General features: G+C 47.8%; 1 long non-coding RNA gene across 1 annotated transcript; it reads right to left on the bottom strand.

Annotated features, from left to right (window-relative positions):
• Positions 1-42,073: 42,073 nt before the first annotated feature.
• LOC139705056 (uncharacterized) lies at positions 42,074-63,365 on the bottom strand. The gene is made up of 3 exons (XR_011706947.1): positions 63,101-63,365; positions 62,379-62,574; positions 42,074-43,880 (listed from the first exon to the last, which is right to left on the bottom strand). It is a non-coding gene; the product is annotated as an uncharacterized lncRNA (long non-coding RNA).
• Between the last annotated feature and the right edge of the window lie 8,553 nt (positions 63,366-71,918).

The following is a 71,918-nucleotide window of genomic DNA, read 5'->3' as shown; positions in this document are numbered from 1 at the left end:
GTCAGGCTCAACTTGGAGGTCAGGCGACTGACAGGGTTTCGGAACTCACTGCCTGCTGTCTGGCCTTCGTGGCTCAACAGCCCTGCCCTGGGAACGTGGACCCGTGGAGCTCTCCCGGCCGCGACCCTGACAGGCGCGACATCCATCTGGGATGACCTGGCCCACGAGGCGCCAGATTGGTTGAAGTGCATTACAAGAAATCAGCCTCGTCCCTCCAGAACGAGAGAGACAGTAGGGAGAGCTCCGCTGCCTCTTGGGCCCAACGCGGGGAAAATGGGGAAAAAAATCTTTATGATGTGGTTATTTGCTGGCTTTAGAGTGCGTTGTCACGCTTGTCAGAAGGGACCCCTCGGGGCTCGTGTTGCTGAAGAAGTCCACTCCCCAACCCACTCCACTCTCCCGTCTCCCACTGCCCGCTAGTGCTTTGCAGTTTGTTTAGCCCGAGGGTCGGGAGATTCAGGACCTTAGGCGGCCCAGGGAGGCCCAGGTGGGAGCTGCGTCATTTCCAGCCTCCATTGTCCACCTTTCCCCGCAGTCTGCGCACGTGGTATTGGGCTGTCTCTCGGGAAGACCCTGGATAATTCAGATCAGTTAGCAACTGAGCAAGCTCTTCGCGGAAGATCCCAGCAGCGGGGTTGGGGCCGACTAATTCTCCTAATCTGTCTTCTCTTCATGCGGGGAGTGGCAGAAACAAAAGGTTGATGCAAGAGGAATTAGCCAAACGAAAGGGATCCAAACTGATGGCTAATGAGCAATTCTGTCATCCTCTTTCTTCCTGATTTTCCTCACTTCAGGACAGTTCTCTCTTTAGGGTTAAGGATGAGGCTTTTCGTGTGCTCGCACTATTTGAGGGAATCTCCATTTCCCTTTTCACCTCATCTCTGCCCCTTGAAAAACTGTCACTTTTCGTTTCCTTCTCCAAACTCGTGGCAGGGGTAAAACTGTTGTCCCCGTACCCGGGCCAACCAGGGCTCTGCTGGGGCACCGAGAAAGCCCAGGTTACTCGGCGGAGGCCTCCAGGACTCCGGCAGGTGGGGACCCCGGCCCGCCCGCCCCTCCAGGGCTGCGCGCCCCACACTCCGCGGACGGCTCCACGGGACTGGAGCGCACGGGTCCTGGGGTCCTGGGCTCCTTTTCATTTGCCGACACAGCCTTAAGCTCTCCTCACTCCCGCCCCTGAGCTTTCCGACGCTGCGGCGCAGCCTGACGCCGCCTGGTTTATTGACCTTAGATCAGCTTCTGGGCTTTATCAGACCCGAGGGGGGCGTCCCGGCGTCCACCCCCTCCCCAGTGGCGCGGCCCGAGCCCCTTTAAAACTTTTCTAGTAACCTGCCTTTCCTTTCCCATTCCCGACTCTGATCCCAGGACCTATAGAAAAGTCGTCTGAATTTGACAACGGTGAACAGCCCAGGCAGAGGTTCAAAATCCGGGACTTTTTTCCAGAGTCGCATTTTAATCGAGATAATTTAGGTGAAAAGTACCCCCCCCACACACCCAGTTATTCGGGTAATTGCCTCGAATCTCCCTTTGTGCTGTGTTTAGACAATTGGAGATTGATGGCTTGAAGTTCTTTAGTCGGGTGTGCAGCCCCAGCCCTAAATCCCTTCCTCCCCACCCTTCCCAGCTCTAAAACATTTCTGCACTTCACACGTGCAAACTGTAATTTTCTATCCTGTAAATCACTCGACAAATATAACCGGGCACTAGAAAGCCATTGGAAATGGGTATTTTATTGCGTTTGAAAACAGAACACGGATAAAAACAATTTATTAACATCCTCAATACCAACCATAGAAAACCAATATTTTCCCCTGCCAAATGACCTCATAAATGCAAAATCACTTTCAGAGACACATTCTTAGAAGAAAAAGGAAATGGTTGCCAATGTCTACGTGGCTAAAAATGAACTCTGTCAAAAAAGTTCATAAAACAGGACTTTAAAATACCCTTTCCTCTGGGCCGAATTGTCAAATAAGACTAGCAGAAACAAAATATTTGCTACTACAACTACTACTAAAAAAGCAAATCCAATTTTGTAATGATAAATTACAAGATTCTAGCAGCTGTACACAGTAAGGTTTCCTTCAATTCAGATTGGCTGATTTTTCCCAGCTAAAACCATTTCATTTCCCTTTCTTTGGAAAACATAAGGAGTATGTATATCGGCACTGGGGGGAAAAGAGCCAGGAGGAGGAAGTCAAAGAGTCGGGAAAGATGAGTGTAAGTTTTGAGACAGTTTTTGAATTCAACCTGCTGGAAGTTGACAGGGCTGTTGGAGAGGGAGAGATATCCACAGGGAAATATTTTCCATTCTCTTCTTGGCAGAGCTAATATTTGTAGTCATTGCCCCAGTGCACCAAATCCTACCCATGCCAGAAGAGCAGTTGCTGAATCCTTTTTCGGCTACAGAGTTAAAAATGCCATTGTTTTTCCGCCTTGGAGGGGGAGGAGGCAGGGGCTGCCGGGTAGGTTGCAGACTCTCCCAAGAGCCGGATCTCCTAGGCACAACTTGAATGAGGAGAACTCTGTGTTCCTCATTCTCCACCTGAGCCCTTGAAAGATGCCTTCTGCCTCTCCCTGTGTTTCTGCTTTTCTTCATTTGCTACACTTTGGCTTTAGAGGAAGGAGAGGTAAGTTTGACTGATCTGCAAAAGCACAGGCAGCTAAGAGCATATTCAAATTTTCCCAAACAAGCAGTGGGCTTGGGGAAGAGACATCCCACACTCCTTCCCATCACATCTGGCTCCAGAATAAATGAAAATTAAACCCTTCTCCAAGCTGACTGACCCTTCCTACAAATAGGCAAAGAAAATCCTCAGATTCTGAAGGCTGAGACCTATTCCATAAATAAACAGCCTACAGGAAACACTATGGAGGCTTTCTTGCCCGGAAGCACACTGGGCCAGCTCTGACAGGGGCCAGGAAGGGTTTGTCTGAGTTTTCCAGTGGGGTGAAAAGGACCCCAACAGCAGCAGGGACCCCGGGGAAGGTAATGTGATTTGGGTTTGGTGAATGGAGCAAAGACAGAGGGTTCCGAGACACCTGGTCAAACCCACTTGGTTTCTGGTGTGGTCCATATTTATTCAATTAGGTTTTTTTCTTGAGAAACCAACCCTCCCATCTGCTACCGACTGGTGGAGTGGGGCGTTGGACCAGGAAACAGAGAACTAAAATGCCAACCAACTGTAAGAAAAAGAAGCACAAAAGGAGAGAGAGAGAGAGAGAGAGAGAGAGAGAGAGAGAGAGGGGAGCAGGGAGCCCTGCCTCTGTGGCTTGGCCTTGGAGCGGCTCATCCTTTCTCAGCTCGGCAGAGGCCTGGGAGGCCCCCACACAGCCCTGGGCTTGCACACGGGGGCCCTGCCCTGCCCTCCTTCTCCCCCGCAGACCCTCAACCTGTCCTGTATTCAGTGAGTTCCCGTCGGCCGCCGCTCCTTCTGGCCTCCTGTGGCGGGGAGGACCAGGAGGGGACTCACCCACAGTGGGAGCCGTGTTCCTGCAGCGCCTCAAGGCCTGGTGGAGCAAGCTTTCAGGGACAGCCTGGCCCCAGCCCAGAGATTCCAGGCTGTCCTCCGCCGGGTGGGAGGGAGACGTTGTGAGCCGTGTCTCCCAGCTCCCTGGAGCTCCCAGCTTTCCTCTCAGAATTAGATAACAGGAAAAATAGATAAGAGAAGTGGTTCATTAATTCAGCAAGCCTCGTGGTTGACTTTTCTTTTTTGGTATGTGTAGAAGTGGAAGGAAACCCTGCTAGGGAATGACGCCCTGGCTGGACAATTTTTTTTTAAGTCGATGTTCATGAGGTTCCAGAGATGCTGCTCAAGGTCACTCCAAAGAACACAAGACCTACAGGCGACAAACCTAAGGAATCATGGGGAAACATGCTCCCTTCACAGTATGCTCCTCTTCCTCTGGATTCCACTGGTCCTGCAGTCTGACCAGCGGGGAGGACTGCTCATGTCATGGCAGTAGCACCACTCCTTCTAGGATGGCAATAGAATTATAGGTTTTTAGTTTGCTGCTCATTAGCATTTTAGGAGTCCTCACAACAGGGACAGGTAGGCAGATTGTGTATTATCACCCTGAATGGAGCAACTGAGCTGGGGGGGGGGGCGGTTAGGAATGTACTTGTGATCAAGTCACATTCAAGGAAAAGGAGGAGCCCATATTGGATTCCCAATCAATTGATTCCTTATCCAACAACGAAGAAGCCACTGGATTCCTAGAATAGTGACCTCAGAATTCCACAGTTCTACACAAAGCAGGAATCCCCTTCGAGGTGACTGTCTGCACTGTTTGAATGCTCCAGGAGATGGGGAGCTCATTCTCTACATGCCAGGGATGTGCAGCTCTGTTGGCCCCCAAATGACCCAGAATTGTGGGGCCAGGCATACCAAAAGGCATGTACAAACTGAAGGCTGTGGTGTGATCCAAGGAACCAGGCCAAACAGATCTCTCTTGACAGGCTGGCTCTTGAGATCCCTCTTCACATGCCTGGCTTTATTTAGGGCAGCTTGTCCCTCCTGCAGAATCAGGGTCGCGGAGAGGCAGGTCTCAAGAACAAACACATTTCTTTCTATTTCAATGTGTTTCCCCATGCATAGCTTCTGGGATCCTTGCAAGAAACCCTGAGAAGTGGGGAGAGACCAGGCAAGTCGCTACCCTCTCTGAATGTAGGCCCGCGAGGGATATCACAGATATCACAGAGCCCGTGTGAGTGGGGAGAGCAATGAGAGGCGAAGGCCTGGGAGAAGGGGAAAATATAAGAGAAACACGAGTATTTTTTTCCTTCCAAGAACTTTTAGCTATGAATATTTCCTAAGTGATGAATAAGGTGTCCATTACTGCTCTCTGTTTCTGCACTCTTCCCCGCCAGATGACTCTAGAAACTATGCCACAGGAAGATTCTCGTGTAAAACTCCCTGCAGTGTCAGATCATTAAAATTCCAGAAGAGTGAGCTGAACCGGACAAGGCGCAGGGGCAGAAGCCAGGACAGCCTTCTCCACCCAGGGGCCACCATCGTCACCAGAGGGCTGCCTGCGGACATGGAGCTGTTGTTATGACTGTAAAATATACGTGACCCAAAACTTAGCTTTTTTGCTGTTTAGTGTACGTTCAGTGGCATTAGTACCTTCACTAATCCAACCATCGCCATCCTCCAGAACTCTCTCCGTTCTCTCCAGACTGAAACTCATGTACATTAAACACGAGCTCCCCAGCCGCCTTTCTCCCCCCACTTCCTGGTCCTACTTCTCTGCTCTCTTTAGGGGTTAACCCAGGGCTTGCACAAGCTAGGCAAGTGCTCTCCCCCCAGCTCCCCTGCACACCCACCTCTCTTCTACCTTCTTCTCTGTGAATCCGCCTGCTCTGTCAGAGGGTCACAGGGCTGTGACTGGCTTATTTCACCAAGCAGAGCGTCCTCAAGCTTCCTCTGTGAGGACCTTTTTGAGGCAGAGTGATGCTCTATTGTATAAGTAGACCCCATTTTGCTTCTCCCCCAGGCTGTTGATAGGTATGTGGGTTGTTGCCCCCTTTGGCAGTTGAGGGTAATGCTGCCATGGACACAGAAGCTCACGTGTCTGTTCTAGTTCCTGTCTTCAATTCCTCTGGGCATGTTCCCAGAAGTGCAATCGCTGGATCACATGGTAATCCTATGTTCCTGTTTTTGGAGGTGGGAGGTACTAGGGATTGAATCCAGGGTCCCTTCACCACTGAGCAACATTCCTGGTGCTTTTAAAAATATTTTATTCTGAGTCAGGATCTTGCTAAGTCCTTAGGGCCTTGCTAAATTGTTGAGGTTGATCTCAAACCTGCAATCCTCCTGCCTGAGCCTCCTGAGTTGCTGGGATTAGAGGCATGTGCCACTGGGCCCAGCCTATGTTCTGGCTTTTGATTAACTCATCATGTTTTCTGCCTGGAATGGAGCTTTGATCTAAACTTTGGAGAAGAGGTCTCCAGCCTCCAAAGTAGCAGATCCTGTAAATAGCAATATCCACTTGTCCCAGTTAGAGTCACACTGAGGTGCAGATTTTGTCTTGCTTGCTCAGGAACTTTACCAAAGAGAACAAAGGAAGAAGGTGGAACGCGAAGTTCTCAGAGGATTGCATAGGAATAGACAGAACACCTCTTTACCAGAGGTTTAGGGAGGAGAACTTCCCGTTTCATAGGGCGGTAGCCATGGGACCTATGGCAGCTCTACCAGTGACCCCAAGAACATTATGAAGCCACCAAAGTCTAGGAAAAAATGCGAGCAGAGAGAATGCATTTCTGTGGTCCAGGATAAAAACAGTAATAAATAAACATTTATGCAAATACTAATGACACTTTGTGTGTTTTCACTTCTCTCTACATTTATGAATTGTTTTTTGAGGTGGGAGGAGACCAAGTTTTTGTCCCCTACAGCTTCAGACTTTCTAAAACTTTTATGTATTTGGGGGGGATCTGGGATGCCACCATCCTGGGCCTAGTTTGATCCATCCAGGCCAGGGAGTCTTTTGGAAGGGGAAATCAGAACCCTGGGTCCCTCACTGCCCAGGGTGGGGTCCTTAGACAGAACCATGGACCCAGGCAAACTGTGGGCACAGAGTTAGTGAAGCCACCCTCCAGCAACTTGTGAGTGTGCCTGTCCTCAGCAGAAGCTGGTGGTCTCCTGTGTTCCTGCACTTGGTCTGTTGGGGCAGAAGCTCAGCCCATTGTCCACGAGGACAATGATGAGACAGCAATGTAACTATCAGAAACACCAGCCAGGCTCCAAAAGTCACTGGGAATCCATACCAGCTTAGGTGTGGGCACCCCTTAATCCCAGCTGCTAGGGAGCCTGAGCCCAAAGGATTGCAAGTTTAGGCCAGTCAGGACAACTTAGCAAGATCCTGTCTCAAAAAAGAAAGAAAGAAAAGAAAATCCACACCTGTAAGAGGGCCAGAGACTTTCTAAGGACATTCCCTCCCTGATGTGGTGCTGGGGATTGAACCCAGGGCCTACTGCATGCTTTGGAAGGCTCTAGAACTGAGTTACCCACAGCCCCTTCTGTGTTCAGCATTCACACCCAGGGACACATGTACATGTACACACATAAACACACACACAGACACACACACACACAGTTGTTGTTGTTTAAACCAAGGATTGAAGCCAGGAGTGCTCAACCACTGAGCACTTTTTTATATTTTATTTAGAGACAGGGTCTCACTGAGTTGCTTAGCACTTTGCTTTTGATGAGGCTGGCTTTGAGTTTGCAGTCTCCTGCCTCAGGCTCTGGAGCCACTGGGATTACAGGTGTGTACCACTGAACTCAGCCACACACACACTTTTTATTAATTCCAGATTTTGATGCATCCATTGCTAAAATCAAAGGTATTGTACAAGGCAGAAAGGGACAGGCTCCTCGCCATCTGACCCTTTCCCCTCAAACAGCTCTTGAAACCCGATTTCCCTTCGGGACACTGTCCTTTTTTGCAATATTTGACTCTAAGCGTGTAATTAAAAGACAGTCTCTGGACATCACATTTCTTCCTCTGGTGTGAGATTAATGAACATCCTGAATCCTCAGTTTTTAAATCTGTCCAGTGGGTACACTAATAATTTTTTTCTCCTCAAAGTTATGTGCTAACTTCTATGGAATCAGAAGTATGATGCCTGGTGCTAAAAATGTTAGTCATTGCTGCTATGACCATTATCAGTATCAGCTGTGGGCATCAGGAGGCTTGCATTCAGCCCAGAGACTCTGCTCTGGCCACTTGTGTCAGCCTGTGTTTAGGACAGTGGCCACACTGTTCTTAACTGGACATGAGCACGCAGGCCCGGGAGCTCGTGACTGTGCAGTGTTAGCTGGGCAGCTTCTCCTGGCATGTGACAGGGATACTGGAACTCACGACACTTGGCACTAGGATGCCCTAAGTGACTTCATTCTGGTGGGTGACAATTATTTACATCTGAGATCTCAGCAACTCTGGAACTGCCCAGAGTCTGTGTGGTGTTGGGCAGGGGCGAGGACAGTTTGAAAGCAAGGGGTTCAGCCACATTCCGACTGAACTCCACGCTCTGCCCTTTTCTGACTTCTGCTCTCTGCTCCAGCCTGCCAGTCTTCAGTTACTTTTTTTTTTAAATTGAGATACAATTCACACGTCATAAAACTTACTCTTTCCATGCACAGTACAGTGTGTTTTAGATGATCACAAGGCTGCTCAGCCCTCATCAGTGTCTAAACCCCGAGCATTTTCATTCCTGGGGCTGCCATCTGCTAGGTTCAGTAGAGGTTTCCTGGAAGTCTCTCATGTGCAGCGCCAGGCATCCCGGCAGAGCCACCCTGGAGTGGGTTGGTCTGCCTCCACGCTGGCTTGGTTTTCTGGGTCAGCCCTGCCACTGCGTCAGCCTTGCTCCCCTTGCTCCTGCAGGCTGCTGTTGGCAACCCTGGACTGGAGCCACGCTGTGGAGTCTCACCAAGTACCAGGCACTGTGCTGAGTGCTCTGTGCCTTCTCTCTCTCCCTCTCTCTGCCGTGCTGGGGATGGAACTCGGGCCTGCCGCCTGCTAGGCAAGCCTCCACCACTGACCCACACTCTGCGCCAGGTGTGTCCTCTCTTCTCCATCTATCTGATTTTAAAGGGAGGCCTTGAGTTCAGGGCTTCTGGCTTCCGAGTCTATATTCTTGCTCTGCCAGGCTGACCTTCAGCTTCTCGTACCCTTCCTTAGTTTGGGAAGCTCTGCTCACACTCCTTGCTTTGTGTGTAGCAGTCTACAGTGGACGACGTGGTCACATCTGTTATCCTGTTTGAACCAAGTGGTTTTCATGCTTCCCCTTTTTGGAACCTGTCCCTGGAAGCCTCCCCCTACCAGAGTCATCCAATCTCAGGCCCTCCAGTCACTCGGAGACCAGCTCAGCATCTCACACTCTCGCTTTACTGATCCCCAGTCAGATCAGTGTCTTTTCGTCAGGTTGAGGCTCAGCGGTGCATATTTGCCCTCTCCTGTCTCTAGTATTTGTGTTTGTGAATTTGGGTTCATCTTGTGTTTCGCCTGGAGCATAAAGTTTTCAGGGTAGGACATCTGGAAATTTCCTTTTTCAGGGCCAAGTGGATCTTGGGGGAAGGTTTGTCCTAGCACATGGCCTCTCTCATCTCAGCATCAAGTGGCAGAATCCTCTTTCCCATGGGACATCCATTCCCTGTGGCTCAGAGGTAACAGGTGTCCCAAGTTTGGCCAATTTAAACATCCCCTTAGAATTTTCCTGGGACTTTCCAGCCAGAGCTAATGAGCAAAAGCCATCTGTCCACTGGAATTCCAAATTTGGTAGAATGTGCATCTTCAGGGACCCTGGTGACATGGCTGAGACCCCAAGATTCAACTGTGCAAAGCTTTATTAAGCTAATTTGAATTTTTTGGATCTTTGCAACGGAAAAAGTATTGACTAACAACACGGCCATAATTCACAGAATAATCCATAATTCTGTTGGTGGATTGACTTGTATAAATGAGGAGATGCTGAATCTCCTTTGTTCTTATGGCCTGACAAATATATCAAATTCTCAACGATCAAGTTTTCCTTAACATCATATGTCTTAAAAGAAGAAGGTTTGATCATTGTTTGCATCTCTGACCATTATTAGTATTTTACTGAAAGAGATATGTGCTATTAAAATGTGAAGAAAAGACTTCCACTTTTAATTTTGAAATTAAGATTCCTGGGAAGAAACAAAGATAGAACAGACACATTCGATGTACTTGACAGTTTTCCCCAAAGAGTCTATCATATATAATTATTGTACACCACCCACCCCAGGAACTTGAGATTGGTACAATGCTTGTGCTAAGCTCTGTGCCATTTCATCACATGTAGGTAGCTGTAACCACCATTGGGTCAAGATGCAACTAGGCCATCACGGTGAAGACCACCCCTTGTGCTCTCCATCCCCCTCCCCTCTGACATCCCCAATCCCTGGCAATCAACAATTTTCTCCACCTCTGTAATTTGGTTATTTTGAGAATGTTATCAAATAAAATAATGCCATATGTGACGGTCAGCATGTCCTTGAGATCCACCCAAGTAATTTCATATATAATTAGTTCATTTCATTGCTGTACAGGATATGGACATTCGGTAGTTTATTTAATCATTACCCATTGAGGGACATTTTGGTTGTTTCCAGTTCTTGGAAATAAAGCTGCTAAGACTAGTGTACAGTTGTCTTTTTTTTCCTGGACACAAGTTTTCACTTCTCTAGGACAACTGCTCAGGAATGTCATTGCCGGGCCGTATATGAAGTGTATATTTAGTTTCATTTTTCTTTTATTTGTGGGATTGAACTCAGTGCCTGGCACGTGCTAGGTAAGTGCTTCCCCTGTCACTCAGCTGTGCCTCCAGCCTTTCAGTTTCTTAAGAAACTGCCAAGTTTCCTCTTAAAGTGGCAGTACTATTTTATGCTCTAGCATGATGATATGTGAGAGATCCAATTTTTCCACATTGGCTTTGGGTATTGTTACTTTTATTAACTTTTTTATTGTTTTGGTAATTGTGTAGTGAGAGTTGATATGGTCTTAATTTGCATTTTCCCTCTGGCTAGTCAGGTTAATTTTTTTTTTCATATGCTTATTTGCCATCCTATATAATTGTTGAAATGAAATGTCCCCGTATGGAGCTGTTTTTTTTTTTTTTTTTTTCTTGCTTTTGAACTTTGAGGATTCTTTACAAATTCTAGGTGTGAGTCCTTTGTCAGATACGTGGTTTACAAGTATTTTTTTCCCCATCCACAGCTTGTCTTTTCATCTTCTTAAGAGGGTCTTCATAGAAAAGAAGTTTTAAATTTTGATGCATTCTGATGTTTCTCATATGGATGGACTTGACTATTGATGTCATGTCTAGGCAGTCTTCTCCATGAGAAGACTGGGGATTTTTTTTGCTGTAGTCTTCTAAAAGTTTTATGCTTATACTTTTTATATTAAAATCTCGGGTCCATTTTGAGTTAGTTGCATGTAAGTGTGAGTTTAGTTCAAAGTTGGTTTATCTAGGGGGCTGGGATTGTGGCTCAGCGGTGGAGCGCTGGCCTAGCACGGGCGGGACCCGGGTTCGATCCTTAGCACCACATAAAAATAAAAACAAATAAAATAAAGGTATTGTGTCCATCTACAACTAAAAAAAATTTTAAAAAATCTATTTTGGAGAGTAATTACAAAGGATATTGTGTTTTTAGTTTCAGTTTCTACTCATTCATTGCTATCATATAGAAATAAAATTTATTTTTGCTTGTGAGTTTTATTTCCTGTACCCTTACTGATCTCATTTATTAGCTCTAGGAGTGTTTTTTGTAGATTCCTTGGAGTTTTCTATGTAAATGATCATGTTATCTTCAAACAGGCATACTTTCATTTCTTTCTTTCTGATCTGTGTTCCTCTCATTATTATTTTGCAACTCGTCTGTTGTTCTGACTAGAACACTCGGTGTTGGACAGAACTTGTGAGAACAAAAATCCTTGTCTTTTTCTTAATCTTGGGGAAAACATTCAGTCTTTCACCATTAAATACATTAGCCACAGGTATTTAAAAAAATGGTTTATTTTTGGTTATACATGACAGTAGAATGTATTTTGACATGTCATATACACATGGAGTATAACCTCCCGTTCTTGTGGTTGTACACGATGTGGAGTCACACTGTGGGTGTATTCATATATGAACATAGGAAAGTATATCCCATTCATCCCACTGTCTTGCCCATTCCCATCCCCCCACCTTCTCCCCATCCTCCACCCCCCCTCCAGTGAATCTCCACTCCTCCTTCCTCTCAGCCTGTTGTGCTACTGGTCTTTAATAAGTACTCTTGGTCAAGTTGAAGAAGTTCCTTCTATTCCTCCTTTCAGAATTTTTGTCATGAATTGATGTCAAATTTTGTCAAAGCCTTTATTTTTTGGTACCAGCTGACATGGTCATATGATTTATTTTTCTTAGCCTGTAAATGTGATACATCACATAGGTTGATTTTCAGATATTGAACCAGTTCTTCATGTTTGGAATAAATCTATTATTTGCTAATATTTGTTGTTAATAATACACATCTATATAAATAAGAGATATTGGGATGTAGTACTCTTTTTGTGTATTAGTCTCATTTTGGTATCAGGGTAGTGTTGGTTTCATAAAATGCATTGAGAAATGTTACCCTCATTTTCATTTTCTGCAGGAGATTATGTAAGATTGATGTTATTTCTTCCATAAACACTTGGTAGACTTCTCCAGTGAAATCATGTAGGCCTGTGTATTTCTTTTTAAAGAGTTTTAATTGCAAGTTCAATTTTCTTAAAAATTGTAGGACTAAGTGGTCTCTTTCATACTATGTGAATTGCAATAGTTCATACTTTTTTGTTGGAAACAATTAGTGCTGCTTTATTAAAGCATTAAATAGCAGGCTATAGTAGCAGGCTTAACAATGGCTATCATTTTGAATTAATAATGAACATACATAATATTTTGAGACATAGGTAACAATGTTAAAGTGATTTCCTTGATGGCAAGATTGCACAGTGCTTGATGCTGACACTTGTAATTGAAAAACTCTTTCACAATTAGATTTTGATTTCAGTTAGATTTTGATGAAAAGAGAGAAGTAACTTTTAAAAAAATATTTTAATTTTTTTTTACATTCTGTTATTGGTGCATTATAGTTGTACATAATGATGGAATTTGTTGTTAGATATTGGTACATGCACACAATATAACAATATAATTTGGCCAATATCACTCCCTAGCATTTCCCCCCTCGCTTCTCACTCCTACCACTTGGTGATATTTTTCACTTTTTTCTGTTTCATTTGAATTGTCAAATTGATGTGTGTAGAGTTGATCACAGTATTATTGTCTCTTGATGCCTGAGAGGTTTAGAGTAATATCCCATTCCTAATCATGGTAATTGGTGTTTTCACCCTTTTTAAAAAGTTCTTCAGTTTTGCTAGAATTTCTTAATATTTTACCAATCTTTTCAATGACCCAGCTTTTTGCTTTATCAACTTTTAAAACTATTTTTCTGCCTTCAGTTTCATTGATATCTGCTCTTTTCTCTATTGTTTCCTTCCTTCTATTGCTTTGGATTAATTTTTTTTTTTCTTATATTTCTAGTGTTTTGAGGTAGGAGCTTGGATAGTTGATTTGAGACTCTTTTTTTTTAAATATTTTATTTACATTTTAGTTTTCGGCAGACACAACATCTTTGTTTGTATGTGGTGCTGAGGATCCAACCCCGGCCGCACCCATGCTAGGGGAGCGCGCTACCGCTTAGCCACATCCCCAGCCCGGAGATTTGAGCCTCCTGATCTGTTTATAAATCTCATCTGAACTGCTTTTGTCATGTCCCTCAACGTTTGTTGTTGTGTTTTTATTTTCATTCAGTTTAATGTATTTTAAAAAATATCCCTGAGACTTGCTGTTCATCATGGATTGTTTAGATTTGTGTCATTTTTTTATATCTTTATTTTATTTTTATGTGGTGCTGAGAATCCAACCCAGTGCCTCACGCATGCTAGGGGAGCGCGCTACCGCTTGAGCCACATCCCCAGCCCCGAGATTTGTATCATTGTCTCCTAAGTGTGAGGGTATTTTCTGGTTATTTTTCTGCTACTAATTTTTGTTTGTTTGATTTCTTTGTGGTCAAGGAAACACTATATAAATTCAGGTCTTTAAATTTGTTGAAGTTTATCTTATGGCCCTGAATATGGTTGATACTTGTTCCATGAAATCTGAAAAGAAGGTGTATTCTGCTTTATTGGGTTGAGTGTTGTATAAATGTTGATTATATTGTTTTGGTTGGTGGTGTTTTTTAAATTGCTTTCATTGTCTGCCGATTTTTTTGTTTCATTGTTCTATCAACAACTGTTGATAAAGAAATGTTACAATTGTGGGTTTATTCCTGTCTCCTTTTAATTCTGTTAGTCTTTATTTTGCATATTTTGAAGTTCTGTTGTTTGGTGCATGCACGTTTAGGCTGTCTGTCTTCTTATGGAGTGTCCCTTTTATAAAAAGGTTAAATCCTACTTTATAGTCAGTAATTTTCTTTGTTCTGAAGTGGACTTTACCTCATATATACCCATTCCTGCTTTCTTTTGATTGGTTTTTGTGTGGTATACTTTTATTTCATCCTTTTATTTTCAAATTATGTTGTTATATTTGAAGTGAGTTTCTTCTAGACAGCATAGAGTTGGGCAATATTTTATTTTTCAAATCTGCTTTGCCAAATCCTGTCTTTTAATCCATGTATTGAGACCATTTACAGTTAATGTAATTATCGATATATTATGGGTTTGATTGTTCTTTTATCCCCATGTTATTTATTTTTCTCCTATGAATTACTTTAATAATTTTTAGAATTCATTTTTTCTCTCCGTGGTGCATTTGAGCATATCTCTTTGTATAGCTTTTTTACTGGGTATTATGGGTATGACATTACACATATTTGATCTACTGATACCCACATCTACTAGGTTGAATGAAGTGCAGAAAATTAATTCTCTTTAGGTTCCTTTATTCTCTCTAACTATAGTATATATTTTAAGTATTTCCTGTACCTAAATCAAGAACCACAGAAGTGATACAGTTGTTGCTTCAACTTCAAATATAATTTTAAAAACTCAAGAAGAGAGAAAAAGAAATCTATTGTATTTACTCTTATTTTCATGTTTATATTGTCCTTTCTTCCTTCCTGAGGTTCCAAGATTCTTTCTTTTGTTATTTTCTCTCTGTTTAGAAAATATCTTTCAGTTTCTTTCTATTTAGCCATTTTTTAAAAACATCTTTTGGCAACAAATTTTCTTTGTTTTCCTTTACCTGAAAATATCTTCATATACCCCTCATTTCTGAGGAATATTTTTGCTGGGTATAGAATTTGGGGTGGACATTCTTTCCTTTTTCCTCTCTTATTCAATTAGTTAATTAATTTTTGCAGTGCTTATGGTGCTTTACCATTGAGCTACGTCTCACCCTATTTATTTATTTATTTTGCAGTGTTGGAGGTTGAACCCAGGGAGGTCTACCACTAAACTGCACCCCCAATTTGTTTTATTTAATTTTATTTTTTTAATTTTGAGGCAGGGTTAGGATGACCTTGAATTTGCAATCCTCCTTTCTGCCTCAGCCACCCAAGTAGCTGGTATTTGCAGGCCTGTGCCCCTGCACCCTCAGCAACAGTCTTTTTCTTTTAGCACTTAGAAACTGTTCTGTCATTTCTTTCAGGGCTGTGTGGTTTCTTCTGACAAATCTGCTGTCATCCCAGTGGATTTGTCACTTGCCATCTTAGGTCAGGTTTTTGTTTTTTTAACCTTCTCAGCTTTAAAAAATTTTTCTTTCTCCAAAATTTGACTATGATGAACCTTGGCCTGAACGTCCTTGCAATACACTGTTTGAGGTTTGGTTTCACTTGGCTTCTTCATATAGTGGGTTTATTTTTTTTTTTTTTTGCCAGATTCGTAGATGTTCATCATTCTTCTTTTTAAGGCTTTCTCAATTTTCTTTTTTCCCAGTGACATGAAAGCTAAGTCATCTGATACAGTCCCTCTCCTCTGCGGTTCTATCATTCTCACATCTGTCCTCTTTCTGTGGTTTGAACTGGGTAATTCCCATTGCTTTATTTTCAAGTTCACTGTTTTTTGTCCAGTCACTTGTGTTTGGCTGCTGAGCCCAACCCACCAAATTTTTAATTTTGGTTACAATATTTTTCAGTTTTAAAATATTTGATTCTTCTTTTTTTTAATAAAAATATATTTTTTAAGTTGTAGATGAACCCAGTAGCCTTATTTATTTATTTTTAGGTGGTGCTGAGGATCGAACCTGGTGCCTCACATGTGTGCTCTACCACTGAGCTACAGCCCCAGCCCTATTTGATTCTTCTTTATACCTTTTTTTCCTCCCTCAAAGTTTCTATATTTTCATTTGCTTAAAGAATACTTGTAATTGTTTGTTGAGGAATTTCTATGATGACAGCTGTGAAATCCTTGTCACATAATATTAACATAATCCTTGTCAGTCAATTTTCTCCTTACCAGCTGAGTTTTTTTCTGGTTCTTGGTAGGATGAGAAATTTCCAATTGAAACCAGAACATTTTGGGTACTGTGTTATGAGAATCCAGATTTTATCTAAATATTCATGACGGGAGGTCTCTGAACTACTGTGGCAGTGGAAGAGGGGCCTTGATCTCGTCACTTTCAGGAGGGGGTGGCAGTCAAAGCTCTGCACTTGGCCTCGGCTGATACCTGGGTGGAGGGAGCCCAGGAAAGGGATTGCTCCTGGCTTCCACTGGGCCGCACTGGGGTTCAGGCCCCCACAAGTTGCTCCTGCAGTCACCCTGCCTGGGAACAGCAGACTCTCCCCGTGTCCGCCATGGTGGTGAAAGTCAGGGGGTGGCTGCCTCTGATTGACAGGTGGGATTGAGCCCAGGCTCCTCTGTGGCCTTTATTGACAGTGCAGAATGGGAAGCCTCATGCTGCTTCATGAAACAAAGGCCTCATTTCTAAGTTGGCCTGACACCACCCGTTGGGGAGTTGGGGGTCCGATGCACTGGCAGGGTGGAAGCCGAGGATCTTCACATCCTTCCTTTGTGCTGTCTGGCTGGGCCAGAGCAAGTACAGTCCAGGAGCTGTCCATCTTGCTGTGGATTCCTCTTCTGGCCAGAAAGAGCAAGATTATTTTGCTGTTGTTGTTTTGTGCCATTTAGTATTTTTGGGTTTTTGGCTTCTCCATCACCCAGGATAGGATGTATAGGGTAAAAGGAATACTTGGCAACTCTCTTTTCTGTCCTTCTTGGTCCTGAGTTCCCTAGCCCATCTGCCTTCTCCCTCCTTTGCAGTCTTCTTATATTTGCTCAGGGTTTTAGCCATACTTATAGGAGGGATATGAGTAACATTGCTGGATACTCCTAACTCCTCCAAGTGACAGTCTTATGTATATATTTTTTTAGATTGAAAAAAAAACCAGAACATTTGGCTTCCTAATCCAAGGTAATCAGAAGCAGCAAATTAAAACTAGGGATGGTGGTGGCTCCTGAAGAAGCAGGTGAGTGGACAGCCCCTAAAACTGACAGTTAATGGGAAAGGAAGAGCAAGGAACAGTTCGTAAAGCAGTTCTAAGAACACAAACAAAACCATATGGACACTTCTGATTCTGGGGAGAGAATCCCTACACAACTCAAAGATCTATGGGATGATAATAATCGTAGGATTTGTTTTTTAAAATGAAAGACAAAACTGACACAAATTAGTTGTTTAAGAAGTTATGGTTTGATGTTAAGTTATTCTTTTTACTATTGATATAACGATTCAAAATGGATAAAATTTTATGTACTTACATAAACAGCACATAAAAATAAGATATTAATGTCAAACATGCATTACTTTTATGTAGCCAAGTGATTTAATATTAAGAAACAAATTAATAAAATGTGTCATAGTACTCAGTCAAAAGATGAAAAACTATACAATTACATTATACCAATAGGAACAAAAAGACCTTTAACAAAAGTCATCATTTCCTAATTAAAATTTAAAAAATGAACTTCTTAATAAAAATTAGAAAAATATTTTTATAACCAGAAGAATTCTCATTTCAGGGAATAAAAGAAAGATGCTTGTCATCACTATTCTGTAAACACAAGCCAATCCAATAGCATAAGAAACGCATAAAACACAAAAATTGGAAGAAAGGAAGCAGAGCCATTTTTATCTGCACACTGTGCAAGTCTAACAGTCCTTGAGCTTCAAACTCACCTTTCTATACGTCACCCTCTGATGCTCGGGCAGGACTGTACGCCACACACTGCCTTTCTGGCTGGTTGCTCTGCCACCAAGGTGTGCAGGGAGGCTGGGGTCTGGGGAGGGGCGGGGTGCTTCTTTCTCTTTGCTTCTTGTGTCTGTCAGTGTCTGACCCCAGTCTTTGCATCCTGGCAGCAGCAGATCATTCTCTTTTTTTGGCGGGGGTGGGGTGGGGTGGGGTGTTATCAGGGAGTGAACTCAGGGGCACTCGACCACGGAGCCACATCCCCAGCCCTATTTTGTATTTTATTCAGGGTCTCACTGAGTTGCTTTGCATCTCACCGTTGCTGAGGCTAGCTTTGAACTCTCGATCCTCCTGTCTCAGCCTCTGGAGCTGCTGGGATTATAGGCATGTGCCACTGCACCTGGCAGCAGATCATTGTGGTAGTAGCAGCTGAATCTAGATTTCAGTTTTCTTGTCCTGGTAGACACTGCAGAGATGCCAATACCATCTGCCAGCCCCACCTCCTCAGAGGCAAAAGGTGTAGCTCTGGGGCCTTGTCACTGAGTGGCTATGTATTACTCATCTCAACCTTTTCCTTTTGACCATCCAGCCTGAGGAGTAATACTTGCCTTTATAGTTTCGACCCATATAACTCAGGCTATCTTGTTGCTTTTTTAGTTTTTTGATGCCTAGTTCGTTCACAATTCCTTTTATTAAGTGATCTCTGTCAAAATGACTGATGTAGGTTGTTTCCTCACTGATCCCTGACTGGTGTGCAAACTCACAAAAGAATTCAATATGGTAGCTGATTATAACACAAGAGTATCAGAATTATTAAAATCAGCTTTCATACTGATGATAACAATGATAAACCATGATTTGTTTACAAAAGCTGGCAACCCTGGATATGGAGAAGCTGCTCCAAGCATTTCTGATGTTGGTGGGGACAGTATAGGAGTATGTGGGCATCTCCCGAGGATGCCTGAATCATGAAAACATTCTGTTCCAAAGTTTGGATTAGTACATTACGAGAACCCAGAACTAAAAATAAGCAAATGTTCTGTAAACATGGTATTTGAGCTGGATCATGAAGGATGGCGGACTCCAGGAATATTGCATACTCATGACACTCGAGCTCCACCCACTGCCACTTTACTTCTTGTTTATTATTTGCTTGTTCAAGTCACTCACATGCACTGACTCAGTGATGTCTGAGAGCCTCCCAACGCCAAACTGACCTGTGATTGCACCAGAGGTGGCAGAGTCCATGAGGCCAACAGCCCAAGGCTGGGTGCAAGCAGGCAGGCTGAGTCAGTGTCTTTCTGGGAGTAAAGTCTCCCTGCAGAAGGGTGTGAACTCTGTTCTCAGCCAGCTGCAAGGCACGTTTCCTGGTGGCCTTGTTGGGAGGGCATCTTCCCCACTTGAGTGGCCTGTTGTCGCAGTAGAGCTTGTGCTTGGTTACAGTGATACCTGAGAATTTCCACCACTGCTCCTTGTATTTATTTTATTATTATGATTGTGGTACTGGGGATTGGACCCAGGCCCTTGTGCATGCTGAGCAAGTGCTCTGTCACTGAGCTTCCCCTTTTAAATGAGCAAACACACAAATACAAATTCTTAGGTTCAGGTTTGTAACTAAGAAAGGTCTGGAAAGACTGCAAATCTAAAGCTCATTACTGCCAGGTGTGGTAGTGGCAGGTGGCAGTAACCCCAGCAACCTGGGAGGCCCAGGCAGGAAGACTGCAAGTTGGATGCCAGCCTCAGCAACTAGCAAGACCTGGTCTCAGAAATAAAAAAGGGTGGTAGTTCAATGGTAGAATGCCCTGGGTTTAATACCTGGCAAGAAAGGAAGGAAAGAAGGAAGGAAGGAAGGAAGGAAGGAAGGAAGGAAGGAAGGAAGGAAGGAAGGAAGGAAGGAGCAGCTCATCACCTGGGAGAACATGACTAGGGCTTGGGAGTTGAAAGGAAGGTGGTTTCATTTTTTCTATTTTGTACACTTCTGTATTGTGTCTAAAAATTTTATAAAGAGAACACAATATTTTTAAACATAATAATAACAGCAATAACAGAAACAAAAATTTAAACTCATACTCCCCCTCACCCCAACACAACTATTTTCATTTATTTTGAAATGTAAGATTCCACCCCTTTATCCATGGGGACTACCATTCCAGGGTCAGTGGATGCTTAAAACTGCAGATAGTACCAAACTATGTGATTTTTCCATATGTACACACCTGTGATAAAAAGTAATTTTTAAATTAAATGCAGTAAGAGATTGACAATAATAACAAATAATAGGACAATTATAGCAATGTACTATAATGAAAGTTATATGGTTGTGATCTCTCTCTCTCGTTCTCTCTCTCAATACCTTACTAAACTGTACTGGGTCCATCACAGGTGTGGGGATGTAGTGTTAGGGTCCTACTTAAGCACACAGGACAAATTAGTCACACCTAAGAGTGAAGGAATGTTGTGTTGTGATGGACAGTTGATCTGATATCCAGGATGGCTACTGAGTTACAATTGGGAGGGTAGCATGCACAGCATGGATACGCTGGACAAAGGAATGATTCATGCTCAGGGTGCAATGGAGTGGGATGGCATGAGATTTCACCATGCTTCTCAGGCATGGAATTCAAAATGTATGCATGTATGAGTTATTTAGTTTCCATTTAATATGACCACAGTCTATCACTGGTAACTGAAACCGTGGAAAACAAAACTTTGGATAACGGGGGACCGCTGTATTGTTTTTCCTGTACAGACCATATTGCACAGTTGCAGTTGTAGGATACCCACTATTATTTATGTATTCTGCTATATGATTAACATTTTATCAAAACTGTTTTTCTATGTTGCTAAAAATTCTTCCCAAGTATCACTGTTCAGGCTGGAAGAGTAGGCTTGAAGTTACCAGTGACTTGCAGCATAGAATTCTTTCCTTCCTAGCAGAGGAAGGGGAAGGGAATAGTTTATTTTGGGTAAGTCCCTTTTTTCTTTGGGCCTCACTTTTCTTTTCACTCGGAAAAGGAGGTACTGGAAGTAGGTTCTCCCTGGGGTCCCTTCCAGTTACCATCTATTACCTTCACGAAGCACATCATAAATAAGGATCATTTGGACATAATTCTTTGTAAATCTTTATTTAATCCACCAGCCTTCCTGTTTGAAGATCACTTGGCGTAATGCAGGTCATCTATCTTCATGATAGATGCACAGTGGTGGATATAATTTTCCCTTTCATAGATGGAGAAACTGAGTCCAGAGGTGTGGGATGATTTAGCACAGTTTTGGCCTCTTATCAGGGCAGCCCCGGTTTCGGCTTCCCAGTGTTGGGGCTGATGGAGAGCAGACAGAGCTCTGTGGAGGAGACAGCTGCAGGCGGCTTCGGTCTGATTATTAAGTGGGTCCATCACTTTCCCGCCACCTCCTTCTTTTCCTCTTTGGACTCCAAGTCACCACCTCTCTGTGGCATTTTTTCAGATCCTGTTCAGGAGCAAATCTTTGGAGCCCCCCACCTCCACCCTGCTCACACACACATGAGTGCACACACACACACAAGCACACACGACAATTTAGTCACACCTAAGACGCAGATAAAGCTGGAGGGAGCCTGCAAAGGGATCTGTAGATAAAAAGTCCGGTATCTGGGCAGGTAACACCCAATTACAACAGAGCAGTGTTGACTTACACTTTTCCTTATCGGGGAATCAGGTATTCGTGTAAATCAGAAAAGGATTTGATGAATGCCAGTTCATTGGCGTCTCCTGCCTACGGACAGGTTTGCTTAAACAAAATATATATTCTCCTTATCTCCAGCAGGGACTATCGCCGCCACAACTCCTCGTCTCCCCTTGACTCCTCCGAGCTCTATAAAGACGGGGGCCTTATCTAGAGTTTGTAAGAGACTCATGTCTCGCAGGGCCTGGGCTAAAATCACTCTGACAACGGGCCGCAGCGCAGTCCCAGCCTGAGTCATTTGGGCAGACAGATGATCCTCCCTTATCTCCGATTGTCTTGGCAATAAATGTCTTTTTCTGAGGATGCTTGTTTAGACTGCCCCAGGGGAAGCGCAGGTACCAGCTCTCCCGGGCAGGAGCCCTGAAGACCTGGAGCCTACAGACTGGTCCCCTTGCCCTGTGCCCTTGAGGAGCAGCAGACTCCAGGAAGAGGTTGTTTCTTCACACGGGCTGCAAATATGCCAGGAGCCCTGGTGTGTGACAGGGGCTTTGGGGAAAGCAGGAAGTCTTGGTCTGGGTAATAAAGAAATAAGGATGGGGACAGACACGCAGGGCCAAGGGGGTCAGAGGAGGTTGAGGAGCTTAAATGAGACCCGAGGGAGCTGCTGGAATTTCCATGCTGCCTCTTGAAAAAGATCCTGGACTCTGTGGAGACGTTGGCACCAGGCAAGGACAGCTGGGGACGTAGTGAGTGGAGTCAGGCCTGGGCAGGGCTCTGCGCCCTACCTGTTGAGAAACTGACCTTGCCCACACCTGCTCCACAGCTGGCCTTTGACCAGAGTGGTCCCTTCCCCATGCCCAGAGCTGCAGGAGGAGCAAACACACCTGCTCTGCCGCTGCTCAGGTCGCACAGGGCAGGGGAGGCCCCGGTCAGCTTTGAGTGGACCTCTGGCTCCTAGGCGCTTTCTTAGGTATAATAAAGGAACTGGTTGGAATGGAAGTCCTGGGGCCCCCCATCACTCAGCATGCCACCCGTGAGAATCTGCACATCATTTCCAACTGTCCCCCAGAGCAGGGTCCCATCTCCTGCTTCTCTAGCCAGGGAAGCAATGGGTGCTGCCCCCAGGTGAACCCTTCAGCCTTGCGGGGGCTCTCCAGGCCTCCTCTCTGACTACTTAGCCTCCACTTCCCCTTCTTCATGATTTGCCAGCCTCTAATGGTGGGTGATGCTGAACACCTCCTCATTGCCTTTGGACACCTGTACATCTTCTTTGCAATGTCTATTCAAGTCCTCTGCCTGGTGGTTTTTTTTTTTAATATTTATTTTTTAGTTGTAGGTGGACACACTATATTTTATTTATTTATTTATTTTACGTGGTGCTGAGGATCCAACCCAGGGCCTCATACGTGCTAGGAAATTGCTCTACCACTGAGCCACAACCCCAGCCCTGGCTGTTTCTTAACTGGGTGGTTTGCAATTTCATCTTCTCCTATTCCCTAGGACGTGTTTCCACTCTGTCGATGGTGCCCTTGGATGCATTGAAGTCTACGGTTTGATGGAGTCCCATTCATCTATTTGTTGTTGTTTTTGCTTGTGCTTTTGGGGTCATCCTTCCTGGGTTTTGAGCCTATTCTCTGGGGTCTGTAAGGGAATCAGGAACTAGAAAGTCGGCCCTTTTCATGGCGACAAGCTTGGCGGGAGTCCTCTCTCAGCAGCCATGGGCAGGTGTGAGCTTCCTTCTTGGTGTCCCTCCTGTCCTCTCCCGAGGCCAGCCCAGACCTACCTCAACCATACGCCTTCACCTTTGTTTGAAGGCCACGCTTTGCTGGATTGTGTGGCCTCTTTTTCTCCTGAGAGGCCCGCTTGTGGACAACTTGGTGCTGGCTGCAGACTGTGAGACTCGGGCTGGTCTGGGGGTCCCGTGAGCACAGGGCCCAGGTGGTAGGAACAGCAGAGCGTTGGAGCCCCATCCTCTCCTTGGGTCTCCATCTCCTGGTGTGTGTGTGGGGTGTGTGTGTGTGTGTGTGAGAGAGAGAGAGAGAGAGAGAGATTGAGGGGGCAGCCCCTTTTGGTAATAACTGAGTCAGAATTTTCCTTTCTTTTCAAGGCCGGCTCTGGTTCGAGGCACTCCTTAACTGTTCTATGAGGCAACCGTTTTTCTTTACTCCAGATGCCAGCCTGGAATTCCTTTTAATTTTGTCATGAACAATTCTATTTTAACTATGAAATGATTTTATGCTCCAGTGCAAGATTTGGAGAATCCGAACCCTACGAAGAGGAAAGTGGGTCCACTATAAACTGCTGAGCACCTTGTATGCACCTTGCTGTGACTCTGGCCAGCCACCGGCAGGAGAGCCAGGCTGGACATGCCAGATGGACAGACAGAGCCATCACATTTAGACACACATTCTCATGGTTGACGTCGCCTGTATTTTATACCTTTGCTCTTCTCAAACTTCTAACAGCCGCCCTCTTCTCTCAGCTCCTGACCTCCTTGAGAAGGCAGCAGCCCGTGTCCCCCTGCCCCAGCTGTGCTGGCCTGACGTTCCCTTGCCACATGTGGCTGCACTGCCCTTGATCTCACACAAGGCCACTTCCGCCCTCCTGTGGGCCGACCCCCACCTTCCAGCAACCTCACTCTTTCCAGGATGACTCCTCTATTTGCTCCTCTGGCTCCTCCCCTCCACTGTCACAGGATAACATCTCCCTTACTGAATTCCACATTCCCCTAAAGAATGCAAACTTGGGCTGGGGATGTGGCTCAAGCGGTAGCGGGCTCGCCTGGCATGCATGCGGCCTGGGTTAGATCCTCAGCACCACATACAAAAAAACCAAAGATGTTGTGTACACCGAAAACTGAAAAATAAATATTGAAATTCTCTCTCTTCTCTCTCTCTCTCTCTTAAAAAAAAATGCAAACTCTAGGAAGGAGGAGTGGTGCCTTCCGCTGTAGGACTCTTCACCGAGGCTGTGGCCGGTGATTCTGGGCAGGGAGGCTGGGCTCTGGGTGCTAAGGTCCTTCGTGCTTTATTCTCTGGGAGATGGGGAACCTCTTAGGGTGTTTCAGGACATGGAGGTTCTAGTATTGTCTTGCCAGGGTAATTCTGGCAGCAGTGTGTGGGGCATTGGGAGGTCAGCGCCCCAGCCCAAGCAGGAGGTGACCAAGTCCTTAACTAGGAAGCAGGAGGCAGCCAAAGAGATGGATTGGGTAGAGGATTGGAAGATGTCTTCAAGAGGGTGACTGAAGGTCTAGGACAAAGGGGAATCTCTGTCTCTTCTCTTTTTTGGCGGCAGTGGGGTGGGGGATACCGGGGATTGAACTCAGGGGCTCTCGACCACTGAGCCACATCCCCAGCCCAATTTTGTATTTTATTTAAAGACAGGGCCTCACTGAGTTGCTTAGTGCCTTGCTGTTGCCGAGGCTGAGTTTGAACTCTCAATCCTCCTGCCTCAGCCTCCGGAGCTGCCAGTATTACAGGTGTGTGTCACTGTGCGGCTCTTTTTTCTCTTTTTAAGGGCCTGGGAAGAAAATGAAAGCCATGTGGGTCCTAAAACCTGGAGGCGTGAAACAGGTTCTGGAAGTGAGGGTGTCCCTGTAGGAGGCGGGTGGGGTCGCTGCTGGCAGGGTGTGCTCATTAGCATTTTATTAGAATGGAATACCTGGGAGGTCTACTTCACCTTAAAAAAGAGGTTTATTTTAGCTTATGGTTCTGGAGGTTCAAGGCCGAGGGCCACATGTGGTGATGGCCTTCTGCTGGCAGAATCCATGGGCAGCACAGGCAGGAAGCAGGCAGCTCATTTCATATCTGTGGGTCTGGTCTCACTTCTCTTCTTCCAAACCAACCGGACTTAATCGAGGGGGCTCCGCCCTAATGACTTTATCTAATCCCAGTCACCTCCCAGAGGCCACACCTCCAAGTGCTATAGTTGGATTGAGTTTCCACCCTCTCAACACAAGTGACGGATGATTTGGGGGTTAAATTCTGGCATGACTTTGGGGGGACAGTCATGCAAACCACAGCATGATGGCAAGGGGTCCAGAAGCCCCAGGAACAGAGAGCAAGCTGACCTGTGGGGGAGGGGCAGGGAGTCCCAGTGTCCCTGGACCTGCACAGGAGATGAGCAGGACCCTTCTGGGAAAGGGTCCTTCATTTCCTTTTCCACTTACAAATAAGGTGAGGCAGTCTCATAGGGGGGTTTGCTGGGGACAGGAGAAGGGTGGCTTTGGTGGAGGGAAAAGGCCTTGGCCAACTGGGACCACAGGAAAGGAGCACAGGGGAGGGATCTGGGGCAGCTCTGGACAGTTACAGGTAGCAAGGTGGCCTGGAGCCAGCCGGTGGGATGAGGTGAGGTCTTTTCGGGGCCTGTGTGTCTGGCCTCACCACTGGGATCAACTGTGGGGGCCCCACCCTGCAGGGAGGCCTTGCCAGCATCTCGGTGCTTCTTATGTAGGTGAAAGGTGATGTTGTCATTTCTGAACCTGGTAAGTAGGACCCCTCCCAACCTCTCCTCTGAAAAGGGAGCACCAACGGCCAATTGGTTATTTATTTCTTTCTAATCCTGTCGTTTTATGGGGCCCTAAATGAGGACAGCAGGGAATTAATAAAAAAGGTGGAGCCAAGACAAACAGCAGAGTCCTTGCCCATGTGGCACTTGCGGTCTAAAGGTGCACGTGTTGCAATCCCTGGCTGCTGTGCACCTTGAGGTCGGGTGCAGCTGCCCAAGCAGCCTGGGGCTGTTGCAGGGGTGGGGAGGGACTGGCGGGCTCCGCCCTCACTGAGCGGCTGGGAGAAGATCTTCTAGAGCCGTGAGGCAGCAGAGGCCAGGTGACGCTGGTGGCCAGAGGCAGCTGCAGGTCATTGGCGTAGCTGGAGTGAAGCAGAGCAGGAGGTACCCGGAGTTGGCTTCCTTGACTTTGCAGAAGCAGAGGGAGGGGAGCTCCTTGGAGGTCTGGAAGGACAGAAAGGAAGATAAAGGACATTCCCATAACAAGGCTTTGGTGGGTGGGGGGCAGTCTGCAGGAGGGAGGCCAGGGTGGGCTTATGGGTTCAGGCCGACTGGCATTAGGTCCCTTAGTGGAGAAGGCTGACTCACCAGGCCACAACACTATGTAAAAATTCTTTTAATTTTTTTCTTTAAAATCTTAATTTATTCTTTTTAGTTATTTACAACACCAGGCTATTATCCTGACATTATCACAAAAGCACGGAACACAACTTGTTCCATGCCGTCCAGAGCACCCCACCACCTTCCTCCACTCCACTGATCCCTCTTCAATCCATTTACAGTTTAATTTTTGAAAAATAGACATGAAGTATTTTAATGAACACAACTGCATGAGAATAAAGATCCTTAACGCAGCATCAAAACAAAAAATGGGTAAAGCAGTAAGGCAGACAACATAATCATTTAGTGAAATTCCACCTCATTAGCAAAGGGACTGGAGTCATCTACAAATTAGACAATTTCCAAAATTCTGTAGTTTGTTTTATTTAAACCCCAGTCAGTATGTTTTGACTATGTCAAGTGTGTGACGTGTGTGTGGACCACATGTTCTGGATGCTCTCTGGACTAGATTGCTTTGACAAAATCTAGTTTCCGTACTCATTATCCACCTCCAAATGCTTGAACCTTTGAAACAACTTGTCCACTTTACTCACATGCTAGCAAATTTAAGAGCTTAAGTTCCTAGTTCAAAGCAACTGGCTAACGAAAAAGAAGAAACAAAATTGTACTTTCTTTCCTAGCCTTTTGATGCCAAAGAAATGGTCATGTCCTTCCAACTTAGAAAAGAAGACACTCAGAAACCTAAACAAATGAAAACCTAGGCTCGACCCTATGCCCCATCCAGCAGAAGAGTGGTCTACCTTTCTGGTTTTCCAAGGACAAATCATAAGTGACCTTGAGGCTTTGGTGATAGGGTTCCAGAGGTCTCAGTTCATAGATGGCTGACTCCATCGGGTGGAAGGGTGTGGTGGAGGGAGTCAGCTGGGAACATGGCACCAGGAAGGAGAGAGAGCTGTGGGTCCTCCCTCTTGAAACCTCTAAATTTGACCTTGAAGACATCAATATAAGCATATTCACAAAAAGACAAATACTGTGAGATTCCACTCAGGGGAGGGTCCTGGAGTGGTCACATTCACAGAGACAGAAAATGGGATGAAGGTTGCCAGGTGCAGAGGAGGGGTGAGGAGAGTTGTTTAATGGGGACAGATTTTCAGTTGGGGAAGATGAAGAGTTCTGGTGACGGACGGCAGGATGGTCGCACAACATGAACACACTTGATGCCATAGAACCATATGCTTAAAGGTGATCAAAACAGCAAATGTGTGCACATTTTACCACAATAAAAATGCATTAATATAAAACTCCTAGATTCGTTCTGCATGCTGTGTGTGTGTGCATGTGTGTGCATGTGCGTGCGCATGTATATGTGAAATTGGCTCTCATCTCACTTTGGCTTCCTGACCCAGTGGATATTGGCTGACTGGGACCCAGGGACCCTAATACCATCCAGTCCTAACTGACACTCCCTCTCTTGGAGTCCATGTCCTCTGAGCGATGGTCCCACCTCTAGAGCCTGTTGGCCAGTCATGGAAAGGAGGAAGTCCAACACAAACCCTGCAAATCAGAGGCCCCGGGAGAGGCCCAGCACCTACCCCACCAGGCCTTTCCCCACTCCCCACCTCAGCAGAGAGGAGGAGGCTGCACTTGAGAGTGGCGGGTCTGGGGTCTTTGCAGACCCCAGACACTTTGCAGCTCCATCCCTCAGGGGGCAAGCTGCTCCACTTCTGAGCACCTCAGTATCTTTATATGCAAAGAGGACTCAACATTATGTGTGCTGGATGCTGTGAGAGAAATATTTCTGGAATATGAAATACAGTCTCACGTGGATTGACAAGAGGTTCTGAGGATGACACCATCAGGTGATCTCGTGGGCCCGCCACCACCATAGAGCACTGACACAGATCTAGGTGGTTGGGTTGTAGTCAGCTTTCCTGACCAGGCACCCAAGAAAATCAACTTACAGGGACTCATGGTTTCAGAGTTCTGTCCAGGGCTGGCTGGTTCCATGCTTTGGGCCAGGACAAGATGACAGCAGGCGTGTGTGGCAGAGGAGGCTGCTCACCTCGTGGCAGCCACGAAGCAGAGAGAGTGAGGAAGGGGCCAGGGTGGAGAGGGACCCTGCCAGGGCACTCCCTCAGTGACATCCTTCCTCCAACTAGACCCTAAATGCTCCAGCTCCCACCACCTCCCAACAGTCCAGTCCAACATGGGCCCATCAGCAAGGTGAGCTGTTGCTGGCCTGTAACCCCAGCCACTCGAGAGTCTGAGGCAGGAAGATTGCAAGTTTGACCCCAGCCTGGGCAAATGAGCAAGACCTGCCTCAAAATATAAAACAAAATGGGCCAGGTGTGGTGGTACACACCTGTAATCTCAGCAACTGGGCAGGCTGAGGCAGGAGGATCACAAGTCCAAGACTAGCCTCAGCAACTTAGCCAGGCCCTCAGCACTTTAGCAAGAGCCTGTTTCAAAATAAAAAATAAAAAGGATGGGGGCTGGGACTGTAACTCAGTGATAGAGCACTTGCCTTGCATGTGTGAGGTACTAGGTTCGATCCTCAGCACCACATAAAAATAAATAAGTAAATAAAGATATTGTACCAACTACAACTAAAAAAAAATTTTAAAAAAAGGATGGGGTGTAGCTTGGTGTTAGAGTGCCATTGGGTTCCATCCCCAGCACCCAAATAAATAAATAAAAGTAAAATAAGTCCATCAATGGATAATCTACTGATGAGATCAGAGCCCTTGTGATCCAATCACTTCCCAAAAGCCCCACTTGTGAACATTTGCTGCACTGGGGACCAAGCCCTCCACACATGATCCTTTGGGGAACTTTCCATATCCCAGCTGCAGAGTGGTGCAGGTCAGCCCCTCGACATGGCCTCTCGATACAGCCAAGAGATGGGATAAACACAGGGTGTGTGAGGCTCTTGCTGGCAAACTATTTTTGCAGTATGTAGAAGGAGTACACTCAAAAATAATGACAAAAGCGTGGAGTAAATATGTAAATCAGAAACGTGGTTATTCACTATTATCATCAAGTATCACACACTATATGCAATTGTATAACTATAATTCTTTTGCTTCTGGATGTGCAACAGGTGGAACACACCACCACAAAACCCGAGGAATGCGTTGTGTTATATTATTTTTAAAAATGTTTTATTAGTGCATTATAATTATACATAATTTGTTTATTGTGAATTGTGCTTTTATAAACACAGGTATGTGCATATTGCCATAGCATGTGGATTTGGTTCTTTGGGATAAACACTGAGGAGTGGGACAGCTGGGTCCATTGTGGTTCCATTCCTAGTCTTTTGAGAAGCTACTGTACTGGTTTCCATAGTGATTATACTAATCCATGATCCCACCAACAGTTTATAAGTGCTCCTTTCACCCATGCCCTCACCAACATTTATTATAATTTGTGTTCATTTTAAAAACTTTTTTAGTTGTAGATGAACAATACCTTTATTTATTTATTTATTTATTTATTTATTTTTATGTGGTGCTGAGGATGGAATTCAGTGCCTCATCATGCCAGCCAATTGCTCTACTACTGAGCTACAGCCCCAGCCCTGTGTTTATTTTTTATACTGAAACTTTTTTTACTGGAGCATAATAGTTATACACAGTAGCTGGGTTCAAAATCATACTTGTATGAAATCTGATCAACTCCTTTTCAGTCCCAGCTCCTCCCCCAACACCCTGCTGATTCTCCCCTTGCTCCTCCAGGTACCCACCACTGATTGGTGCTTTTCATCACACCTATACATGAAATTCTCTGTGGCATGTTGATATGTGCATGTAATGTGATTTTGTTAAATTTATTCTGCTTTATCTCTCCTTGCCTATCCCTCTTGATCTCCTTTTTCTACTCCTCTGATTTTTCCCATATCTTTATGATATATAACTCCACTTTTTCCTTATTTTTCTGTAGCCTCCACATATGTGAGAAAATATCTGACCCTTCATTTCCTCAGTCTGGTTGGTTTCATTTAGCATGATGCTCTCCATTTTCTTCCACTTACAGGAAAAAGCCATATTTTCATTCTTCTTTATGGCTAAGCAAAACTTCAGTGTATATTTGCTTGATCCATTCATGTATTGGTAGTCTTCTGGGCTGGTTCCATTGGGATATTGTGAATCGTGCTGCTATGAACATTGATGTGGCTATATCCCGATAGCATGCTGGTTTTAGTTCTTTTGGATAAATACCAAGGAGTGGCATAGCTGAGTCATATGGTGGTTCCATTTCTAGTTTTTTGAGAAATTTCTACACTGTTTTCCAGAGTAGTGGTACTAATTCTCAGTTCCACCAACGATGTGTGAGTGCACCTTTTCCCCCACATCCTCACCAGCATTTATTATTATTTGTATTCTTGATGATTGTCATTCTAACTGGAGCGAGATAAAATCTCAGTATAGTTTTGATTTGCATTTCTTCGATTGCGAATAATGTTGAGCATACTGTCATTTACTTGCCAGTCATTTGTATTTCTTTTTTTGAGAAGTGTCTGTTTAGTTCTTTTGCCCATTTATTAATTGGGTTGTTTGCTTCTTGGATGTGGAGTTCTTTATACGTTCTGGATATTAATCTTCTGTCAGAAAAGTAACAAGCAAAAATTTCCCCCCATTCGGTAGGCTCTTTCTTCATGTTCTTAATTGTTTCCTTTGCTTTGCAGAAGCTTTTTAATTTGATGCCATCCCATTTATTGATTCTTGTATTATTTCCCGAGCTGTAGGAGTCCTATGGAGGAAGTCATTGCCTGAGCCTGAACATTGGGGTGATGAGCCTGTGCTTTCTTCTAGCAGTTGCAAAATATTATGACACGTATGAAGACCCAAATGTCACTAGGTAGTAGGAATTTTCAGTTTCATTATGATCTCACGCTGCGCAAAGGCCCTGTCATTGACCTAGAGGTCCTTCTGTGGCCCAGATATGCATTCAAATCATGGAGAGTAGCCTTCCAACAGGCCCTAGTTCTGTCCCTGGCTCTCCACAGCCCACATTTTTTGGTAGTATGCTTTAGGAAATATGTAGAGAATTCTTTTTCCTCCCTTAGGATTTCTAAGAGGAGAGCAATGTCCTTTGGCCTTGGAGTTTTAGAGGGAGCATACCTTCTGAAGGTCTGTTGGCCCTAAAACCCCAGTTCTTGCAGGAAGGGACTTTTTATATGTGAGGTGTCTTTGGGACCACCTTTCTCTGATTAAGTTGTTGAATGTGGCTGTGAAAACCCCACCGTCTGCCAATGCAGAGGGTTCATTTTAACCAATTGCTTGTAGTAGTGCAGAATTCCCGACAGCCTGTGGCTGGGAGCCTGCCCTGGCAAAGCTGAGGCCAGGGTTGGTGGCCATCAGCGACCTGCTGGGGCAAGACAGGTGCCCGAGCCCCACTGAACTCAGGGCAGGGCGACCTCCAACAGCTCTGCGCCAGGAGCCAGGCAAGATGCAGCAGGAAGTAGAGTGTCATCTGGGTGTTTATTTTCCATGATGTAAAACATCTGGTCATTAGGAACCATGCAGAAGTTGAGTGCTGGGGGAAGTACATTGGAGGTTGAACTTGCTCCTCGTCACTGGCATCTGTAGGGAGGTCAAAGGAGCTGAGCCTGGGTCCTCAGGTGGCTGGGAGGGACCTGTGGCTTCCACCCTCAGGAGTGACTGAAGAAGGGTCTTCTTCCAGGGAGTGAGGGGACAAGTGCTGGCAGATTCAGGCAGGGAGCAAGACGCTGGAGTGGCTGCAGTGCAGACGGCAAGAGCCCGAGTTCCTCTCCTCCCATCTGAGAAGCCAGAGGAGGGGTGTGCAGTTGAGTGGATGGAGCAAGTGGGCAGAAGCCTCAGTCTCCTCATCCTTAGAATGGGGTTGTTCGCCTCTTCCTTCTCGTGGTCCCTATGACACAAGTCCTCTGGTCCTTGGGCATGTGACTTAATCCTCTGATTCCAATACAGGGAGGAGCTCCCCCGGAGAATCCCCAAGAAGTCTTCTGGGGGCTGTCACAGGACATGGGCAGGGTTCCAGGGGCTTAGTTCCTGCCATTGGTCTGGACTTTCTCTGCAGTTCCTATAAGCCCCCTGCCGTCCTGTGCCTGCCTGCTGCTGCTCCAGGCTGTGCCTGCCCCTGGGCAGTCCTGCCAATGCCAGGCCTCTTCCTTCACATCTCAAAGCTTCTGGGACAGGCCACTTTTGTGTGAGGCTGGCTTGACTGAGGGCCTGGGGGATAGTAGGGACAGCAAGCCCATGAAATGCCCTGGGCTTCCTGGGCCACCTCAGGGGAGCATCGGCACTGAGGGCCTTTCTTGGCTTGGGTGGGGCAGCAGCCCAGCCATCCCCCCTCCTTCCCCCCTCCTGCTCTGCCTTTTTGTCTCCTTCTTGCTGAGTTGCTTAGAAACTCAAAATTCCTTTCACTTTATTACGTGTGACAAGGCAGCTCTGGGAGTGGGTGTGCTAGGAAGGGTCTTCCGAGAAGGAGAACAGATCACCAAGGTGACCCTGGAGAATGGAAAGGGGGCTGAGACCCGGGAGCCACCTGGTTGGCCTGCCCATGGGTCTGCTGCAGGGACAGGTGTGCGGGAGCCTGTGGTAGGAGCTGGGCACCAGGACACCCCGGGCAGGCTCACGTCTGCTGCGCTCTGCAACAGGACAGGAGTGGGCCTCTCTCCCAAGCCGGGGGGGGGGGGGGGGGTGGGTGGCGGGGGGGTTGCTCCCAGCAAGGAGCGGAAGTCCTGGACTGAGAGCTCCACACTCACCTGCAGATGGACACGGATTTTGCATTTGCCACACACTGGGTCTGGATTGGAGGTGAGGAAGGGCTGGGGAGAAGGGCCTGGACTCTGGGTAAGTTGCTGTCACGTTATTCCTGGTGCTGCCTCCTCTGAGCTGGGTGACCTGGAATACTGTGCACAAATGACTTTGGTATACAGCTGGTGTTTAACAAGATGCAGCTGTGGTTGCCCTGGCCCCCCGGCTGGGAGAACCCACAGCTGCAATGCCAGCAGAGAAATAGAGCCAGTTGCTCCTCCCTGCAACCGCCGCTGTTCGGTTCCCAAGAACACTCTGACCCCACTCTCCTCAGTCCTGCCACCCCCTGCCCCCCACTACTGTTTTCTCCCTGCAGGTTGAGGCCCAGGGGGGCTGCTCTGATGGCCAGTTTCCAGAAACATTAAGCTCAAGATTGGGGTGGCAGGGCCAGCCAGGAAGACACTGGCAGAGGACTTGGGGATAGGACCCGGTGTCAGGCTGCAGCTGCCAAGGAGCTAGGCACAACAGAGAGGTCATCCAGCATGCCCCAGGCGTTTGAGGTCTTCCTTAGAAGGATCATAGAAAAGGAGAGCGACGTTTGTGTTTGGGGCAGGTATATAAACCACAGTTCTCGTTGTTGGGAGGTGGACAGGAGAATGTTCCAAGTCCTCCAAATTTGTTTGACGCCCAGAAGAAGATGCCCCCAACCAACAGACACCGCCTTGAGACAAGACTTGGAAGCGTGTGGACGTGGAGAGGCTTCCTGGAGGAAGAGGTGAGTTCTGAGGGAAGAATAGGAGTTTGAAAGCTGGATGCCGTCAGAGGAAGGCCCTATGGAGACCACACCACCTCCGCTCATCCCTCTCCTCTGTCTGTGGGCCAGCTGTGGTGTGTGTGTGCCACAGCCTGGGTTCCTCTGGGCCTGCCTAACTTATTCCCAGCTCCAAGACCTGCTCTGTTATTCCAGGCAATGTCACCAGGGCGTTTTGCCAACAGTGCCCACCAGGAAAGGGCTCAGATGCTTTCTTTCCTTAAAATCTATATATTCAGATGCTGAAGGTCTTGTGGGAAGGTAGAAAGTGCATGGGCAGAATAAGTGTAGTTTAATGTGTATTGGGTTTACTTCCGTGAAGTTGTTTAAAAAAAATATATAGGTGCCTCAAAAATTTTAGTTGCTTTAAAATGTCTCTTTTTTTTTTTCAGTGTAAAACTACTACAGGATTATGAGAAATTTAGAATGGAAGACACTGGCAGAGGACTTGGGACTTGTCCTTCATTGTGTGTGTGTGTGTGTGTGTGTGTGTGTGTGTGTGTGTGTATGTGTGTGTGAGATCTTTTTTACTGTAACTGAAAGGATATAGATGGATCCCACCATGAGCAAGCCCCCTGCCCCAGCACCAAAGGGCCAAGATGATCAGTTGAACTGAGTGAACCTTCCTTGGGGGTTCATATTCTGCAAATGTCTCCACCAAGAGATCTGGTCCAGTCAGTCTGAAAAGGAGACCCAGGATCTCATTTAGAGCCAACATCTTGGGTTGACTTGAACTGCTGTGCTGTGCTGGCTTCTGTTGGGTTGTTCTGATCCAGCCAGTCATGGTCCAGTTTTTGAGAAGTGCTGAAATAGGAAATAAACCACGATGGTTTGTTGATGGTCCTTGATCTCTTCTCCTTTGGCCACAACCATGCCAATAGTCCCCCCGTTTATGGTGTTGGGTTTGCAGCTGAGTGCTGAGACAAAACTGTCTGGTGCCTATCTTGGAAGCCTTGTGACAATAGCAGCTGCTGCAGTAATGTTGGTGGTGGTTCTAACTCACATTTGTTGAGCACTTACTGCATCTGCGGCACTGTTTCGAGAACAACCCTCATGGCAACTCAACATCAGTGGTTAAGAGCAAGTTTCTGCAGGTAGATGTTTGGATGTGAACTTAGCCCTGCAAGCTCCACAGCCTGGGTCATGGTATTTCAAAGCCCAGGGTTTCATATTTCTGCAAAAAAGATATACAAATAGCTAAGAAACACATGAAGCTACTTTGGATCCTAGCTTTAGGAAAAGGAAAGTCAAAACCACAAGTGTCACCTCTCATCCATCAGGATGGCAACTAAACAACAAACAGAAAATAACCTGTTGTCAAGGACGTGGAGAAATCAGACCCATGTACACCGTTGGTGGGCGAGCATGCTGTGCAAATGCTGTGGGAAACTGTAGGGTGGTTCCTCCAAAAATTAACAGAATTACCTTGTGAACTGGCATTCTAACTTCTGGGTATCTACCCAAGAGGACTGAAAATAGGCCTGAAAGAGGTGTTTGTAAAGCCATGCTCACAGCACAGTAGCCCAGGCTGAAGAAACCCCAGCGTCCATCAGTGCACAACTGGACAGATACGCATAGCATGTCCATACAATGAATATCATTCAGCTTTAGAAGGAGGGAAATTCTGACATGCTCCAGCATGGATGGGACGTGAAGACATTACACTAAGTGAAGGAAATCACAAGGAGACAAATACTGTAGGATTCCATTTCTGTGAGGCACCCCAAGATAGAGGCAGAAGAGGGGTTTCCAGGAACCCAAGGGAGAAGGCAGGAGGAGTTAGTGTTTAATGGGTACAGAGGTCAAATTGGGGGAGACGAAAAAGTTCTGGAGATGGAAAGAGGTGATGTTTGCCCATTATGAATGTACTCACTGTGACTGCACTGTATGCTCAAAAATGGTTAATATGATAAATTCTTTGTTATGTGTATTTTACCATGATTTTTATAAAGGGAGAAAAAAGTCTTACTTCAATCTCTTCATGTCTCAAATTATGGGAAGCTCCCCTGCCCAAGGCTGCTGAGTGCTGAATCTGAGGACACGTCCAACATCCTCAGGAGAGTGGAGGGGGTGATTCATGTCGACGACTGTGCTGGCCCGCACAGTCCTTCTGCAGGCCAGTGCCCAGGCTGGCCGACCCTGGGACACACACCTTCCCCTCTGGGCGCATTTCTCACACAGGAAAGAGGTGGTGGGACAAGTGTGAGGCCCCCTTCCTCCCTTATCGTGGTGCTCCATGCTGGCGCACACCGGCATCACCCTTCCCAGAATTGACCATGGACATGACCAGAGGAGGGGCTGACGCTGGGTTCTGCTGTGGGTACACTTCAGCAGTGGCCTGTGCTTCCCCAACCACAGAAGCCTGACTCGGCTTGACGGCTTCGAGCAAGAGTCCCTGTGCGTAGGTACAAGTGAGCACTTGTGTACATGTGACTTGGTGTGTACATCCACGGGGGCCTGGGTTTGGGTCCACGTGGGGGGCACTGGAAATGAGAGGTGGAGGGGCTCTGACTGATGCTCCACCCGCCCCCACCCCCTGTTCTGTCCTCAGGACCATTAAGAATAGTCATTGCACTTGTTGATGGCAGCATTTTCTCAGCAGTGGCCACCCGTGGGGAAACTTCATGGGACCGTGAGTCCCACCTCTGAGGTTCTGACTTGATTGGTCTACAGGTGGCCTCAGCCCGGAATTCTTCACAGCTCCCTTGGGGGGTTAATGTGCTGCTCCTCCGGCTGAAGAGAAGAGGCCTGATCCCAGACTCACCGGGGCTGGGCCCTGTCCAGCAGCGGAGGAAGCTCGTGTGGAGCGAGGGAGGCTACCTGTAAGCTGTTTATTACCTGCTTGAATTACTGGGCAAATATTGACCGGAGGCTCTGGTGTCCCATGAGCTACCTGTTGTTTCCACGGGCACATCTCTGGTGCAGGGGGGGGGCAGAACTGTCTGGTTTGGGCAGAAATGGGCAACACAGGGGCCAAGCCTCTTCCTAGGACCCTAGTGCCAGCACCCTTCCTTCGGGGGAGGACTGGGCTTTTCCAACAGGCACGTCAATGTACAGAAGGCCCAACCTGGGGTCGGGCTAAACTTTGGTCACAGGCGCTCTGAGAACTCTGGCAGGCCTTTGAGCCCACTGAACCCTGACTCTGAATCTCCTGTGGCCAGGAGAACACAGCTGCCCGCCGGGCACTTGAGGATGCAATGGGGCACCATGTGGAAAGCACCTGCCGTGGAGCGGTTACTTGATAAATGGAGGCTTCTTTTTTTTAGGGACAAGAGATCCAGCTGGCTGCCTGGCCTGGCCTGTGGGAAGGCGCTTCTGTCTTCTTGCCTGTGAAGCCAGTGGTTATGAGACAGCGACAAGTGGTCAGCTCTGGGCAGGGCTGGTGGATGCCACACTTACCCCCTTCCTGCTGTGGGCCACCTGTGCTCCCTCCCCCCATGGCAGATGCTGAAGTTCCCGCAGAATATGGTTGTGTGGAGACAGGGTCTTTAAAGAGGTGGTAAATTAAAATGAGGTCATTAGGACCAGTCCCAACCCAATACGACTGCTACCCTGGAAAGAGGAAATCGCGGGCTGGGGTGTAGCTTAGTGGTAGAGCGCTTGCCTAGCACATTCGAGGACCTGGGTATGGTCCCTAGCGCTGCAAAAAGGGAGGCGAAAAAGAAGATATTAGGACACGCACAGAGAGATCAGGGGGAGACTCAGAAGACAGCCTCTGCATGCCAGGAGAGAGGCCTCAGAGCCCTGCCCGGAGAAACACAGGATGCTCAATTAAATCTGGATTTCAGATAAGCCACATAAAATAAATGAACATAAGTACGTTTCAAATGTTGTACAGGATGTACTTTTACTGAAAATTCTTTGTCATTTGTCTGAAAATCAAATTTAACTGGGCATCTTGTATTTTATTCTATTTATTTTCATTTCTTATTTTTTAAATTTGTTCTAATTAGTTATAGATGACAGTAGAATGCACTTGGACACATCATACATAAATGGAGTATAACATCTCATTCATCCGGTTGTACATGATGTAGAGGTACACAGGTCATGTAATCATATGCACACAGGGTAATAATGTCCAATTCATTCTACTATCATTCCTACCCCCATACTCCCGTCCCTCCCTTCACACACCTCTGTCTAGTCCAAAATACCTCTATTCTTCCCCAACCCCTTATTGTGAATTAGCATCCTCCTATCAGAGAAAACATTTGGCCTTTGGTTCTTTGCGATTGGTTTATTTTGCTTAGCATAATATTCTCCAGTTTCATCCATTTACCAGCAAATACCACAATTTCATTCTTTTTTAAGCTGAGTAATATTCCATTGTGTATATATACCACATTTTTTATCCCTTCATCTGTTGAAGGGCACACAGGTTGGTTCCATAGTTGAGCTATTGTGAATTGAGCTGCTATAAACATTGATACGGCTGCATCAGTGTAGTATGCTGATTTTAAGTCTTTTGGGAATAAACTTAGGAGTGGGATGACTGAGTCCAATGGTGGTTCCATTCCAAGTTTCCTGAGGACTCTCCACACTGCTTTCCAGAGTGTTGCATCAATTTGCAGTCCTACCAGCAAAGCATGAATGTACCTATTCCCCCACAACCTCACCAACATTTATTGTTGCTTGTATTCTTGATGATTGACATTGTAATTGAAGATGGAATCTCAGTGTAGTTTTGATTTGCATTTCTCTAATTGCTAGAAATGTTGAACACTTTTTCATATATCAGTTGATCAGTTGTATTTCTTCTTCTGTGAAGTGTCTATTCAGTTCCTTTTGGGCATCTTGTATTTTATATGCCAATTTAGCAACCCTACTAGATCACAAACCATTTACTCCTCAGGTGCCTATCTACACTCCTTGGACCCTCTGAGAGAGTGGCTTACATAGGAAGAGTGGACGGGTGTGAAGCTCATGGATCTGCTCTCGGGTGGGAGCTGGGACCAGCGCCCCATGGGTGCTCTGCTTGACTTGGGTCACCAGCTGAGTCTCATCTGTCCTGAAACAGTTTACACAACTAAGGCAGCAAGGTTCCCACTGATCCTGTGGTTTTTATATGAAACACGCATGTGAGGCTTCTGTGCTGGCCCCTTTTCTCAAATTTTTTGGCAAAGAGGACCAAAAAATAGCTTCTGTGGAAATTATTTATTTAGTATTAATGGGGCAAAGCTAGATCTTGGCGAGACGTTTCAAGTAAACAGGGCCACTCTGCATAGAGCCGTTTGAAACCAGAGATTTCCTGTGACCCAGAGTTTTAACAAGAGCCAGAGAAGTTATATTTATAGAAACCTTATTAATTTTATCCCCACCCCTAATCCCAAATACAACAAATCCCGGAACGTCTGCAGACAGCGGCCTGTTTGATGGATGAGGGCGGGGTGGGGGGCAATCCCTGGGTGCGGGGTGCAGCTTGCTGGCGAGTGGAGGCTGGGGAGGAGGTTCTTGCAGTGGGGCTGGGGTGGTGCCAGCAGCTACACAGTATTTTGAAGAAGCCACAAACACAACTAATAAAAACATTAAACTCCAAGACATTAAACTTGTCTTCGGTCAAGTGTGTTGGAGGGCTTTGCAACCAGTCCTGGCCACAGCAGCCTAGGAGAATCCCCCGGCAGAGTGGCGGACACCGTGGATGTTCCTAGTATGTCTTGAGCAGTCCACTGTTTTCTCTAAATCTTGAACACTGGCTCATGAACTTCGTGGAAGCCAACTCTGGTCGAAGCTCATGTCACAGGGGCATCCAGCTGGACGATCTGATGTAAGATGACTGTTAGAAACTTCTCGTAGGGGCTGGGGTAGAACACTCGCCTAGGAAGTGTGAGGCCCTGGGTTCGATCCTCAGCACCACATAAAAATAAATAAACTAAAAGTATTGTGTCCAACTCCAACTAAAAAATAAAAATATTTTAAAAAAAAAGAAATTTCCCGTATTCAGGACCTTGTTGGTCCAGAGCTTGGGGACCAGATGAGACTTCCAAAGGTGGAGACGGCAAGGGCTTCCATCAGCCTTGTGGAAGGGCGGGGCACGGTACATACAGCATCATGAGACCCTGGGCTCCTTGCTCTGACCCTGCCAGCTGCAGTTGGCCTTGGACAAGTCACCTACATAGTTCAAGCTTTACTTTTCCTAGCAGTTAACCAAGTAGGAATAGCACTCACTCTTTGGCCATGTAGCTCTTGGGGTTTCCTAGCGAGGCATTCAGTGTAAGCCCATGAGAGTCACCCTGACTGTGACACCGCGCGGGTGTCTGAGCATGACGTTTTGGTGCAGTGGTATGACCCAGGGGAATCGTGGGGACCTCCCTGGGACACAATTCCAGCCTCCTCAGAAAGGTGGGATGATGACCATGTGCAGGGACCTGCCACCTTCTCAGAGGGCCCCTTGGACCCCCAGAGTGGTGACGCTCCTTTCAGCCAGTGCTCATCCAATCCCAAGCAGCGTTTTTGTTTTTAACCATGATGGAGAAAGGGAAAGAGGAGACAGTGGGAGAGAACGACAGAGTGCCTGGAGAGCCGTCAGAGCGAGCGCTGTTTGTGAAGCCCGGACCGTGTGTGCGCGCGCGCGCAGTTGAACGTCTATGTCTTGCAGGGAGTCGTGCTGAAAAATGCATTTAAAGAGCTGCTTCACGCAAAGGCAGATCTGAGCTCCTCACTTGGGCAGCTTTAAGCCCCAAACCCAGCAGAGGAAATGAGGGCTGCCAGAGCCGCTGAGGCCAGGAGCCAGAAAGGCCTTCTCGATGGGCACCGAGGGACAGGTGTCAGGACACCCGCGTGGTGCCTGCAGACGCGTTCTAATGCCAGCTCTTCACCTAGTAGCTTGGAAGCTCTCTGACCTGGTTTCCTAACTCAAGGCACCAGGCAGGGTCCACCCGCTCCCAGGCTCCCGAGCTGCCCTGGCTCTCCACGTCCTTGGCTGCGAGGGGACAGCTGAGCCCCATGCCAGTGTCCTCTCTGGGAACCAGCCCTGGGCAGGACCCACACCACACTTCACACTGCCTCCCTCTAGTGTCTCTCACACCCTTGGGGTGGATAGTTTTCCAAGCGTTTCTCTCATCAGAGAGTAAGATTCTCCCTGTGGGTTGATGGCTTCCACCCATCTGGGTGACATGGGGGCGTCTGGGACAGTTTTGTCTGGAAATTGATCCTTGAGGGGCTCTCTCATTAAGGAGTCAATAGTCCTGCCAGGACCCAGATGCCAGTCCTGGAAGTGGACCAGCTCACAGAACCCAGGGCAGACTCCTCTCTGATCTTCCTTTCTCCCATTTCTCAGTTCCTCTTCCCATCATTCCCCTTTCCATGTCAGTCATGCTGTTTCTGAAGCAGCTCCCCGAGTCATGAACAGACTCACCCTGCATACACTTATTTTGTGGAAACGTAAGTAAAGCCAGTCTGCAAACTGTATGTCTTTGACATCTGCACACTGAGGCCTTGTGCAACTTACTGAGATGGACGTTGACTCAACCTGTTAGTGTCCCACCGTGATTTCTGGCTTCTCATGAATCCTGATTCTGAGGTTTATGCATCTATGTTTTGGGCAGGAGGAGGAGGAGGAGGATGCTTTTCCTTACATATGACCTCCAGCAACTGTCCAATACGACCTTTAAAGACATGGCCACTAAATAGTTCAGAAGTGATTACCACCTCAGCTGGTAGGAAATTTAAATCAGAAATCAACTGTAGGATGGTTTTTTCCCTCTACAGTGGGTGTTTGACCACCTTACAGTTAAAGTAAAGGTTATATTCCAGGAATTAGACATTTTAGATTTTAATTTTTTTTGAGAGAGAGAGAGAATTTTTTAATATTTATTTTTCAGTTTTCGGCGGACACAACATCTGTGTTTGCATGTGGTGCTGAGGATTGAACCCGGGCCCCACGCATGCCAGGTGAGCGCGCTACCGCTTGAGCCACATCCCCAGCCCCTATATTTTAGATTTTAAACACACATATTGGGCTGGGTTGTGGTTCAGTGGTAGAGCACTTGCCTAGCATCCGTGAGGCCCTGGGTTCAAACCTCAGCACCACATAAAATAAATGAATAAAATAAAGCTATAAAAAGATTTAATTTTAATAAAAAGAAACATATTAAAATTATGGAAAATCAAAAGGCCTTGCTGCATATCCTGTCCCCTCCTTCTGGGAGACCGTGGGGCAGGGGATTGGTTATCTTAGAGGAACCTTAGAGTGGAGCAGAACTGGGCGAGTCACTCCAGGGGAGATCACTCTAAATAGCAGAGACCCGGATGGAATTAAAGTCAGGAATTTCCTCTGCGTGTTTGAGATGTGCTGATAATGTGCGTCATGGTCATGCCTGTGTGAGAGAAAATGGGGAGGGCTGGGGAGGCTAGAAGCCAGTCGGCAAAACAAGTTTGACCTGGGTGAAGACGAGGAGAGAAGGTCCTGTGGAATCTCTGGACAGATGGGTGGGTAGTCACAGGCAGGTTTGGTCAAGCAGCAAGGGACTCTGTTCCCGCTGGCCGCCTGGTCTGCCTGGTGTCCCTGCTGCACTGAGTCCTGGGCTGGGAGTGACCATGGGAACTGGGCAGAGGCCTTCCTGCCATCCCACACGGATGGCCCCTGGCCAGTCAGGCCCTCTGGAGCGTGCTCATGGCTGTCCTCTCTGACTGCGCCATTTTCCTGAGAAGGATCCTCGGGCCTCCTCGCAACTTCTCTTGCTTAAAGGTACTTCTGCTGCGGCAGGAGCTTTCTGCTCTTCTCAGTTACTAATGTGCCCAGTCTACTCATGGAGCATGCTGCTTACTGCCCAGCCAGTGGCCCTCCCAGCTCTGGTTAGCAGCCCTGAGGTTGGTGGAAGCCCAAGCACAGGAGTGGCAGTGTGACCATGGCACTGCTGGGCTTGGAGGGGCCAGCATCAGAGACCCTGTTGGTCATCAGGCTGGGGGCAAGGGAGTAGACAGGGGTCACCCCTGAGAGGGCAACTCACTCTTGGGGCCTCTGGCCTGTGGCAATTTAGGTGAACTTGGCTCTGGTCTCGTGGCTCAGCCTGGGCCACGCTGAAAAGGGCCAGCCTTACTTCCTTAGGGTCCTTATCTGCTCCTGCATCCAGGTGGGTCCACTCTGTTTGCCCTCCTGCCAGTTAGCCTGACTTTGGACCCTTCGCTTCCTACACAGGAAATCTATTGGCACTTATTTCATGAGGTTAGTGAGTTCACTGAGGCTTTAGGCTTTATGGTAGGCAGCCCCTGGAGACTAACCTTCTACCGCACAGCCACCCCCTCCTTGTTCACTCCATGTCCTTGCCAAAGCCTGCATTCTTTGGACTGCCGCATGCATCCCCAGCTCACCCTCAGGCCCTCTGGGGAAGTGACCATCTGTCTAAGTGCTCCTTTCCCAATTCCACCCCACCTAAAAGCCACCCTCCCCAGGGGCATCCTTCCACTGAGCTACATCCACAGTCCCTTTTATTTTGAGAAAGGGTCTCACTAAGTAGCCAAGGCTGGCCTCAAATTTGTGATCCTCCTGCCTCAGCCTTCTGAGTTGCTGGGATTACAGGCATGAGCCACCATGCCTGCCCCATGTTTTTTTTTTTCCTCCCCCAAATGTATCTGTTTTTTTCAAAACAATTTCAGGCTTTCAAAAATGTTGCAAAAATAGTACAATTCCCCATATGTCTCCCTTGCAGAACCACAGTGCAATGATGAGAATCAAGGAAGTGACACGGTGACTCTACTGTCCCATCTGCAGGTCCCCTTCAGTGCAGTTCCAGCCATGTCTTCTTCTGGTCTAGGATCCAGGCCAAGACAGGCTCACACGTTGTCTTCAAGGTCCAGATACCGAGTTGCCTCCGTCTCTTAATTCAGATTCTAGGGGAGGGGCCAGCAGCCTTTTTCCTGTAAAAGACCAGAGAGCACATATTTTAGGCTTTGATGGCCAACCAACTCTTAGAATTATTCTTATTTGTTCTAACTCGATGATGAAAAGGATCCCTGGAAGAATAGTTCTTCGTGACCACTGCCAGATGACCGTGACAATCATTCCGTGTGTAGGGAGCAAACAGCTCAGGTGCAGAAGGAGTAAGGCCACGTCCAAGGGCAGTGGCGAGGGCTCCCTGGACCAGGAGGTGATGGCTTGTTCTGAGCCGCGGCCCAGCCTGCACACCCTCTAGGTGCCATGCGGATGGCTGGACACAACAGCAAGACTGGGTTGTCCAACACCAGTTAGAGATGAGGCTGCTCCAGCCTTAGGCTGGGACCCGACTGGCTGTATCCACCCGCCCAATCGGAATGCCTGGGGAACCAGCTCTACCTCAGATTTTCAGATTTCTTCCCACCCCTTGACTTGCTGAATCCCAGACAGTCAGTCAGCTGGGGACAGAGGGGGAGGGGAGGCAGGAGGAGGTGGGAGGCTCACTGTGTCTCCCCAGCAATCAAAGCCAGCATTGTTCTCAAAGAGTTAACTTGCATACCAGGCTTGCAATTAGCAAGGAATAATGGGGTGTGATGGGTGTAGAACAACGGCTGGAACTGATTTCAGGGCAGTGAGAAACTGCCTGCTGACTCCCCGCCTTATTTCCTGGTAACGTGCTGCCGGCAGGCTCAGCAGAGCAGAAACCCTGGAGGGGGGGTGGAGCGAGCAATCTGTCTTTGAATAATTTAAACAATGCAGCCCCGCCAAGCTAAATGGAGCTTATCAAATGTTACACCTCTGAAAGCTGCAATCAGAGGCTGCGGGATATTAACTGTAAAGCCTGGTTCTGCTCAGAGGGCCCCAGGACCAGACCAGCTACCTGCTGGAAAGAAAGGGGAACTTGGGGATGGCGGGAGAGAGAATGGATCAGCTCTGAAGGCTGGATCAAGAAGCAGTTATCTGAGGACAGGACCGAGACGCATTTCCTCAGTACCTACTGTATACAGGCCTGAAAGAGTGGGGACAGCTTTTTACAACAGATTGTTTTCTGTGACCTTTGCCCCAGTTCTGCAAGCACATGAGGTTTTTCCTGTGCATTTTAAATTATTAAGGTGGATCACTTAAGATACATGTTAGAAACCCCTGACCCCCACTGGCCTGTGCCAAGAGACTTGGTTCCTTTCTCACATGGCCAAGTCTGGTGGACTAGCCCTAATCAGGGCTCAAAAGATGCCCCCAGCATCCAGTAACTACTGGATCCCTGGTCCTCTGAGGTCCTAACCTAGTGAGGAAGAACAGCTCAGCTCTAAAAGTCTAAGCAGGACTGACTTCAAGTTTAAGCCATGTTGGAGCAACACGGACCACGTTCACCCCCACCTTAAACAACTGAAAACCAGGACACAATGTATATGTACAGTGCTTTTCAGACCAGAGCAGCAGGCAGCCAGCATAGGTGTCCAAGAGAAAAGATGGGTGCTGTCCTGCTTATTGCTGGGGTGGTGGGGGATCTCCCAGCTTTAGCAGTGGGGCTCAGCCCAGGTGGAGGCTGGTGGACCCCTTGTGAGGGGGAGGTGGCCTGGGAATCTCAGGCTTCCAAGGCAGAGTCTGAAGGACAGCTGCAGAGAGGGCTGGAGACCTGCAGAGGCTCTCCTTCCTCAGTGTCTACAGAAAACGAGAGCTGCATTTGCACAAAGAAACTGCTAGAATCCCTTGAAGCACTGGGCATAATAATCCTCAGAGCTCACACAGATCAGGAATATATATCAGGAATATCTGTTCCCACCAGCCAGAGGGGAAATCCTGTAAGACATGGGACATCGCCTAGAGTATAAGAAAGTTATGGTCTTCGTAGTAGCAATAGGTATAATTAGCCAGGACTTGAGCTTGCTCTGATCTCAACTAAGGAACCCCATGTAAGCCTTGGAAAAAATAAACTGCTTTCAAATGACTTAACCAATGTCCAGAATAAAAACTCAAGAACATTTGAAGAACATATAAAAATATCCAGCACCCAAGAGGGTAAAATTCACAGTGTCTTTCAGCCATGTAATAGCTGCGCCGACCATGTGGAGAAGCAGGGAGGCGGAGCCCACAGAGAAGAAAACTGTCAATCCACAAAAACAGATCCAGAAATCAAACAGATGGCAGAATGGGTAGACAAGGACACTCGAACTGTTGTAAGTATTTTCTATACGTTCAAGAAGACAGAAAAATAAGTCAACAGGAAATATCTGAGATAAAAACTAGACTGCACAAGAGTAATAGCAGTTTAGATGTTGCAGAAGAAAATATTAGTGAACTTGAAGAAAGAGCAATAGAAGCCATCCAAAATGAGATGCAAAAAAGAAAAAAAATCCCCAAGACCAAACAGAACAAGGGTGAGTCGTGAGACATTGTGAGACACTGTGTGGCCTCAGATACACATGACTGGAATCCCTGAAGGAGAGCAGACAGACAGGCCTTTAACCCTCAAGATTTGTCTGGGAGGTGCTCAGTTGTTTAATACATTGATGAAGCTGTTGCTCTGTGACCTTGAGTCTCTTAATGACAGAGATGACGATGATGATGATGATGAGTTGATGATACCCACTCACTCCTCATTGATGACATGCAGTGTGAGAATACATCTAATGTTCCCTTTAAGACCATTGCCACAACCCTGGGAAATCATCATTATCTTCATTTAACAGACAGGAAGCAGGTGTACAAAAGCTGTTCGTCCCAGGAAGGTGCACAGGGACAAGGATCTCGGGGGATCCAGATTGATTGTTAGATTCAGATTGTTTTGTGAAAAGTCCAGGCTCTGATGTGATTGGAGCCAGAGGACTGGGAATCAGAAGAGTTCCTAGCTCCATCTCAGTTACGTTCCATACATGGCTGACCTTCTCCTGTGTCTGGCCCTCATGTTTCCTCCCGATGGTAAGAGAAGGTTGGGACAAATTGTTCTCCAGGAGCCCTTCCACTGTGGACATTTGAACGGTCCATGTTGTCCCATCACTGTTGCTTTTCTACCAGGACTCATGTCAGTCACTTGAGAGGTGTTCCCTGGTGATACGGACATCTAGAGACTAGCGCCTGTCCCCAGCTGGGGCTACAGGAAAATAGTCCTCATGTTGAAAAACTCTAAATTTGCTAAGTGACCACATAAAGCCTCCATTGCCACCTTCCCTGAGTGATATTTCTGTTGGATAATTATCAGGATAGGGAGGGGACAGCCAGCCAGGTTGGGTGACAAATGAATGGAGAATTTTGGGCAGAAGATTCACAGGAGATCTGACCCTGAACTTGGGATATCTGAAAGGATGCTATGAAGAAGGGACAGACTTTGCGGGGTACACATAGGTGCCAGCCCACTCATATTGCTTCTCAGAACTGCCCCTTCCTTCCAGTAGTGGGAAGCCTGACAGCCATTTTGTGCAATATAATTATATCCTCCCGGGAACCGGGAAATTGGGTTTCAAATGTGTCTTTTCCTGGGCTCTTTTGAATGTTAACTAAATACTCTAATTAAGGACTTGAATAATCATTAGTGATTTTTCATGATGAGGAGGAATATCTCTTCAGGCATTCCCTGGTTTCCTTTGGACCCAAGCATTGCTGGCTTTTCGAAATATATGAAATTAATTTCTTTTGTGGTGCTGGGGACCTAACCCAGGGCCCTGTACATACTAGCCAAGTGTTCTACCACTGGGCTACACCCTCAGCCCCACCCTCCCATTTTTTTTAAGCTTTGGTTTACACTGGAAATAAGCTTGTTTGGTCTATTCTATACAATCAGCTTCAGTTGTGTGGTATTTGTTAGCTCTGGAGACATTTGCAGCATTAATAGTTTGATAAATGACATTCTTTGAAAATAAAACCTTTATAATATTCACAATGTTTGATAATTTAAACCCTGGTATATAGTTTCTGAAATAAAAAATTTATAGTTCAATATACACAAATCAATAAATTTAATTTGCCACCTAAATAGAATTAAGGCAAAAAAAAAAAAAAATCACATGGTCATCTCAATAGATGCAGAGAAAGCCTTTGGCAAAAGCATCCATCCATGATAAAAACACTAAAGAAGCTAGGAATAGAAGGAAGCTACCTCAACATAATGTAGACAATGTACAACACGTTCAAAACCAATACCATAGTGAATGGGGAGAAACAGAAAGCATTTTCTCTAGAGTCAGTGACAAGATATGATGTCTATTCTTACCACTCTTATTCAATAGAGTATTTGAAGTTCTAGACAGAGGAATTAGGCAAGAGGAAGAAATAAAAGGGATACAAATAGAAAAGAAAAAAATAAAATTATTGCCTTTTGCAACTGAAATGATCTTATACTTGCAAGATCCAAAAAGTTCCACCAGAAGACTGGAAGAGCTAATAAGCAAATTCAGCAAAGTATCAGGTTACAAAATCAACATACAAAAATTTATAACTTTCCTACACACCAATAATAAATTTGCCAAAAAAAGAAATCAGGAAAACAATTCCATTCACAATAGCATTCAAAATAAATAAACAAAAAAGAGCTAGAAATAAATCTAATTGAGGAAGAGAAAGACCTCGACAGCAAAAATTGAACATTGAAGAAAGACAGGGAAGAAGTCACTAAAAGCTGGAAAGACTTCCCATGTTCATGGACAGGCAGAAGTAATGTTGTTAAAATGGCCATACTACCAAAGCAGTCTATAGATTCAATTTAATCCCCATTAAAATAATGATGACATTCTTCATAGAACTAGGAAAAATAGTCCTAAAATTCATTTGGAAGAGTAAAATTCCCAGAATAGCCAAAGAAATTTTAAGGCAAAAAAGCCAACCAACCAACCACACAAACAATGCTAGAATCATCACAATTCCTGACTTCCAATGATACTACAGAGCTATAGTAAAAACAAAACAAAACAAAACCCCTGTATGGTACTGGCATAAAAAAACAAAACAAAACAAAACAAAAAAACAGACCAATGTTAGAGAATAGAAGATACAGAAACAAAGCCTCACAGATACCATCATTTCCTCCTTGACAGACGTACCAAAAGGATACACTGGAGAAAAGACAGCATTTTCAACAAATGGCACTGAGACAGCTGGTTCTTCATATGTAGAAGAATTTAACAAGAGTCCTATGTCTTACCCTGAACTAAAGCCAATTCAAAATGGTCAAAGACCTAGGAATTAGACCCCAAATTTTGCAACTGCTAGAAAAAAAAATGTAGGGTCAACACTCATCTTATAGGTACAGGTACAGTCTTCTTCAATGGGGCTCCTACAGCTTGGGAAATAATGCCAAGAATTAATAAGTGGGATGGCATCAAGTTAAAAAGCTTCTGAACAGCAAAAGAAACAAGAGCAAGAAGAGAAAGTGGAATCTACAGAATGGGAGAAAACCTTTGCCATCTGTTCTCTGACAAAGGAGTAATACCCAGAATATATAAAGAACTCAAAAACTTAACCCCAAAAAAGCCCTACAAATAACCCCACCAATAAATGGCAAATGAACTAACAGACACTTCTCAAAAGAAGAAATGCAAATGGCCAACAAATCTATGAAAAGATGATCAACATCTGTGGCAATTAGGAAGATGGAAATCAAAACTCACTGAGATTTTATCTCACCCCAGTTAGAATGGCAGTTGGCAAGAATACAAATAATAATAAATGTGGGAAAAGATGTGGGGGAAAGGAACACTTTTATTGGTGGGATTGTAAATTAGTACAACCACTATGGAAATCCTTATGGAGATTCCTCAAAAGACTTGAAATGGGACAGTCTGTACAACTCCTCCATATTTATCCCACAGAACTTAAGTCAGCATACTAAAGCACTACATGCACACCACTACTTATAACAGCAAAATTCACAGTAGCCAAATTAGGGAACCAGCCTACGTGTCCATCAGTGGATGAACAGATGAAGAAAATGTGGTCTATATACACAATGGAGCTTCATTCAGCCATAAAGAAGAATGAAACTAATATTTACAGGAAAACAGATGGAACTTGAGAGCATTATGTTAAATGAAACAAGCCAAACACAGATAGTCAAGGACCATATGTTTTCTCTCTTATGTGGAAGGTAGAGTGAAGAAAAGGGGGAGAAAACTGTGTATGTGGGATCTCATGAAAATAGAAGGGAATCCAGTAGAGTGGAGGAAGGGGACCAGAGGGAGGGACAAGGGGAGGGACAAGAGTTAGTGGGGAAAGAAGTGGAGCAAACTATAGTGTTATCATTGTGTGCATGTAGGAATATATAACGACGAACCCCACTATTTTGTATAATCGTAATGCACCAATAAAAACCTTAAAAATGCTATTTGAACAAAGGCACGACTTTTTTTATACACAGTAAAGAGGAACGTGGTGGTACCTCCACACACAGAGAGATATATAATGCCATTTTCCCTAAGGATCAATTCCCGCGTGGGTCTGCCTCTCACCGGTCCTCTCTGCCTCGCGGTAGGGGCCTTGGACGGTCAGCTCTCAGTTTTCGCCAGCCCTACTCGGCTGTGGGCCAGATATCCTGGCACACACGCTTGCACACTTGCACACCCTGGCTCCAGCACACCAGCACGGTCGCAGGGTTGTTTTTACAACTGTGATCCTAACTGCACAGTGTCGTGGGCCCTGGGGAGGGGAGGCCACAGCAGACAGGCAGCAGCCAGGTTTCTGTGTGGAGCCCGTTTCGCATCCCCATGAGCTGCTCTAGCGGCTGGTCTGGACTCTTGCATTTCTAACCAGCCCAGATTCTGGTTCTGTTCCTGAGTTGCCCTTCAAGGAAGCGGGCACGCTGCACCTTTGGTCCTTGCCACACCAAGCCCTGCTTCATTCAGTGCTGCGTCACTTCTCAGGCATGAGAACCCCTTCCTTGGCTAACTCTCAAGGCGCTCCTTAACTGCACACGAGGTCCCAGACAGCCAAGGTCTCCCTCGTCATGGAAACCATCAGGACTGGACATGCAGACTTCACTCACACCTGACAGCTCTTCATATGACAAGCTATCAATGATTCGACCTGAACACAGAACACAGACATCACAACGGGAATCTGTTCAATCATCAGCACAAGCTCAACCGTTGAAATTTTCCTAAGATAATTGCTGTAAATTCACAGTGTGTCTAACTTACAGTTTCTCACAGTAGCATTGGCCCTTAAACTCATTATATATTTTACACTGAGATATTTTAAACTGAGGTACAGGTCCCATAATATGTTATCCCTAAATATTTCTGAATGTATCTCTAAAAAATAAGATTATTTTCCTACATAGTTAAAATAACATTATAGTATCAAATTATGACTAATAACTTCTTGGTAATCCCTAACATCACTTTGCATTCAAATTTCTCCAGAGGTCCTGACTCCAGAGTCTGATCTGGACCACGCACTGCACCTGGGTGTTGCAGCCCTCAGGCTCCCTCAGCACCAGCTTGCTGAGGAGACAGGAGCCTGTAGCCCCATGGTGTCCCTCTCTGGATCTGCCTGTTTCCTCTCCCACAGCTTGTTGTTGTGTCCCCTGTTTATCTAATAGGTGGGAAGTCCTGCCGCCCAAGGGCCCCCACACCTCCTGCCTTTCTCCACTGACCTGGCCATTCTGACCTCTGGTTTGACACCTCCTTGGAGCACGAGGTCCTTGGCGAGAAGCTCCCCAGGGAGTGTGAGTGGGGGTCCTGTCTGCCTGTCCCTGCTGAATCAGGGATACCTCCTGGTTTCAGAAGACTTCCTCAGGGGAAGGAGAATTCTCTTGGTTGAACTTGGTCATCTATACCTTGGTGTGTCCCCTTGCTCACTGGCCAACCTCCTTCCAAAGCATCCTGCTGTTTAGTTAGGCTGCAACTGACAAAATTGTATTCAGTACCCACTTGTGCCAGGCATGAAACTCGGGGACAGGGTCCCCAAAAGTTGTATAACACACAGTCCCAGGTCCCAAATCAGCTCAGCTAGTGGGAGGGCGTGGCTGTAATCAGATAGTACAGACCACAGTGGTGTTTTTATATGGGGTATCGGGTACATAGGGCCACAGAGCAGACGCACCTAGTCCAGTCTGGGGTCAGGCGATATCCCCTGTGGTGTTCTTGAAGGGTGGATGGGTGTCCTGTAGGCCAATGAGGGTGGGAAGCACATTCCAGGCAGAGGCCACGGCCCAGATAAAGGCCATGGGCAGAAACAACAGGACGCTCTTAGGGCCCCACACGCAGGTCTCGATGGTGCGGCAGGTGTGTGAGGTGGAAGATGGGGAAGAGCGGGCCGAGGGGGCGTGGACTGTTCCTCTCACCTGCCTTGGTGAGTGGTGGGGACACACTGAGGGAGGTCCAGAAGGGCACGGCTCATCAGGTCTGTGCGTTAGGGAGCTCTCCCTAGCAGAGTCGGCCCAGGCAGGGAGGGGTGGAGGGAGGTTGAGCGCCCAGGTAGGAGGTCATGGCAGAGCTGGGGGTGCTGGGCCTTGGCGAGGGCCGGGGCAACGTGAGGGGGCAGTGGCAGAGAGGGACAAGGTGGAGCTGTGGGACCATGATTCTCAGGGTGTGGGGCTGAGGCAGGGAGGACAGGATCCCTGCCAGGTGTCTGGCCTGGATCACTAGAGGATGCTAGTGGCCATTAACACAGAGAAGGAAGAGTCTGGGAGGAGATGTCGGAGGTGGGAGATCAGGAAGCTGACTTGATTCTTGGAAATGTCCACCTTACGATGTCTGGAGTCCCGTGTTAAGTCTCCTTGCTGCACTAACTGAGGCCCTTAAGGTTACACTCAGCAGAGGATGAGCCCGCTCGTCTGAGCTCCTCCTGGGAAGTGGGCAGAAGCCACGGAGAGAGTGTTAAGAATGGAGAGATTCTAGCATTAAACCCCGGAGCTCCAGCAAGACAAAGCCTGAAAAACTTGATAAAAACCTTGTATTGGGGAACAGGCAGTTTTGGGTGTCCTTTGCCAATGTAGTTCTGGTGGCCCAGACGAAGGAAGGGCATGAAGCAGTGGGCTACTCCTCCCCACGGGCACCAGGCTTCTGACCCTGGAAGTCAGGAGAGCGGCAGAGGGGTGAGGTCAAGGTCCTCTCTGTCGAACCCAGTCATATATCCATCCTGGACTAAAACCCAAGCTCCTCATCCAGGCCTCGGGGCCCCAGGAACTGGCTGAAGCCGACAATTCCAGAGGGCTCTCTCTCTTTGCCCCATAAAGTGGGGGGCACCGATCCCACCTGGCACTTTACTTGTTCTCATTGTTTTCCTGGGGCTCCCTTCCCGGCATTCTTCATTCCCCCAAATCTCGCCTACCCAGGGTCAGGCCCTGCTGGGATCCCTTTGGGAAGGCCTCTCTGGCCACCCCAGTCAAAGCCACCTCCTCCTCACGCCCACTTTTTCGGTCATTCTTCTCTCCCACCAGTCGAGGTGCCTCTCCGTCAGACCAACCTCCTTAGGGCTAGATATTGGGGTTCTAACTTTTATTTTGCAGCCCCTAAACTGCCTAGCCCAATCTCTGGCCCAGGGTAGGGGACTTGTCAGCTATGAAGGGAGATCTTAAAGAGAGACAAGGGGGCCCTTGGGCTGGCCTCCCTAAAACACCACTTCTCCACTCTCTTCCCACTGAGAGAAGATGAGACAGGCAGGTCTCGGTCCTGCATCAGCTGCCTGAGAGCCAGGGCTCCATCCATCAGGCAAGATTGCCAATACGAGGAAAGGAGAAGCCCGGGAAATTCAGGGACCATCCAAGACAATCGTGGATCTAATTTCATGTACCCTTTGTAATCACAACTGTCCCTGTCTCCAAATGCCGACCTATGTGGGTTCTCTGGGACTAGGGGGCTCTCAATTACAGAGGGCAGAATCTTCATTAGCTGGTAGTTAAAGCAGGAAAGAATTTATCTAAGGATGTGAGAGAGTGCCAAGCCCACCACCGGGCAGGGTGCAGGATGACATTGTAGGAACAGTCAGGAGTCCCACGAGACTGGGGGTTGGAACTCTGCTGTGTCTGAGCCCACCTGCCTCTGCTGCTGCTCAGCCAGCCCACGGTTGTCCCCTCAGCCTGCTCCCACCTCTTATGGGGTCATCACTCAGGGGCAATGTCAGACATGTGCCTGTATCCTGCAGGAAAGGAGACTGGGAACATAATTTCTGTGCTTTATTTTGTTTTGTTTTTGAATCATACATTGGAAAAGCAGATTTGCAAAATGGGGAAACCTGTGAAAACATGCAAGAAAGCTCCCAGTGTTTGTCCAGCCCCACGTGGTAGCGCTGCACATCACCGACTCGGGAGACAGGCTTACTGAGATGAGCTCACCTGAGTCTCACACCTGGCCCCGGGGAACTGGGATTCAGGACCTGCTGACTGAAAATCCCCACCCTTTCCTGTGACTATAAACATTAAACTCTCAAAGCAGGAAAATGACCACAGTTTTGGCAAAACCAGGGAAGCGGGCAAAGTTTCTGTGGAATATGAAGAAGGTTTGCGAATAGAGACTTCAAAGGGGCCTCACTGCAGGTGGCCACATCCAACAACCAGTTAGAGAGCGAGGTTCGGGACCATCTTCCGCTGTCCTTCCAGCCTGGGAGAGAGATTCTGAACCAAGTGCTTCTTTCGGTCTCACAATCAAAGCAAATGACTTCTCCACACCCTTCCCAATACGCACACACATGCACACACATGCACAGACACACAGAGGCACACGCAGACATCACGCTGACATGTAAATGACATACACAGGGATGCACACACACAGGAGACACACATGGACACATGCATGCATACACGTACACACCGACACATTCTTACACTGACACACGCACTGATTCATGCACATTGACACACTCTGAGGTGACACTGGCAGCTGCAGCCGTAGAAGTACTTCCAAGTGCTTTTCTTTCTTGTCCTTGCCTGGAGCTTACAACACTTGGAAAATGTCAGGCGTGGGAGACCTTTTAAAAGTCCTGGATTAGGTTGAAACTCCCTCCACATGTTTGGAGGGCATCCAGGCCCTACAAGAGCACTCACTCTGGGGCAGATAACTGTGACCTTGCTGGTGGGGAGGACGGCCTTGCTGAGGCCGAGGAGCCACACTGGCTGCAGAGGTCACCTCTCCTCCCCGCTGCACCTGGGTTAGCTCAGATGCCAAGTCCCCATCTCAGTGCTGGGCTCCTGGCCTTCTGGGCCAGTGTCCTTTGGTGGGAAACACAATGCTCAGCCCTCAAGGAGGAGGGTGTGAGGAGTGTGCCAACCCTGCTGGGTACAGATAGAGAAGGCCCAGCTCTCTCTGAGGACCACAGGCTGACAGTCAGACTCCACACACCTTGTCTTCCATAGGCACAGAGCGGGCCTGCTTTGCTAGGGTCAGCCCTGCTGGGATACGTCCTGCCTCTTGGCACTCCAAGGCCCAGCCCTGCAGCCCTGACTGCAGTATGACTGCTGTGCTCATGGGAGGGGGTCCAAAAGTGAAGCCAGCCCATAGCCTCCTAGAGCTGGAAGGCCCACGGAGATCAGAGCACCAAGAGAATCCCTCTGCTGCCGCCCTCTTCCATGGGTCTTTCTATCCCATTCAGGTGCAGGGAACTTGCCACCTCCAGGAGTGGCCTGTTCTCCAGGGACCCCAACTGACTCCTGTCTCTGGCTTCCAATGCCAGCTCTGAGTCACTCAGAGGATTAGGGCAGGACTAACCCTCATTCCACATGACAGTCTTTCACACCTTTGAAAACAGCTGGCATCTGTACATTCAACAAATACCAATGGGTGCCAGGCTAGTGCCAGGAGCTGGGGACAGATGTGGGGGGACCCCAGTGAGTAGCAGATAGCCTAGAGAAGGAGGCTAACGGGGAAAACAGCAGCAGGCCTCAGGCAGGGTGCTGGGCCCAGGGAGGGGACAGTGAGTCATGGGCAGGGGGTCATTCAGATGGCAGCTGGAGGCTGAAGGAGATCCAGATGAAGGGGACAGGAAGTGGGGAGGCTGGGTGCTGTGTGGTACACTGCCCTGTGGGTAATATGGGATGTGAGGGTTGCAGACTGCTACAAGATGTGCAGGGCCTGCGGGTCTCACTGTCTCATTCTGGGGCTATGGCAGGAGGTGGGCAGGGGTGGCAGAGATCTGAAGAGTTTCCAGGGGAAAGTGCAAAATCCTATGAGTTTTAGCATGTCTACCTGCCAACGAGAAGGAGCAGGGACTTCAGGAACTGTCAGGGGCTTGGCCAGAAAGTTCTGGAGACACCTCTGTGGTTGCCCAGGGAAGGCGGTGGATGCCGAAATTGAGGCAGAGGGCACAGGGGTGCAGGGCAGTAGGTAGGGCTGAGGACTTCCTCTGTCTTCTCTGGACCAGAGGGTGTGACTCCTAAGTCCGCTCAGACCAGACACCTCACCGACCTGGCTTGAAAGCCCTTCCCAGTTGGTGGGCTCACCCTCTGTGACTAGGCTGGCATCGGGTGGAAAGTTCAGGCGTGGTGCCCAGGACAGAAGGCAGCACTCTGGGTGAAGTCTGAGCAGAACAGAGCATTTGGTACTCTCTCTTCCCCTGCCCGTCTAGCTTCCTGCCAGCAGCTAGACACTACCCAGGCAGCAGCCATGGCCAGTTGGCTCAAATGAGAGCCACATGATCTCCTGAAGGCCAGGAACCTTCTCCACCCTGATACCAGAAAACTATGTGCCCCCAGGTGGAACTTGTAGTTGGTGTCACACCTACTATTAAGACCCAGTTTATGTTTATTATTATTATTAACTTATTCCTCTGAACTTGTTCTTGTTGGCAGGGAGACATGCTAAGACTCATCCTTTTCCCCTTAGAGCCAAGCACTGGTGAGGAGTCTGGATCTTTGGCCTCTGGGCTGACACATAACTGTGCGTTTGGCATGTGACATGTGACTGTGTGTGCTAGCAGTGACAAGGACTGCCCTTGTGCAGTCCACAGAGTTGGAAAGGATTGTATATTTTAAAGAAAGCTTTCTCTAGAAGTTATTGGTGAGGACATTTTTCTTTCCATCTTGAGGGGATGATGTGTTGCTAGTTGTGTGGGGCACAGGGCAGGTGGGATGGCCTGAAGGCTCTGTCCACCTTAGGGAAGCCTCCACAGGACCTCATGGGCCCATTAGGGAAAGTCATCTGAGCTGGCCTGCTCTCCTGCGTAGTTCCTCCCGGGCCTGGGGTGGTGGTCAGCTGGGCTTGAGGAAGTATATGTCCCCTCTCTTCTGGGACCTCCAAAAGACCACGTAAGAGAGAGAGAGAGAGAGAGAGAGAGAAGTTGTTAGGCTGGAGGGAAGGGAGCTGTTTGATTAATGGGTGTCCTGTGAACCTGCCCATTTGCCCAAGGTTGCATTCCTGGGCTTTCAAACCTGGGGCAGTTTGATAAGCTGAGACCAAAGTCCTCCTTCCTCTCAGCAAGGAGAGCAAACAGGCCACTCACTAATCCTGGCCCCCGGCCTCAGGCCGTCTCTCGGCAACCAGCCCACCAAGTGGCCTTTCACAGGCCGATCAATGAGCAGTCAGGTCCTGGGGAGGCCCTTCAGCAGCTCGCCTGAGCAGGGAGGCCACGGCTTGCTGGAGCCCCAGCCCCAGGAGGAGGCCCCCTGTCATGGCAGCACCTGTTGTGCTCTGACTCCTTCCTGGCCATGTCCCTGCCAGGCAGCTTCTCAGCAGGCCTTCCCCATTCCTCCCATGCCTGCCAGGATGTCCCCCCAACCCGCACAGCCTCGAGCCCCTGACCTAGTTCCTCCTCCTCCAGGAAGCTTTCCCGAGCCTCACAGCCCACGTGGGGCCCTCCTCCTCCGGACTCCTCCTCCCTGGGAGCTGCAGCTGGTGGGGGAGCACCAGACACTTCAACTTGTGTGTGTGTGTGTGTGTGTTTGATTCCGCCAACGAACTGTAAGCCCTTTAGACACAGGGCTTAGGCGTCAAGGCCCAGCAGAGGGTACAAGTGGGGCAGGGTTGAGGGAACACCGGGCAGATTCAGGGGGAGGCAGGCAGACCTGAGGCTGAAGAACTCAAGCCCCCCAGCAAGATGAGAGAAGGCTCTGGAGACACCAGCAGCCTGGGTGAGGACCCAGGAGGAGGCTTAGGAGGGTCACAGCAGAGGCCTGTGGGGTGTGTACCCAGCCCTGGCCACCCTCCACTCTCCTCTCTGAGAACTCTCTTCCTGATGGGGCTGAGGTGATGGAGCTGGATCCTGTTCGCACACTACACCCCTCATTCTCAACCAGGGATGATTTGGGTGGGGAGGACCCTGAAAGGCCCTCAGAGTCTCTGGAGACTCGGGCCAAGGGAGTGGCACCTCCGTTTTGGGTGTCTACCTCTGAGGAGATGTAAAGTAGCTATAGGTTGAATCTATACAGGCAGGAGCGGGAACCAGTCTGCGAGAGAGGAGGAGGAGGGTACGGAGGGAAGCCGAGCCTGGGGCACACAGTAGGCTTACAGATACTTTGGCCTCTTGTAGCCTCCAAGTCAACCTCCACTGCTTCCTGGGAGGAAGTGCTGTTAAGACCCCTCTTCATAGCGGGAAAGCCAGGCCTGAAGATCAAGCAATTTGCCCAAACACATATGGTCAGTAAGTAGTGTACCTGAACCCTGTTACCCTTAGACGTGAGTCCTCCTCCTGCCTTTGCTCTTAACAGCTTTGTAGATCCAGGATCCTGTCTGCTAAGAACTTTCTCTACATCCCACACTTCAGTTCCATGAGGTAGCACCAGACCTGCAGGCAAAGCTACTGTAATGGGGTTCTACTAACCCTACTTTCTTGTATTATCTTATCCTATCTTATCTATCCTCTCTCTCTCTCTCTCTCACACACACACACACACACACACACACCAGCTAGTAGCCGTCCTCACAGTCACTGACTGAGCCCTGCCACGTGTGAGGAATCATGAACACCATTGTTGTGCCCACTGGGACAGGAGGCAATGTGTGGTGGAGACGACTGTGTGTCAAACTGTGGGGTATAAAGAAGTTCACACAGCTGGCGAGATTCCCCCAGATTCCCCTGGGAGACACTGCAAGCGCAGACGCTCAGGGATTCTTTTCAGAATGGAAAAGGGGCTCAGGAATCTGCTTTCCCAAAAAGCTTCCCAGGGGAGTCTGATGCAGGAATGCGCACCTTGGAGAAGACCTATGTGGGAAGTGTTGTTCAGAGAGGGGGTCAGTGAGGGCTGAGACAGTGGGGAAGACTCTCAGATGCCCCTATCAGGGGACTATCTGGGAGAGTGGCTTTCACCAGGGGTGGGTCCCCAGCATCTTTCATGATGGTGAGCCGCTTGCCCACATGGGCAGAGGGCATTTTGTAAAAAGTTAGGTAAGCAGAGACAGGCCACGGTTAGCCTCTTCCCCGCAATAATAATGTCCCAATAGCAACAGCCGGAAGAGACCAAGGGGTCCCTGCACATTCTGCCTCTGGGGAGTGGGCGGCTGTCCACACTCACACCCAGCGGCTGAGGGGACCTGCCACGGCAAAGAGGGAGGAGGGGTATGCAATACCTGGTGCCGCTGAAGAAGCCAAGAAACCCCAGTGCAACTAAGAAAGGGGTGGGGACGAGGACGTTTGAGAACTCCGGAGACCTTGGCTGAATGAGGGCCAGAGACGTCACCATCTCCTCATGAACGTGTCCTGAAGTTCATGTGCCACCTGCGTGGCAGGCAGGGCTTACTCTGTCCTCCAGCCACCCTGGCACAGAGGGGAGGCCAAGCTGCCAGCCAGCCCAGCCCCTCAGACAGGAAGAGGGGAGTGTAAGAGGCAGTGGGACAAAGTGTCCTGGCTTCTTCCTGGAAGGGACAAAGCCTCCAATTCCCCAGGGGGAGAAATTTGTCTTCTTACTACAGAGGAGTCTCCAGCCTCCCTCCCAGCACATTGCTCTGTCCAGTTCACCCCTAAAACTCTGGGCCTGGACGGGACAGCACGGGGACTCAGCCGGAGGGCTCCAGGCCCCGACTCCATTTCCAGTGCTCCCTGCTGCACCCCGGGCTCCGCACCCCAGGTGTTCCCCTCCTCAGCCTCCCTCCAGGTCTTCAGCAGAACACCATGCCCTGCCTCCCCGGCTGCCCCTGGGGCCCTTTGTCCCCCTCCTTCCTTATTAGCAAATGTGAGAAGAGAAGGAATTCTTTTTGCCGGTTCCCTCCTCGGAACAGGAACAGCCTCCACTTGAAGAACACGCTGGAGGTGTGGAGAGACGCTGCGCTTGCCAGGAGGGCCCAAGTGGCTATTTTAATCTTGTGGAACAGCCCCCTCTTCATGGAAAATTTTCTACTCCAACACCTGCGGCACTAAAGACGCCCGGCTCTTTCTGCGCTCGGCTCCCTGGGGCCACACTCAGCTGGGGCTGGCTGCCAGCTCAGGTAATTATTCCTGCCGCCCTGCCCTTCCCCAGCCCTCCCAGCTCAGCCGCCTTCCTGGGGAGCACTTCGGCCGGCCTTCCCTCCTCTCCGGGGTCTCTGGAAGAAACCCTGGCAGCAGAGGCCCCCTCCCCAGCACCAGCGGCCTCTCTGGACTTCTTGGGTCAGGCCTGCCCTGCTTTGGGCTCCCTCTGGCTCCTTACTGACGTCATCTGGAAGCTGAAAAGTCACCTCGGGCATGACTTTTCTAAGACTGAGCACATGAGCTTCTCTGGGGTTCCCATGGTACCCAAATCTATAGGGACCGTGGAACAACGTGGTGCCCTGTTCTTCAACCCAAACCTGGTCCACTTTGTGCTTCTGAGCTCATTGACTAGGACCAAACAAGCCGTGTTGCAGGCCAGAAATCTGGGAGTCATTCTTGATACCTCTTGTGTCTCTGTCCTCTGCCAAGTGCCATCCATCACCTGACCACACCCCCCCCGCTTGTTCTCACTACCACCATCTCTGGCAGCAGGGGCAGAGGACCTGCCCACACTCCAGCATTAGCCCATCAGCTGGAGGACAGCGTAGAAATGGGGGCAAGAGTCAGGTGGAGACTTGAGGTGGAGACGTTCTAGCTCATGGTCTAGAATGTGGGTGCCATCCCCGTAGGACGGTGTGTTCTATGAAAGCCCGTCAGGTAAAGAAAGCTAAGACGGTACCAACGCATCTTGACTGCAGTTCAACCAACACAGACTGCACTAAGTTGTTTGGAATGGTAGGTGGCATCCAGCTAGGCAAGTAGCTGATCTTCTGTGTTCAGGGCTCTACTTTTTCTGTAAGGCTATTTACATATGCAGTAGTGATTTAAAAAAAAAAAAAAACTGAAAATAATACCCAAATCAATGAAAAAAATAATAACTTTCAAAATAATTAAAATTCCCCCTGATTATTATTCAAATGTGAAACTGATTACCAGAAGGCGGGGGGCATAGCTAATTAGTCTCTGCATCACCCAGGGTACCCACAATATATGAGACTCTGCTCTTAATCCATTTGTCAAGTGCTGGAAAATGTCAAGCAGAAATCAATGACAGACAGAGGACACACTACTGCTGACCCAATGTCTGAATTTCTCCAGGCCCAGACTTCTCGTCCCTCTGCTGATTTAGTTCTTGCTAGAACAACACCTTTACTGATGACCGGGGGAATTCACTGAAGCCAGGCAGCTCCAGGTGTGGGGCTTGTGGGAGGGGAACTCTGGCAGCCACGTCTCTGTGGCCTGGACCCTCAGGCTGGGCATACTAAGCATTTTTTACAGGGGAGGTCACTAAAATGTTTCAGGTCCCACTCCAAGCATAAACGTAAATTTGAGCTCCCTCTTCTCTATTTGGCAGAAGAGACCCAGAGAGAGGATGTGGGTTGCAAAGGACACCTACAGAGTTGTTGGCAAATCCAGCAAATCCGGATCTCTAGGTTCTTCCTGTAAGAATCCTTTTGCAGATACCTTCTGCCTTGGCTTGGGTGAATATCAACAATTACAGAAACACTTTTTTGAATTAAAAAAAAAAAATGAATGAGTTGGGCACAGTGGTGCATGCAACTCAGGAAGCTGACACAGGAGGATCACAAGTTTGAGGCCAGCCTGGACAACTTAGTAAGACCCTGTCTCAAAATAAACAATAAAAAGGGCAAGGGGTGTAGCTCAGTGGTAGAGTGTTTGCCCAGCATGCATGAAGCCCTGGTTCAATCCCCAGTAACACAGTAACATACAGGCAAACTTACACACACGAGTTGAATATTAATCCACCAAAATAATATTGAAACAGAAAAATGAAGTTGGAGGATTCACACTTTGCAATTTTGAAGCCAACGACAAACTAACAGTAATCAAGATATTGTGGTGCTCATAAAAGATATATAGACCAAAGGAATAGAGTTGAACTAAGATAAACCAGAAATAAATGCATACACCTGTACTAATTGATTTTCAACAAAGATGCCAAGACCTTTCAATGGGGGAAAGAAGAATCCCCTCAACAAACAGTGCTGGGACAACTGGATATTCACAGGCAAACAGAGTGAAGTTGGACCCCTACCATGCAAATCTTTTAGAAAAAAACACTGGTTTAAAACATCATGAACCTGGATTTGGCAATGGATTCTTTGATATGACACCAACAGATATGAACAACAAAAGAAAAAAGATATTGGACTTACCAAAATTAAAAACTTTTGCTGGGCACAGTGATGCATTCCTGTAGTTCCAGCTATTTGGGAAGCTCAGAAAGGAGGATCACTTGAGTCCAGTAGTCCAAGACCATAGTAAGGACCATAGTGAGACCCCATCTCAAAAAACCCAGAAAAACAATAACAAACCAAAAAACTTTTGTGCACCAGAATGTGAAAAAACAACCTACAATATGGGAGAAAATATTTTTAGTCATATACCTGATACAAGTCTACTATCTAGAATATATAAAGAATTTTTGCAACTCAACACCAAAAAGAGATAATCAGTCTACAAATTGGAAAAGGACCTGAGTAGGTATTTCTTCAAAGAAAGTATACAGTGGCCAAGAAGCACTGAAATGACGTTCTGCATCACTAGCCATTAGGGAAATGCAAGTAAAAACCACAATAAGATATCAGTTCATACCCACAACGTTGGCTACGGTCATAATAATATTTTTAAAGAAACATAACATGTATTGGTGAGGACGTGGAAACATTCTATCTATTATCCATAACTGGTGGGAATGTAAAGTGGTTCACCCACTATGGAAGGTAATATGGTGGGCTCAATATATTAAGCATAGAATTACCCTGTGATCTGGAAATTCCACTCCTAGGTATATGCCCCAAATAATTATAAACCCTCAACCAAACACACACCCATCCAGACACACACCAAACACTGCGTTCACAGCAGCACCACTTACTTTAGCTCACAGATGGCAACAGCTCAAGTGTCCATCAACAGATGAGTAAATACAAAATGTGGAAGAGATGTGCTGCTGAGTATCATTCAGTCATAAACAGCAATGACGCCCTGCCGCGCCAGGACACGGATGAGCCTTGAAAACTGTGCGCTAAGTGAAGGGAGCCAGTCACAAAGGGTCGTTTATGATGTGGCTCCATTTATGAGAAATGTCCAGGACAGGTAAATCCATGGAGACAGAAAGCATGCTGGCGTGCGTGAGGGGCTTGGTGAACAGGGAAGGGAAGTAGCCAGACAGTGAGTGCGGCGTTTTCTGAGGTGACGAAAATGTTTTGAAACTTGAGAGTGATGATGATCGTGATTGTGCAACTCTGTGAGTGTACTAAAGACCAGTCAGGATACACTTCAAAGTGGTTTATGTTATGCAAATTTCACCTTAATCTAAAAAATGATTAGCTAATTAATTATTAATTGAACCATGATAAAGTATAATAATAAACAATGCAATATAATTATATCAATATAATTTATGAATACATTATATTAATTTATCTATAATCACCAACAAATTATAATAAATCAATTGATTAAGTTTATTAATTTAAAAATTTATTCAGAAAGTCATTGAGATGGGGGAAATATTAAAAACCTACATTGGGGTCACTTGGAGAGAAGAAACTACTGACTGACAGCTTTTCACATCACAGCCACTACAAGAAAAATCAATGTGTGTCCCCACCACAACCAGAGCACACCAATTTCAAAACACCCCTGTTGAGCAACAGCATCACCAACTTCCCCAACCAGAGGTCAACTGGGCTGGCTGAGATCTTTCCTGTCTTGGAGATGTGTCCCTGCCTCCAAGCAGCCAGGTCCCTTTTGACCCAGCTTCACTGGGTTATGAATATCACAGCACTGGGCGGGAACTGGGGCTGGGGGTGTGGTGGGCTGAGCAGGGAGGGCTCTCCTGGACCCCAGCTGCCACAGGCAGCAGGTTGGCTGTAGTTGGAGGGGCCACTTTTGTCAGCTGGCCAAGGGCTGGTTAGAAATCCAGGGATGAGCAGCTGAAGTGTTTGGTAGGGGAGGCCCTGACAGCAAAGCTAGAACCGAATCCACCCAAAGGCCACTGCCACCAGGTTTCCCATGGGGCTCAGGAATCAGTAGCAGAAATGTTGGTGACGAAGGCTAAAGGAAGTGTGTGTCCCTGGATGGAGCAGTCTGCTAGCAGATGAAAGGAGACCTTATTCATTATAGTTATTACCAGGTGCCCGGCAGGGCTGGTGGACACAGACAAGGCCGTGAGTGAAGGCTGAAGGCTGGACCTGGATGGAGACAGCATCGGGGATGTCTGAAACGTCATGGGTCCTATCTAGCAGCTTGGGTAGACAGGGTGATGTTTCCTACCTTAACCAGCTCACCACCAAGCTCACTGGATGGTTCTGCCTCGCTCCTGCAGCCTTTGAGAGCCCCTGTTGGCCTGGGTAAGTCTGGCTCATCCTGTTTCTCCACAGAACCTCTTCTGCTGCTTTATTCGTGAGAAGCCTAGCACGTGGCTGACTTTGGCGACCAGCAAGCTTCCTAGGGCAAACTCTCACCCAGCTCTGGTGGGGATCAAGCACTCAGGCCTTAGGGATGGCTCGCAGCCTAGACCAGTCCAGTCAAAATCGCTTGTCACTCCCCTCTGCCCACACTGACTGGTTCAGATGTGGGCACGTGTGCTGGGCAGAGCCGGTCAGAATCCTCCCACAGATTGACACATGGACCCTGGAAGAGCCTTCCTGTGGGAGCCTGAGCTGTGAGGACTTGGGGTTCCATAGCCATGCTTCCCTGGGGCTTGAGAGCCTGGTGTGGGTCTCAGTACCACTGGAGAGGCAAAGAAAGGCGGATATGGAAAGAATAGACACTGGATGATGTCGTCTTGTCTGAAATCATTATGACTCAGACTGCCCCGATACAGGGCCCTCGATCTTTCTCTCTTCCCATTTAGGATCACATGGAATGGGCTTTTTTCCCCTCATACCCAACAGTCTTGACTGGTATAGCAGCTGGATCTTTGGTGAGGGGTCCCTATTTTGAACACTATGTGGCAGTGGAAGGAATCTGTCTTAAGGAGATCCCATGGTTTTGGTGTGAGATAGTCCTGTGGTCTGCTGTGATTTCAGAGATTTATTCATAACTGGGCACTTGGAGAGAGGCGACAAATGCGAGGAGCTTGGAGTCATCAAACAAAATCCCTGGAGGATAGTGCTGAGCTCAGCCCCAGCCATCAGGAGAGGGAGCTGAGCAGGCGCAGGAAGAGTGAGGGCCAGCCTGGGCAGCAGGACCAGGTGAAGAAGGCCCAGGTGAGGAGAGGCCAGGCCAGGGGCCAGGATGGCGTCTGTCTCCCCCACCCTCCATCCACCCGTTTTGCATGCGAGGCGGCATGCCATCTGCCGACAACAGAGGGTCCAATGACGTTGTTCCAGCCCTCACAGTGTCTAGCGGAGGAGAGATTAGGGAAGCAGCTAAAGAGCAGAAATTCATGGTGGCATGGAGCAAGCGATAGGAGTACCTCACTGTCAGGGGGTTGAGGGAGGCTTCCTTGAAGAAGTGATATTTAAATCCACGTAGATATGAACGCTTAGATGTAAGAACCATGTTTTAATCTACATCTTGTAGGACAAAAATGGGCAGCAGCACAATCACAGTGTGTGGTCATTCTCAGATCCCACGCCTGACATATAGAACACATTTAGCAATTGTAGCTATTGCAAATACCCATGATTTCTGGATTAAGCAGAGAAGGGCTGCTAACTGCAACTTGTTCTCATGTTAATAATTTTGTCTCCTGTTTTGATCGAAAAGGATGGAGGTATCTGGAATGTAGATATGCAGATGGTGAAAAAGAGGGTGACCACTTTTGTTTGGGAGGCCCCTTGGTTTCTGCAGCTGTCCGGTGAACATGCATTGATTGAGTGGCCACCCAGCCGTGCAAACTCTTTGTCCTGGTCTCTGAAAACATGTCTTTGATTCCATGTAAACAGTCCTCTAGCCACTTTTTTGATAATAAGCCATATGTGGTCAGGAGCTATCTATTTTCAGTCTAATTAAACAAACTGCAGATATTTATTAAGTGCCAACTATGTGCCAAGGCTGGTCCAGGCACTAAAGACAGGGGGAAGGAAGGCATATCGCTGCAAGAGTCCTGGGAGGAAGAGAGGCAAGTGAGGTAGGTTCACTGCAGGGAGTGACAGATTTTTGGAATGCTGGAGAAGCAGAGGAAGGAGGGGTTGATTCTTCCTGGGGAAGGGGCTAAGGCGTAGCCACAAGCAGATGTGACTTTCAAGGAGGTGGACATCCCTAAGGTGGCAACAGTATTCCTAGTTAGACACCCTGTGGCCAAAGTCTGGAGATTTCAGTGGCCTCCTTGGCTTGTGTGGGGGCTTTTTTAGGAAGAGGGGGAAATCAGACTGGAGCAGCAGATGGTGTGGACGGTTAGCAGAGTCTGGACTATGACGGTAAGGAGATCCTGACAGGTTTGAGTCAGGATTTGAGGTGAGTAGAGGGCATTCTGGAAAGATGACGTGGATGTGTGAGGAGTGGACCAGGCAAGCTGGGGTTGAAGGACAGCGGGGGCTATAGAAACAGCTCTGATGAGACGTAGTGAGTGTTGGCCTGAGCCAGTTGGATGGCAGGTGAGGGTTTCCAGGAGGTTTGGATGGAAGTTGGCCAGATGTTCCAAGAGATCAGACGTGAGGCTGGAGGAATCGAGGTGCTGACAGGTCCAAGTGCATTTCATCCACTTACCTGGGGCATGTGTCCCCTCTGCTTTTCCATGAGCCTCAGAACGTTTAGGAGAGAAGGAGGTAGGAGGGGAGGGGGCAGGAATGGGGCAGAGATGAGAGGCCAGCTGCACCCTGATTCCCTGCAGGAACAAGAGCAGGGAGGCTGGGTGGTGCACACAGGTAGAGTCCCTCTCCTGAGGTGTGCAGAGTGCCGCTCTGGGAGGAAAGCAATGGGTCCAGGAACCAAGAGGCATGACCAGACCCTGGCACGTAAATGTCGGGGATTCTAGGAAACTTCCAGATGGGCAGCTGCTTCTCTGCAGGTTTCTATGGGCTTAGCTGCAGAAGAGGACAAAACACTAGTAACAGTCTTGTCTTATCCATTTTCTCCCTTCTTCTAAAGTTAAAAAACAACCTCAAAATTCTCAAACTACAATTTCAAATGTACAAAACCAGGCAATTAGGCTTGCATATTGTAAAGGGAATCCCTGAGAATTGAAAAATACTATGAACTCTCCAGTTACAACTCACATTTAAGCACAATGTTCATTGATGTGTGTCCAGCATTTTGTACCTGCTTCCAATTCTGCTGTCTTCCTCCACGAGAACACAGTGGCCGTCAATCCAACGTGCCTCAGCTTGAAGCAGAAGAGCAGTTACTCCTGTGGCCCATGTCTCAGCTGAATGACGCCGTTCCCTCGGTCTAATCCTTCTTATCACTAGTACCAGCACTTTTGTTTTTGTTTTCTATTTAATTGGAGAGAAGGAAAACGTGTTAATTTAATACAAATAGTAAGTTAATAAGCACCAATAAACAGACAAAGTTGGAGGGAGACCCTGACACAGGCAACCTGCCTGCAGCCAGGCAGCACCACCATGCCAGAGTTCAGAGTTCCTTCCAGAAATGCCATGCCATGGGTTCAGATACGTGTGTAGGGGAGAGCTCATAAATGTCAGTGTATGAACGCGCGGTATGTGACCACCAGCTACCTAAAATTGAGGACCACGTGGCTTTCATTTACAGATCTCTTTATGTAAAACTCTCTTCCACTTCTTCCCTTAAAAATGTGAGTGGGCTAGTTAAGGCTCCCATTTGTGAAAGGTGAGCACGTATCGATAGGCTTCACCCTACTGTGTCAGCCAGTGGAGGGGGAGAGAAACAGGAAGAGCAGAGAGTGATTCCTGAAAGACGGAAGTAACACCCTGTGAGCAGCAGATGGAAACGTCAACTAGGACGAATACGTTTAAGACACAGCCTTAACGAAATAAGACTGGAAAGCTCTGGAACAGCCGCAATCAGAGAATAGGAAAGACTCTTAAAATCAAAATAAAGTAAGGGGAAAATAAAAGAACTTCACAGGACAGTGTGAAGATAAAGCTGAAAAAAATCTCCCCAAAGTAGATAAGACAAAGAAATAGAAAATAGGAGATGGAAGAGGAGACTTGAGGAGTGTCATCTAAGAGTTTAACATCCAGTGAATAGAAGTTCTGGGAAGAAAACAGACGAGGTGGGGAAAGTAAGCATTAGCTAAGAAATAATAAGTGAATTTTCCCTAGAATTTCAGGGGATGAGTTTCTGGATTGACATCACTTATCGATTACCCTGAACAATGAATGAAAAAAGACACATGTTAAATAATATGGGCACGACATTTTCCCATAAGAGGGATGGAAACACAGTCCTAAAATTCCCAGTGGAAAAAACCAGGTCCTGTAGAGAGGCTCAGGAATCAGGAGTCAGCGGTGTCAGACTTGCCAAAGCAGATGGTAAGCAGAGGGAAGGCCCGGAGCAGCCCTGCCAGCCAGAGGAAGAGACCTGTCCACCCAGATGAGAAGGGAACACTTTCCCAGGAAGGTAGGAGGTAGTCCAGCAAGACAAGGAGGAAATCAAAGAAGCAGAGGACAAGGACCCGGAAACAGGCTTACAGTAATATTTTTATTCTTAGAATAATCTGATGATGGTGCTATGCAAATATTATGATGGCATGGGGCATGGGGGGGGGGGTCCCTGCAAGGCGCTACCTTTTGGCTCCCCATGGGAAGGAGCACTAGATGGTGACAGAAATAAGCAGGGGAAGACGGTCAGGTAAGCTCATTACTCGGAATACACAGGCACAACCAGAAGACCCAGCTAGGAACTGGCGTTGTTCTGGTTGTTTCTGGGGAGAAGAGCTGGGTCCAGGAGACGGGAAGGAGGAGGAGAGGTGATTGTCAAGTAAGCAGTTTTTGATGTTGTTAAATATTCTTTTTATCATGAACTGAATCGAAACACAAAATTGTGTGCACGTATTACTTCAATGTAAATTTTTACGACTCTGTGAAATCAATGATCCAAGTGCACCTGAGCTCGAGGCCAGGCCAGGCCAGCACTGCCCCACGGGCATGGCGAGCAGTGGGCACGCCTGGCTTTCTGCCTGGCCCTGGGTTTAAGGTCCTGCAGGCCTGCACGGCTGCAGCAGGCGTTGCAAGGTTCTGGGTAGAGAACGCTTCCACCCTCCGTCTGGCACCCTCGGCAGCAGGCAGCACCGGCCTCCGCCGTTTTCCTCCCTCAGTTGCTGGTTTTCACGAAAACCCCCTCCGGTGCACGGTGGCCCCCTGGTCCCCTCCCGTGCGCCCTCCCCCTCCCCGCCCCAGTCCCACCCGCTCCCGCCCGGCCGCCGCCTCGGGCGCTCCCGCTGCCCCCATCGCGGGCCGCCCCTCCCCCGCCGCTGCCTGCGGCCGCTGGAATCCCTGTCGCCCTGGGACTCAGCTGACAGCGGACAGACAATGGTATTTCCCATCAGCCTGGGTATCAGGAGCCGGCCTTATCCAGCGGTGTTTTTCTATTAGTCTAACACCCCATTGTCCACCCCTTATCACTGAAATGTTGATGTCATGCCTGGCTTGGAAGTGGTTTCTGCGTTGGTGCTGGGACAGCTTCGCTTTAATTGGGGGAGGGGGAGGGGTGGAGGAGCCCCTTTATCAGAATTCTCACGAGAATTCACCCCTTTTCTCCTTCCAGCAGGGCCACCTAGGGCGCCATGGGGGGGGGGGGGCGGTCCCCAGTCACAACTCCTGGTCTTTCTTTCTGGCCCTGGGCCTCCACCCAGCTGGCCTCCTTCAAAACTGAGATAGTAAGGAGTGGGGTGAGAGTTCAGTGGCACTTTTGTCCCCGTGTGCTTGGGACTGGGGGATCTTGAGACCTGACAGGACCCTGTGTAGATGGTGAGCTCCGGGCTGCCCTAGGGGCTTTTCCTGCAGCCTCTGGAGACCTCTCCTGAGTAGCTTGGAGTAGTAGGAGGGCAGCCAGCTGCAAAGGTCCACCTGAGCACAAGTTGGAAAACTCACCTCCACCCCAGCACCGCTGCCCACAGGGCCAGTCCTAAGGAAAGCCTTGGAAATAAATACCATGTGCTGTCTCCAGGGACCAGCCCTTCTTGGCTTCTGTTTGTACATAGTGGAGGCCTGAGAACAGGGAGATAGCTCTGTATGTGTGCATATGTGTGCATACGTGTGCACCTGAGTGTGTGTGTGTCAGGGGTGTGTGTGTGCATGTGAGGGGTGTGGTGTTGTAAGCTACCCCGGGAATCTGGCTAACAGAAGACAGGGTGCACTCAGCTGGGGTAGGCTCTGCTGCAGTCTTCCCAGACTCATCTGTTAGGAGGCACAGTGGGGTAGCCTCTCAGGGGCTGAGGGGTTGTGGAGAGGGCAGAAGTGAGATAATTAAGCGCTTAGCCTGGCATGTAGTATACACTCAGTAAATGGAGACTATTTATAGTTTAACTCTATGAGGGCTTTAGTCCCAAAGCCTGTTGTATACAACTGGTAGCAAAACAGAATAGAAATGGGGGTTGAGGCCCTTATCCTCACACCCCTCCTTGGAGAGCCTGGGCAGAGAGAAGGAGGCTGGGCCAGGATGCATTGGGCAAGTTGAGTCTTCTGGGCCTCAGGTTCCTGCCTGACGTTAAGAAGAAATAGGGCTGGGGATGCCTGTAGAGTCAAAATTTATATTAAACAACTCTGTTCACATGCTCCTGAAACCCAGTTGGCAAGCTCTGTTTTAAGGTGATTGGTTCCTGCTGCTTCCAGGAGCATGAGAAGCTCAGCACCTGTCTGATAACACACAGGATGCAGCTCGGCTCCTGGGCCACCGAGCGCCAGCTGCCCTCACGCGCTCAGGAGGAGCACTCAGCACAGCTGTGAAGCCCAGTGTGAGCAGAGGCCCAGCACAGCCCAGGCCAGGGGTCCAGGCAGGCTCCATGAGGCCATGAGGCCCATCGGGAAGAATCTTTGTACCAATCTCAGAGCTAAGGCAGCTAGAGGCACTTGCAGAAGGCTAGAGTGCAAATCTCGTCTTTTGAGTCCAAATCTGGGCCTTTTTCCATGACATAAAGAGACAGTAGATAAAGCACTTGACTTTGTCTCTTCAGCGTACATACATTCCTGGGACGAAAGGGGACCTAGAAATAGGGGCTGGGCCCGTGTGCTTCGTCGTTATGCAAATCCCATGAGCTTCACTCTTTGGGTCTTGCTGCGTGCTGGTGAGCACTGCCATGCTCAGGTTCTTGGCTCAGAAACAGGACCCAGGTGACCAGAAGTCCAGGGTGGACGTGTACTTCCATAGCCCCAATTCCAGACCGCGTGAGACCCACCTTCCTCCCTCTGATCGCACTCTACCCTGGAGGGGCCCAAGCTTGAACAGAAGGAAAGGAAGGCAGCAATACTGCGCGGGGTGGACAACAGGAGATGGTGTTGTTTAAATAAAGTGAATTCTCTTGCCTGAGGTCGCACACTCTCCTCCACAGATAGGGTAAAATTGTACCAATGAATCTTCCAACTGTTTTTTTTTTTTTAAGCTGCAAATACTCCTGGTGGACCAACACACAAAGTCGTGAACACTTCAGTGTGAATCAGTCACTCACATGCTTGCCTCTGGGAGCGCCAGGTGTCAGGCGCAGGAAGGAGAGGAAGGGCACAGAGACAGAAGACGAGCACCCCCTTGACAGGTTTCCAGGGCTGCTTCCCCCAGCCCTGCGTGGAGTAGGCACAGTTTTCTTTCCTGTCAAGTTTCCCGTT

This window comes from Marmota flaviventris, chromosome 3 (genome assembly GCF_047511675.1).
Source record: "Marmota flaviventris isolate mMarFla1 chromosome 3, mMarFla1.hap1, whole genome shotgun sequence".
Lineage (NCBI taxonomy): Eukaryota > Metazoa > Chordata > Mammalia > Rodentia > Sciuridae > Marmota > Marmota flaviventris.
The sequence above is the reverse complement of the archived record's forward strand: the minus strand, read 5'-3'. Positions and strand labels throughout refer to the sequence as shown.